Here is a 71,701-nt window from a genome sequence, read left to right as displayed (position 1 = left end):
GTTTCTAGCTTTGATTTTGTGTGCTCAAACATTTATGTAAAAATCAGGATTTGAGCAATGGAAAAAAGAAAATCATCAGCAAAGCCACCTCCAAAGAAACGAATGAATAAGTTTGACACTGTCTTCAGCTGCCCTTTCTGCAATCACGGCACCACCAATGTCAAATGCCGAATGTAAGCTATTTCGTTTAGCGTTTGTAAAGGATTCCATGCTTCGTATTTTCTTAGAGGATTAATTGTTGGGATTCTTTCAAACAGTAATATGAAAAACTTAATAGTGAAGCTTCTTGCAGGATTTGCCAAGAGAGTAGCACTACTGTCACATGTTTGTTTCTAAAAACATCAAAAGTTTTAGCCTCCCAATTTAATTGATCATCTGAATTCATATTCATTTAATTTAATTTTGGATTAAATTAACTATTTTGTGACTTTGTCATCTGAGATGGAATAAATATGTAAGGATTTTGGATTCATTTAATTTATGTATTTTTAGGTTAATAAGTCTTAACATCAGAATTGAAATAAGTGCTATTTTTTTATACCAAAACATGAAATAGAATTCCAATTCTCTAAAGAATTATATTTCAAGTATTAATGAATGTAAAACACATTACTTTAAAGAAGCGTATAAAATAAAAAAATATTAATTTATGTTACAAACATCTAAAAAATAAAAATAACATTAATATATATAAACATATAAATAGAATACAAAAAATAAAAAAATATTTTTTATAAACAAATTAATTATACAAAATAAAATATAATTAATAAGACATAATATTTATATGATATAGTTGTTGAAATAATAAATAGAAATTACATTACTTCATCATAAAATTATGAATATTTTAAATTAAGATACATATATAAAAAAATTATAAAAATTTTTATCACATATAAATTTTAATCGAATATATTATCACATTAATAAATTGAATACAAAAATACTCTTAATCATGTATACAATTTAATCGATTGTGTTTACCATGCCAATTTATTGAATAAGAAAAAATTTATATTTTATAGTGTAATTTTTTTACTGAAAATAGAAAAATTCGAACCCGTGATCTTTTAATTGAATACGAGAAAATTATGTCACACAATAACTCATTGGCATATTTTATAGTACAATTCAATTGATTGAATTATCAAAAAACATGATTTTCAGTATTTTTTAGTATTTACAGATATAATATATAAAAAAGATTCGTTAATTTTTATTGTCAAAATATTTATAAAAATTATTATTGATAAAAAATTTATTTCGTTGTTATTTTTAATTTTTATTATTAATAAAAATAATAGATGAATAATTTTTATTACAGAATTCCTGGAAAATATATATATATGAATCCGACGCTAAATACGCTCATGGTATCCTAACATGAGATCCATGATTCGCTTCACCGGGTCATGGTCCAGGTCAATTCATATTTTTTTTTTAATTTTCTTTTGAAGTTACGTCCTTATTTGGGTATCACTCAATTAGCAGAATTTTTTTTTACTAAAAACTATATTTTTTAGTATATTTAATAAATTTTTAATAATAAAAATAAAAATAATAAAAAATAAATAAAAGATGTTAATGTCTATGATTAGAGTTTAGAATTTTCAAAAAAAAAATATATATAATATGAATATTTTAGCTTTTTTATAATAGAGATATTATAGTCGTTTTTTATAAAAAAATATTAATTTATATCGATTCAAAATTTAATTTATTAATTTTTCGGTTAAATTGATTTATCCAGTCTAATTTCAATAAAATAATACAATTTAATTGATTATATGTGTTAAATTTTAATTTTTAAAAAAATATCTTTAAAAAAAATATTTTTGACATTTCTATCTAAGTAGTTTTCTTATTATTATTATTATTAGGCCTTGGTGGAAAAAGAGAGAGTTGGACGGTGATACCTTAACTCTTTTTTGTTATTAGGCCTTATTATTATTGTTTTAGTTTATTATTTCATAGACCAATTCTTATTTATCGGATAATATTCACAAAAAACCGCAAAACTGCCAACACTTTTTAAAAAGTGGCCGTAACACACCAATAAAGCCCAACAAATAAACTATCATCATTAAAAGCAACTAAGCAAGTTAATCCGTGTAAAAAAACAAGTTAATCCAACGTAATTAACATTCATGGTGTTGACAATTGGACATAATTATACACACTGCTTAGAGACAGAGCCTGTCTATGAGTGGGGTAGCAACGCCAGAAAAAATTTTCCCTTCATCACAGTAGCATGACCTGGTACGTGCTCAACTAGTCAAATATAAAATGTATTTTCCACTGTTGTTCCTAATTCTATTTCTACTTTTGATTTTGGAGAAATGCTTTGGCTCAAATCTTAGTAAGATAGCCTTTTAGTTTTTCCTAAGCCTTTTCCTTTTTTTTACCACATGTAATTTAAAGGTTAATAGTTAAATTTGTTTTTGAAAGATCATTTATTTTTTAAAGGTTTAATTATTCTGTTGGTCTTTATAATTTTGTAAAATTTTCAATTAGGTCCCTATACTTTTTTTTTTAATTGGATTCCTGCATTAATTTTTTTTTTCAATTAAGTCCCTCTTAGTAGTAATTGGCTTAATTTTATAGCGACCCAACTAAAAAAAAGAATTAGTATAGGAACGTAAATAAAAAGAAAAAAAATATAGGGATCCAATTAAAAAAAATTTGGTGCAAGGACTCAATTAAAAGAAAAAAAAGTATAGGGACCTAATTGAAAGTTTTGTGAAACTATAGGGACCAACAGAATAATTAAACATTTTTTAAATTAGTCTTTAAATAAATTTTTTAGTTATATTAGTCTTTGAAAGATAAAATATAAGTCAAATTGATCCTTCTGTTAGTTAGGTTCACGTTAAATGTCACGTGTCATGATGACATGGTAGGTTAATGCAATGTATCACTTGACATATAAAAAAAGTTATTTATAATCAAAATTATTCTTAAAAGTCCAGATATAGGCCACTTTCATTCCTAAAATTTTAAAAACTAATCAAATTAGTCATTTTATAATTTTTTTATTTTTTCATAATATTAAATTTAATTTTTTTATGGTACTAATTTTAATATTATTTTTTAGATCTTAATAAACAAAATTCTCTTTATATAAAATAATAAAAATAATTAAATTATTGTAAAGCTATTTTGTCATTTGTATGTTAAAATTTTATATTTTTAAATTACAATTTTTTAATAGTAAAAATTTAATATTTTAAATCTCATTAAATAATATAGTAATTTTTTAAAAATTTAAATTTTTTAAAGTTTTTAAAATTATAATTTTTATTATTGTTTAATTTATTGTTCTGCATATAAAACTAATTAATAATACATAAAAATATAAATTTCTTTATTTAAACAAAAAAATATCAAATGAAATATTAAAGAGAGTTATCTAAGCCTAAATCTAACACTAATTAAATAAGATAAGATAATCCAAAAAAACCAGAAAAATAAGATAAGACAAAAAATAGGATAATCCTGCGAATATGTTAAATAAATAAAGATTAAAATTTACTATTTATATTTATAATTTATTTTTATTTGATGAGAATGTATGTGGTATGTTTATAAAATTCTTTAAATCCAAAAAAATAGCGGATGAAAAATTTATGTATGTATTTGACCTATTTAATAATTCACACATACATTGGATTACAAAATTTATAAGTATTGACACAATTAAAGAGGAGAGGAAATTTTTGCTTTCGTAAAAAAAAATGTATTAATAATTTTTTTAAATAAATACAAATAATAAAAAAAGTAAAGTATATTTTTTGTCCTTAAAATTTAATTAAAATTTTAAAAATACTGTTAAATTTTATTTTGTTTCAATTTTGTCTCAAAAGTTTTTTATTTGCATTAAATATACTCCTGACAGTTAATTTTTCAAAAAATTTAAGACCAATTCAACAACAATTTTATAAGAACAATCTTCAATTCAAGCAAATCAAGCATAATTTTCATGCATTATTGTTAGATTAGTCTTAAATTTCTTGAAAATTTAACCGTAGATGATATATTTAATACAAATCAAAAATTTTTTAGACAAAATTGAAACAAAATAAAACTTAGGGGATATTTTTAAAATTTTGACCAAACTATAGGAATAAAAAATATACTTTATCCTAATAAAAATTTAGAATTACTTCAAAAAATTAAGTGATTTTTAAGAAAAATTTTAAATCAATGAATCACAAGAGATTGTAGAAAATTTGGTCATGACGATAGATCAATAATCATGAACAAAAATAAATCTAAAAAAAATTTATGATATAATTAAAAGATAATTAAGTATAACTGTATTTATTTTGGACATAAATATTGTAGAATACAATAATAGCATTTAATTTATATAGCTACACTTTCAAAACTACGTTTTATTAAACAATAAGACCTTGTCTTTCCTTGATGGAAAAGATAATTAGCTATTTGGGCATTGAAAATTGACACTAGACAAACACACATATTCTCATTGTTTTAGCGTACATGTAGTTTTACAAACTCTATTAGAGAGTAATATAGGAACAAAACATGTATAGTTGCAGCAGTAGGAGCTGACACAAATACAGAATTTTCCATCCGCTACAGCTCGAAATGGATTCTTATAATCGCACTACTAAGCACCATCAACTTCCGGGTTGTTCACCCGTTCACATTCATCAATCCAGTCACTGTATCTGCATTGTTCAATCAAGTAGTTGTGTTTGTAAGACAAAGCGAAGAAAGAATGGGAAAGGGAGAGGTTTTCTATAGAAATATTTAACTTACATGTCTATTGGTTCAGATAAAGCTGCAAAAGACAACAAACATTCCAGGATCATCAGCAGATTTAAAAAACAAACTTGAATATGAGTTCAGACGATCGTTTTCAGAAACAAACCTGTGACAGTAGTGCTAAAGCTCTCTTGGCAAATCCTGCAAGAAGCTTCCCCTATCAAGTTCTTCATATCACTGTTCAAAAGAATCCCAACCATTAATCCTCCAAGGAAATACAAATTAAGCATGGAATCCCCTACAAACGCTAAACGAAATAGCTTACATTCGGCATTCGACACTGGCGCCGTGATTGCAGAAAGGGCAGTTGAAGACAGTGTCAAGCTTATCCATCCGCTTCTTTGGAGCTGGCTTTGCTGATGATTTCCTCTTTCCCATTCCTCAAATCCTAATTTTTACATAAATGTTTGAGCACACAAAATCAAAGCTAGAACTTCAATCAATCTCTCAAAAACTTAAAATTTTTTTACGATATTATTCAAACTATCTAACCACCAAAATTCAAGATTTTTTTGTTTCCCCTCCAAAAAACACATTATTAAACCAAAACGGTTGAAAATTGAAACTTGTTAATTCAATGAACCCTAGAATGCATATAATGAATCAATGATCGGAATCTACAAGTACAAGCAATGGAAAGGCCAATAGAGAAGCAAGAACTAAAGATGAATCCAAATCCCAGCCTTTTCCCCATTCGTTTTGGCGAATTGTGTGGATCATAACAGCGGCAATGTAAACAAGATGAAAGGAAAACGTAAGCGATAAGGGAATAGAAAGCATACAGAAGTGGAAGACTCCAAGATCAAGAATGTGAATCGAAATGACTGGCTTCAACACTTTCTTTTCGTCTTTTCGAAGGCTATCTTGCCTCTTTCCGAGAAAGAATGAATGACACTAATCAGAAGTGAATCCCACTTATATGCTTTCGTGCTTTAGCTTAACAAGCGCAGGCGATGAAAGAAAGAGAGAGTGGATGTGAAATGTGATTTGAGAAATTGAATGAAATAAAATTTAGTTTAGATCATTTATAGTATTTGAAATGTATATTGAGGGTCATATCTTGTAATTTACACAAATATCTTTTAATTTTATTAGAATTTTATAATATTATAATCTAATATTAAATCTACGTGATAAAGATAAACATATGAATTTAAAACATAAAAAGATTAAAATGGAGGAGAATCATCATCATCACATATTTTATCATTAGATAAAAAAGTATATTAATAATTAAGAATTTCGTTAGTTTATTTAATATTTATTTTATAATTAATATGTTAAATAAATCTTTATTTCTTAATTCTGTAGTTTGTGCCTGTAAAATTGTACTGCATATAAAATTAATTAATAATACATAAAATGTAACTTTTTTTATTTAAACAAAAAATATCAAATAAAATATTTCATCTAAACTTAAATTTCACGCTATTTAAATAAGATAAGATAGTCTAACAAAAAAAATTAAAAAAATAAGACAAGACAAAAATTAGAATAATTATGTAAATATATTAAATAAATAAAGATTATAATTTAATATTTATATTTATAATTTATTTTTATTTGATGAGTACGTATGTTTATAAAATTTTTTAAATCCAAAAAAATATTGGATGAAAAATTTATATATGTACTTGACATATTTAATAATTCACATTTTATTACAAAATTTATAAGTACTCACACAAAATTAAAAAAGAAGAGAGAAAATTTTTTCTTTCGAAAAAAATAATTTATTAATAAACTTTTTTAAACTAAATACAAAAAATAAAAATTAAGAATTGCTTCAAAAAATTAAGTACTTTTTTAAAGAATTTTAAATCAATAAACATTTTAAAAATTATTTAAAAAATTTATAAATTATTTTACATCATTTTATTGATAACGAATAAAAAAATATAATAAGACAAAATAATTAATAAAAAAATAACTAATTAAAAATCTTTATCATGCTTTATATATTATGATATCATCTATAACAATATATAATAGCAATACATAAATTTGGTGTCTAAGATTTCTTTACACTGTTACCCTTTCTAATTAACTTCTTCACTTAAGGTCAGTTATTCATCTCTAAAAAACTCCAATTATTCTACTTGGCCACCTTGACGTAACTTTCACCTGTTATCTTTCACCTTTTACTGATTTTTCTCTTCTCATTTCATCGCTTATTTTTTTTTTATGGGAAAAGGGGGCATAAGGCCCAAGAAAAATAAAGGAAAACTTAAACACTCATCACTCTAGCAAATTCCATGCCCCTTCTAAATGCATCCAGCGTATGAGTAATGAAAGGGGGTGGAGCAACAAATTGATGAAGACCCACCGGTAGGTTATGGGCGTGTTTAGCAAGCTCGTCTGCACTAAAATTAGCTTCTCTCAGAATATGAACAATTTCAAACTCTCCTGCCTTGGTTTGAAGCTCATTGATGGCACGGATGAGGGTCGTGCTTCCATGGAGGGAGGTTGAGCTATTCTGAATCAACCTAATTGCGCAGGTAGAGTCAGATTCTACCTTAATCTTGTTAAATCCCATATCAATTGCAATCTTAAGGCCCATATAAATTGCCCACAATTCTGCTTCTGTAATGGTAACCTTGCCAATGTTCATCATAAAACCAGCTAACACCAGACCATTGGAATTCCTAATAATTCCACCGCAAGCCCCTGAACTAGAAGCTTGGAGGATTGATCCATCAACATTAACTTTACTGCAACCATTTTCCGGAGGTTTCCACCCAACCAAAACCGACGCCGTTGTTCTCAGAGTCATTCTACTTATCTCAGTAAGTTCTAGAACTTCATCATAATTCCTAGCTACTCCTTTGATTTCGGGAATGACTTGTTGGTATGGGTTGTTTTCCTGTTGAAAAATTAAAGCGTTTCTCTTTCTCCAGATGACATTACATGCGGTGAGGAAGAAGGTGGGCCATGAAGTCCCACTGTCAGTGCGAGAGACCTTATTCAGATTATCCGTAAGCCATTCATGAAGAGGCTGGCTAAAGAACGGGTCACGTGGGTCTCTGTTTGAGCTGCTAAACCAAATACTTCGGGCAAAAGGACAATCCCTCAGAACATGGAGCAGACTCTCATCTTGATCTGGGCATCTGGGACAGCACCCATTATCAGTAAGTCCTCGATTCCTTCTCTTGGCATTAGTTAATAGAGCGTTGTGGCTTAATAACCAAGAAAAGGTCTTTAGTCTCTGAGGCACTCTTGCTTTCCAACATAATCTGTAAATCTCATCAGGATTTATGTCTTCCACATAATAAGCCTTATAAGCTAAATTAATAGAAAAACTTCCATGTGGTTCCGGTAGCCAACTGATAGAGTCTCGACCTAGGGAGTGGTTTGGAGCTTTCAGAGTACGTATCATGTCAACAACCTCATTTGGGAGGGCATGAGATAATTTTTCCAAATCCCAGCAGCCATCATCCGTAGCATAGGCCTCTAGAGTTTCGTTATCCCTATCATCGCTAATTTGATTGGGCAATAGCTCGCTAAGATTTTCAATACCAGGGATCCAGTGGCTTTTCCAGATCTTGATGCTCTTACCATCGCCAATACGCCAAACAAGATTGCGTTGAAAGTCGTCCCAAACTTTAGCAATCCCTCTCCACGCGTTCGAGCAATTTAATCTCTTAGTCACCTTGGGATAGGGCTATCACCACAGCCATACTTAGTCTTCATAACCTTTACCCAAAGTGCTTGGTCATTATGGACTAAACCCCATGCCAATTTCATGAGATAAAGGTTGTTTGTTTCTTGAGCCTTACGCAAACCTAGGCCTCCCAACTCTTTAAGCTTGCAAATAGAGTCCCAATTGATAAGATGGATCTTTTTATCTCCTGAGTCTGACCCCCAAAGAAAGTCTTTGCAAATCTTGTCAATTTGATTACAGACTTCCTTAGGCATCTTCGTAGTCTGCATAGTATAGCTTGGTATCGTTGAGAGTACGGATTGAACAAGAGTGCTCCTTCCTGCTAACGAGAGAGTCTTCATATTCCAACTGGACAGCTTGGCGTGCATCTTGTCAATGATCGGCTAAAAGTGTTGCTTCCCACATTTTTCGTGAATAAGGGGTACTCCGAGATACTTTCCTAGGTTGTTGGTTAGGGGAATGCCAAGGTCTCTGCTGAGCTCTGCTCTAATATTGTGGTTGACATTCTTAGAGAAGAACACGCAAGACTTGCTAAGACTGACTTTTTGACCGGAAGCTTCACAAAAAATACTCAAAGCTTTCTTGATGATCTGGACTTAATCTTTGTTTGCTTGAGCAAAGAGAACGAGATTATCTGCAAAATAGAGATGAGATAATTGAGGTCCATTTCTAGATAGAGTAATAGGTTTTCAACTTTTCTTTTCCACCAATGAGTTAATTAAATGGGAAAGTCTTTCAATACACAAGACAAAAAGGTAAGGGAATAAGGGATCTCCCTGTCTTATGCCTCTGGTTGGGATGAAAGTTTCTGAATGAGACCCATTCCAAAGCAAATTCATAGTTGGAGAGGAGATGCAATGATAAATAACATTTACAATATTATCTGGGATAACAATGTCTTTAAGAGTCTCAATGACGAAACCCCAATTGAGTCGATCATACGCCTTCTCCAAGTCTATCTTAATCGCCATAAGACCTTTTCCTCCATTCCTGGTCCTCATCGTATGTATTACCTCTTGCGCGACTAAGATATTGTCTGCACTGACCCTTCCTGGTATGAAGCTTGCTTGAGTATTAGACATGATAGCCCCTAGGGTCGGCTTAATCCTTTCAGATATCACCTTGGTAACGATCTTATAGCAAACGTTACATAGGCTGATCGGTCTGAATTGGGCAAAGTTCTCAGGCGAAGGAACTTTAGGAATGATAGAGATAAGAGTTTGGTTCACTCTAGCAATGTTTTCTGGGTTTCTAAAAATCATTTGAACCCAACTTACTAGGGAATCTGCCAGAGTATCCCAGGAATGCTGAAAGAACTTTGCTGGGAGTCCATCACTCCCGGGAGCCTTCCAGCTACCCATATTGAAAACTGCGTGCTTGACTTCCTCGAAAGTGATGTTCTTGTTTAGGTGGACAAGGTTATCTTCTGCCATTCTAGGAAATTTACCTGCAATAGAAAAGTTAGGAAACACCAAAGAGTAATTATCAGGGGCATATAAAGATTTAAAAAAGGATACACCCATGTGTTTGAGTTCTTCCACATCATCAATCCATTCTCCTTCATTGTTCTTGAGCGATGTGACATAGTTCCTTCTTCTTCTCCCATTTGCTTTTTGATGAAAATATTTAGAGTTCTTGTCTCCAAAATTAATGATATTGCACCTAGACATCTGCATCCAATAGATTTCTTCTTGAACAACAATCCTTTCGTATTCCCTTCAAAGGTCGTTATGGAGTTTCTCTAGAAAAGGGTTATTGTTAAAAGAGAGACTTTGATTGATTCCATCAAGTCTGAGGAGGATTCTTTGCTTCTTTCTAAAGATGTGACCGAAAACCTCTTTATTCCAAACCTTAGCTTTTTGATCCAACTGTTTTTGACTAATCTTTGGTAGTCTTCATGAAGGAGCCAAGGCGCAAGAAGCCTGAAAGGTTTATCTCTTCTTCTCGTTTCTAAGTTATTGAAGTCTAAAAGGATGGGAATATGGTCAGACTTCAACTTAGGGAGATGTTTAACTCCGGCTGATGGGAAGAGATCGTTGAAACCCAAATTGCAAAGAAACCGGTCCAGTCTTCGTTTGACTCTATTCCTCTGCCAGGTAAAGGGGGGTCCTGAAAAGCCTAGGTTCTTTAGGCCACAATTCTGAATACAATCTTGGAATCTTCTTGAGTCTTGAGAAAGATTGAAACTGCCCCCTGTTTCTTCAAGGGAAATGATAGAATTAAAATCCCCGCCAACGCACCAAGGTCCTTGGATAGTCGCTGCGAAAGTTTCTAACTCCTCACAGAGGCTACTCCGGGTCCCAGGTTGTGGGCTGCCGTAGACACAAGTGCAGTACCAATTTCGATTTTCGTTGTCTTTGATATTCAAGTGGATAAATTGCTTATGGACTTTTAGAGGTTCGATATTCCACTCTTTTTTGTTCCAAAGGCACCAAATGCCTCCTGCAAAACCTTCAGCTTCGCTTCTACACCAAGAATCAAAACCTAGCTTGCGGATAATCACCTCAGCTTTAGATCCTGAAACATGAGTTTCAAGGAGGACACACAAATTCAAATTATACCGATAGGTTAAATCTTTAATAATAATGGGGAATCCCTTAGCAGATACCCCTCTACAATTCCAAATTAAAATATTCATGAGAAAAATTACGATGGAAATAGTTTTGAAAAAAAAACTCCCTTAAAGAAAAGAATTCACTGAGCCTCATTTGGCATGCTGTTGATGGCTTGAGCGTCCATCTCTACATTCTGGTAAGCGACTTCTCTCTTTTGGAGATCAAGTTCATTCATGTTTTTGTCCTTCTTTGGTTTGGAGCTGGATTCGCTTGGGTCTGGAGGTTTGTTCCCTTCTTCCTTACTGATCTCATTATTATACCCACCTCCCATGATACTAGTGATGAGCGCTTTAGTTGTATGATCTAAAGAGCCCCTTAGAAGAGTTGGTTGCACATACTCAGCTTTAGCAATCTCCTTGTTTAGGTAAGAAAATTGCCTCCAATATTCATCATGTATTTTTTTCCTTGTCTTTCTAATTCTTTTGGGAAGTTTCATGGCTGCTTTGGTGTGCTTCTATAATTTTATTTTTCTCTTGATTTATGGGGATGCTTTGGATGATCTTGGTCTTTTAACTGAACTGCTTGATTTGCTTAGCGGCGGGTGTTATTCTCTTATTTATTGCTGTATGCTTTCCTCTAATGATAGGAATGGAACTTTTTTGCCTCTGTTGATTTTTTTGTATATGGTGAGTATTTTCGCTTCTGAGATTCTGATCTGTTGCTATTTTTTTGCTAGGTCCTGCTGGACATGTGTCCTTGTCATCTCCTGAATTAATAGCTTGGATCTCATTCGAGGGTAGCTCTTCAATGGAATGCTTATCTTCTTGATTTGCCTCTGCAAGGATGTGGAACCTTGAATTTAGGAAACTTTCCTTCCTTTCCTTCTCAGTAGAATCAGCTTTGGTTTTATTCCTTCTTTGATATCTCTTCACAATCATCCATAGCCCAAAGGGGTTACCATTTTGCTCCTTATTAATGCTTTCCTGATTGGTGGCCATATTTTGAGAAACTTGCTTGTTTTGGTGCCTAACTTCAGGTGTGATTGGTGGATCATTCGTAATAATTGTTGCAAGATTTTCTTTCCTTTCTATATTCGATTCCTGATTCTGTGTGTCCTGATTTGTCTCTTGACCGTTAGGGGATTTTCGATGGCCAGAGCGGGTGTTCTCCGTCATCCCGGCGGCAGCTTCAGTGGCTGTTCCGATCGTCCTCTCATTACAATACTCCATTCTGTGCCCATACTTACCGCAGTTGAAACAGATTTGGTGTAGTCCTTCATAGACAATGTTGAACTCTTTGTCAAGGGCTGTGATAGTCGGAACCATCTTCTTTCGCAGATCAATTTCCACGCATATCCTTGCGAATTTCCCTCGAGAGTGTATGGAGGTGAGTTCATCCACTTTGAGCATTGTTCCGAGAGCTTTCCCAACTTTCCAGAGAAAGAATTTATTATATAATTCCGCAGGTAGGTTGGGGATCCTAACTCATACTGCTACTTTCTGAATATCCATCTCCTGTGACAAGAAGAGTGGTCTCCACCTTTGCACCAAGAGATAATGATCAGCTATCATCCAAGGGCCTTCAAAGAGTGCATGTGCATAGTCATCTTGATCCGTGAACTTGACCAAGAAAAAGTTACCAGCTAGATCCATGACTCGTATCACTCCTTTTTTCATCCATCTCCTCTGTACCCATCTATCAAGAGCTTGAAGGTTAAAGGTTTTTCCAAGTGGCTTAACAATCAGCGATAGTTTCCAAGGTCGACACCACTCGTCATACTCTTCTAGAGAGACCTCAATGTTGGACTTAGGATCGAAGGGAGCTTCATCGTCCATAGAAGAGTCCATGATTAAATCTTCTGAGTTATAGTCTTCTGAAACCATTTCTACAATCTCTTGTGGATTCAGTTTTCCGAAGCCATTCTCCACTACCATGTCACGGTAGGATATCTTAGGCTTCATGAATTTCTCTGAATCACCTTTGTTGTCGGTTTGATTTTTACTTTCAGTCTCCTTTTTCTGTTCTGGGGCGCCTCCTCCTTTTTTCATGTCATCCATAACCTGTTCTTCTATGTTATTTTCATTCATCTTTACTTTTTTTGTACTTCTTAAGACTAAATCTTCTTCCGGCGAACGTTTGTCGAGATCTGGAAGGAGAGAGTCAGAGCTCATTGAGAAAAAATTCTTCAAGTTTTGCTTATTATTCCTTAGAATATTGTTAATTTCTCTTTTTATTTTGTCACCCTTTTTCTCATTTCATCTCTTATTAATATTATTAAACATGTTAATCACATGTCAATATTAGATTTGCTTTTAAACATCTATACCAATATATAATGGCAATGTATCTATAACAATATATAATGGCAATATATGAGTTTGGTGTCCAAGATTTCTTTACAGTATTACCCTTTCTAATTAATTTCTCCACTTAATGTCAGTTATTCATCTCTGAAAAATTTTCATTACTTCACTTGGCCACCTTGATATAACTTTCACATGTTATCTGTTACCTCTTACTCATTTTTCTCTTCTCATTTCATCTCTTATTAATATTATTTTATACATTCATAGATTTTAAAAATACATAAATCTCATGTCAATATTAGATTTGCTTTTAAACATTCAGATACTCATAATAATAATAATAAAATTGATCCAAATCCAAGTAATACATAGTACAATGATAATATTAGTGGGTATAAATTATCATTTTTAAAAGCTTTAATTCATACTTAGTAAACTTTCAATTATTTCTAATATACTATGTTACATATATTTATAATACAATGTATTATGATTAGTTAATTGTTCACTTAAAAAATTTATACTATTAATTTAATATTTGAATTTTTTTATTGTGGTACTATTTGAATGTACTCTAAATTTTTATTATATATTTATAATTTTGATAAAAGTCATTATTAAAAAAATATTAATTTTTTTTAATTTTTTTTTGTTCAGCCAATATTAAATTATTTATATTAAAAAATTTACATAATTCAAAAAATATTATTTATATTTAAAAATTTATTTTTAAATATTCAAGTATTAGAATTGGTCCAAATAATATATTGAATGATGATAGATTGGTTAGTTGTGTATATATATTCTATTAGTTTGTTAATTTTATTTTTTGAATTATTTTTTTATTATGGTACTATTTTAACATACTCAAATTTTTTATTGTATATTTATAATTTTAAAAAGAATCATTCTTAGAAGAAATATTAATTTTATCTCTTAATTGTTTTAGCTTCGATAATATTAAATAATTTATATTAAAATATTTAGATAATTCTAAAATTATTATTTATATTATAACAAAATAACAATATACCAAAAAAAATATGGGAGTTTGATGTTTAATTTTTTTCTCTGCTTAGCAGTTATTATATAAAATATTTATTTAAAAATATTGGTAATTTTTATTTAATTTATACGATAAATAATAACGTTTTATATAATTTTATTTTGTTTAATATCTAATAAATTTAAATTTGGATTTTATTTTATTCTTTTTCAATTGAAATAGTCCCATTGCATAATTGACAACTTTAATTTCTATCATAATAATTATTTTTTCTACTATTTTCTTTTTTTTATTTTTTTTATTTTTGTCCTAATAACTATTTTTTATTCTAATAATAATTGTTCCATCCAGAGAAGTGCATCTAGACTTGGAAATAGAAGTAAGAAAAATTAGAAAAAAAAAATGAAACAAATTAAAAGGTAAATTAATAGAGTAAAAGAACTGAAGAAGAAGCTAGATATAGGGTGGTAAACGGGCCTAAACCCGCCGGGCCGACCCGCGTATCCCGCCAAAAAAGGCGGGTCGGGCTGAAAAATAGGAACCGTCAAATAGCAAAAGCCCGTCTAACCCGCGCCGCTTTAACCGCGGGCTTTGGCGGGGCGGGACGGGCTTCCCCGCCGGGCTAAGGTTTTTTTCAGTGAGGGCTATTTTTGCAATTTTTTCGCCAAAACCTAACTTCCCCAACCTAACTTACAAAAGTACGAAGATAAAAATTGAGTGTTTTGAATTATGTTTATGTTATTTTAGAGACAATATTTATAATTATGTTTTGGATTATGTTTATTTTGCTTTGGAGAGAATATTTATACTTATATTTTAAATGAAAATTTGGTTTATAATTATATTTATTAGATTTTTATAATTACAAAGAATTTAATGTTTGTGAATATAAAAAATATAATTTTTTATGCCATTAGAAATTATAAATTTATTAATATGGTTGTGAAAATATATATATTACTTAGTAGTTAATAGTAAAAAAAAAAGGAGGAGTTTTGGTAGGTTTAGCCCGCCAGCCCGCAGTTAGGCGGGACGGGCTAGAATTCTATGACCGCCTCACTAGGCGGGGCGAGGTGGGGGCAGGCTTCCTCGCTTGCCACCCTACATATGATTTTTTTATAACCGTTATTGAAATAGAGATGAAAATGAGACAAAGAGGATGAATTGTCTTGTTCTGAAAGTGGTTTCTTTATGTAATGTAACAAAAAAATTCTACCATAAAACATATTAAAACTTAAATTTGGACACTAAAATTTTGAAGTGAGTTATGCTTTGTTATTTTTAAACATCTAATTTTTTTAATTCTAAAAGTATTGATATTTTTTTATTTAATTTATAGTGTTAATAATATTTTATTTTATTTTATTTAATACCTAATAAATTTATATTCGAATTTTTTTTTCACAAAGTTGAATTGAAATAGTACTATTGTACCATTGACAATTTTAATTTTTGTCATGATAACTATTTTTTCCTTCTATAAGGCTACAGGTTAAATTTTCTTAATTTAATTTATACTGTAAATAGTAATATTTTATTTCATTGGTTACCGATGAATTAAAAGAGATATAAAAGTTTGATATCCAATTATTTTTTTCATTTTATTTCTATTACTATAACCCAAAACAACTGATACCGTTATCATTATTTCTACGATTATAAGAGCAGTACAAAATAACCCATACGTAATTATCATTATTTTTATTATCATAAGAACAGTTTGTTCGTACTATCTCATATATATTATTTCGTACTCTTTTATTATATTATTATCGTTATTTATTTTTCATTTTTATTATCACTCTTTTATGATTTTTTTTCTATTTATATTGATATGGAAGTTTATTATAAAAATAAAATTTTCAAAACTAATAAAAGGTAAAAGTATATCTTAGTTGGAATGTATTATTATTTAATACTAAAGTAATATACAAAATACTATTATGATAGATTGTGATACATGTATACAATGAATTATAGGAAAAAGGATTCTAACCGTTATAAAGTATATGAAAGAATGATCAATTTATTGTATCAATGAGACCAATAAACAATAAATTAAGTATTACTATATTAACGACAGTTACAATTGTATTGATGATACATATTTTTATTTTAATATTAATAATTAAATGTTATATTAAATCAAGTTCGTCCACTCAAAATTTATTATATTAATTGGAGAAATACAGTTAAAGCAAACAAAACTCAGAAAGATAATAAAAAAAAGGAATATTAGATCAAAAGAATAAAAAGTAATAAAATAAATTTTTATTATATAATAATAATACTGTCTATTTAGATGTATATACTAATTATGTTAAAAATTTAACTTTTTTTTAGCCATAAACTCAGCACAACTAGTTTATTTTGGTGATAAACAATAATATAAATTTTTAATAAATAAGATGTAATGTCATTTAATTTACATTTTGTTATACATAAACTCAGACTAATGTCATTTTTTTTTTGTCTTTTCAAAAAATTTAGTGCAAAACTAAATATCTCAATTATACAGATTTTAATTGAATTAATTGAATTCGTCCCTATAATAAAGAATCAATTTAATTGAATAATTTTAAATCGTTTATATAATTATTTTTATGGTAAAAAATGTGACAAAATTTTAAGACTTAAGAAATTATTAATAAAAAGATGTATGATGAATTATTAATTTTTTGTCAGATACCCAATTTTTATATTCTCCTATTTTGTTTATTAATTATTCTTATATTTTGATATTCAAAAACAAAAAAAACAAGGATTCTCATTTCTTTTGTTTTTTCACTATTTATAGGAAAATGAAGCTTCTTCAAATCTAAATTCATATTTTAGCATACTACTTAAAAAAATGAAGACAAATATAAATATCCATAACATTTAAATAAAATTATCTTTTGTAAATAACTAACATATATTTTGATTTATATATACTCTTTTTAAATTAGGATAATATTATTATCATTATTTTTTTAACTATGTTTTTTAAGTTACATAATTGTTATCACAACCTGAATTTGAATCTTTTAATTTGGTTAATTTCTTTTATTTTCATCTATCTATTTTTTTTCCCAAATGTACAGGAGCAAGAAGGTAGAGGACACAAATCATCAAGATACATATATATAAAATGTTTAGTATTTTTTAAAACTTAGGGGGTATTTTTTAAAATTTTGACCAAACTGAAGGGATAAAAAATATACTTTACCCTAATAAAAATTTAGAATTACTTCAAAAAATTAAGTGATTTTTAAGAAAAATTTTAAATCAATGAATCACAAGAGATTGTAGAAAATTTGGTCATGACGATAGATCAATAATCATGAACAAAAATAAATCTAAAAAAAATTTATGATATAATTAAAAGATAATTAAGTATAACTGTATTTATTTTGGACATAAATATTGTAGAATACAATAATAGCATTTAATTTATATAGCTACACTTTCAAAACTACGTTTTATTAAACAATAAGACCTTGTCTTTCCTTGATGGAAAAGATAATTAGCTATTTGGGCATTGAAAATTGACACTAGACAAACACACATATTCTCATTGTTTTAGCGTACATGTAGTTTTACAAACTCTATTAGAGAGTAATATAGGAACAAAACATGTATAGTTGCAGCAGTAGGAGCTGACACAAATACAGAATTTTCCATCCGCTACAGCTCGAAATGGATTCTTATAATCGCACTACTAAGCACCATCAACTTCCGGGTTGTTCACCCGTTCACATTCATCAATCCAGTCACTGTATCTGCATTGTTCAATCAAGTAGTTGTGTTTGTAAGACAAAGCGAAGAAAGAATGGGAAAGGGAGAGGTTTTCTATAGAAATATTTAACTTACATGTCTATTGGTTCAGATAAAGCTGCAAAAGACAACAAACATTCCAGGATCATCAGCAGATTTAAAAAACAAACTTGAATATGAGTTCAGACGATCGTTTTCAGAAACAAACCTGTGACAGTAGTGCTAAAGCTCTCTTGGCAAATCCTGCAAGAAGCTTCCCCTATCAAGTTCTTCATATCACTGTTCAAAAGAATCCCAACCATTAATCCTCCAAGGAAATACAAATTAAGCATGGAATCCCCTACAAACGCTAAACGAAATAGCTTACATTCGGCATTCGACACTGGCGCCGTGATTGCAGAAAGGGCAGTTGAAGACAGTGTCAAGCTTATCCATCCGCTTCTTTGGAGCTGGCTTTGCTGATGATTTCCTCTTTCCCATTCCTCAAATCCTAATTTTTACATAAATGTTTGAGCACACAAAATCAAAGCTAGAACTTCAATCAATCTCTCAAAAACTTAAAATTTTTTTACGATATTATTCAAACTATCTAACCACCAAAATTCAAGATTTTTTTGTTTCCCCTCCAAAAAACACATTATTAAACCAAAACGGTTGAAAATTGAAACTTGTTAATTCAATGAACCCTAGAATGCATATAATGAATCAATGATCGGAATCTACAAGTACAAGCAATGGAAAGGCCAATAGAGAAGCAAGAACTAAAGATGAATCCAAATCCCAGCCTTTTCCCCATTCGTTTTGGCGAATTGTGTGGATCATAACAGCGGCAATGTAAACAAGATGAAAGGAAAACGTAAGCGATAAGGGAATAGAAAGCATACAGAAGTGGAAGACTCCAAGATCAAGAATGTGAATCGAAATGACTGGCTTCAACACTTTCTTTTCGTCTTTTCGAAGGCTATCTTGCCTCTTTCCGAGAAAGAATGAATGACACTAATCAGAAGTGAATCCCACTTATATGCTTTCGTGCTTTAGCTTAACAAGCGCAGGCGATGAAAGAAAGAGAGAGTGGATGTGAAATGTGATTTGAGAAATTGAATGAAATAAAAATTTAGTTTAGATCATTTATAGTATTTGAAATGTATATTGAGGGTCATATCTTGTAATTTACACAAATATCTTTTAATTTTATTAGAATTTTATAATATTATAATCTAATATTAAATCTACGTGATAAAGATAAACATATGAATTTAAAACATAAAAAGATTAAAATGGAGGAGAATCATCATCATCACATATTTTATCATTAGATAAAAAAGTATATTAATAATTAAGAATTTCGTTAGTTTATTTAATATTTATTTTATAATTAATATGTTAAATAAATCTTTATTTCTTAATTCTGTAGTTTGTGCCTGTAAAATTGTACTGCATATAAATTAATTAATAATACATAAAATGTAATTTTTTTATTTTAACAAAAAAATAGCAAGTGAAATATTTTATCCAAACTTAAATTTTACGCTATTTAAATAAGATAAGATAGTCCAACAAAAACAATAAAAAAATAAGACAAGACAAAAATTAGAATAATTATTAGGGCTGCACATGGATCGGATAATATCCGCATATCCGCGGTAATTATCCGCATCCGATCCGAATTTTACGGATATTATACGATCCGCAGAGTCATCGGATCGGATTGGATCCGATCCGCACTATGGTCGGATCGGATTGCGGATTCGGCAGTGATATCCGCAGATCCGATCCGCAAATCCGCATATCCGCACATCACATATAAATAGCATAGTTTAAGACAGTAGACCCTAATGTGATATGAATTTTAGTATATTATTTTATGAATTTTATGATATTTTGTTTTTAATTTTTTATGTTGTACTTCAACTTAGAATAATTAAACTTAAATCTTGTGTTATTATTTTGTTTTTGTTATTCAAAAGAACTATTATTGATAATATTCTAGGAGTAAATAGGCTTAAATAGATAAAAAATGAATTTTCTGGATATTTTTTTTGTAAAAAAGCTAAACAAAATCTTAAAATAAAATTTTTTTAATTATGCGGATATACCTGATATCCGATCCGATCCGATCCGCAAGTATGCGGATCGGATCGGATCGGATCCGGCCTAAAAAATTGCGGATATCGTATCCGATCCGATCCGATGAATGCAGTGCGGATCGGATAGAATTTTAGGCCATATCCGATCCGATCCGATCCGATCCGTGTGCAGCCCTAATAATTATGTGAATATATTAAATAAATAAAGATTATAATTTAATATTTATATTTATAATTTATTTTTATTTGATGAGTATGTATGTTTATAAAATTCTTTAAATCCAAAAAAAATAGCGGATGAAAATTTTATGTATGTACTTGACATATTTAATAATTCACACATACATTGGATTTTATTACAAAATTTATAAGTATTGACACAAAATTAAAGAAGAGAGAAAATTTTTTTCTTTCGAAAAAAAGAATTTATTAATAAACTTTTTTAAAATAAATACAAAAAATAAAAATTAAGAATTGCTTCAAAAAATTAAGTACTTTTTTAAAAAATTTTAAATCAATAAACATTTTAAAAATTATTAAAAAATTTTATAAATTATTTTACATCATTTTATTGATAACGAATAAAAAAATATAATAAGACAAAATAATTAATAAAAAAATAACTAATTAAAAATCTTTATCATGTTTTATATATTATGATATCATCTATAACAATATATAATAGCAATATATGAATTTGGTGTCTAAGATTTCTTTATAGTATTACCCTTTCTAATTAACTTCTTCACTTAATGTCAGTTATTCATCTCTAAAAAACTCTAATTACTCTACTTGGCCACCTTGACGTAACTTTCACCTGTTATCTTTCACCATTTACTAATTTTTCTCTTCTCATTTCATCTCTTACTAATATTATTAAATACATTAATCACATGTTAATATTAGATTTGCTTTTAAACATCTATACCAATATATAATGGCAATATATCTATAACAATATATAATGGTAATACATGAGTTTGGTGTCCAAGATTTCTTTACAGTATTACCGTTTCTAATTAACTTCTCTACTTAATGTCAGTTATTCATCTCTGAAAAACTTCCATTATTCCACTTGGCCATCTCTTGATATAACTTTCACCTGTTATCTTTCACCTTTTACTCATTCTTCTCTTCTCATTTCATTTCTTATTAATATTATTGAATACATTAATAAATTTTAAAAATACATAAATCTCATGTCAATATTAGATTTGCTTTTAAACATTCAGATATTCATAATAATAATAATAATAAAATTGATCCAAATCCAAGTAATAGATAGCACGATGATAATATTAGTGGATATAAATTATCATTTTTAAAAGCTTTAATTCATACTTATTAAACTTTCAATTATTTCTAATATACTATGTTACATAAATTTATAATACAGTGTATTATGATTGTTAATTGTTCACTTAAAAAATTTATACTATTAATTTAATATTTGAATTTTTCTTATTGTGGTACTATTTAAATGTACTCTAAATTTTTATTATGTATTTATAATTTTGATAAAAGTCATTATTAAAAAAAATTAATTTCATTTTTTAATTTTTTTTGTTCAGCCAATATTAAATTATTTATATTAAAAAATTTACATAATTCAAAAAAGAGTAGTGCTAGGGAGCCAATGGACTAAATATACAGTGTACAATGGACTAAATCTTTGATCCATGAATAAAATGAACATCACCATACTATCTAGAATAACCAAAGATAACCATCTGGATACCAAGGATAATAAACATCTCAATAAAAAATTAAACTATTTTTGGAGTTTACCAAGAATCGAACTCTTGACCTTTCGGATCCAAAACACTAATACCATATCTGAAACCACTCATCCCAAAAGCATAACTTGACAGAACAATGTAACACTAATGATCATATCTCTAATACTTTCTAAACATCCATTGTACACATTGTACGCTTAGACTATTGGCTCCCTAGACTTTCTCTTCAAAAAATATTATTTATATGTTAAAAATTTATTTTTAAATATTCAAGTATTAGAATTGGTCCAAATAATATATTGAATGATGATAAATTGGTTAGTTGTGTATATATATTCCATTAGTTTGTTAATTTTATTTTTTGAATTATTTTTTATTATGGTACTATTTCAATGTACTCAAATTTTTTATTATATATTTATAATTTTAAAAAGAATCATTCTTAGAAGAAATATTAATTTTATCTCTTAATTATTTTAGCTCCGATAATATTAAATAATTTATATTAAAATATTTAGATAATTCTAAAATTATTATTTATACTATAACAAAATAACAATATACAAAAAAAATATGGGAGTTTGATGTTTAATTTTTTTCTCTAGCAGTTATTATATAAAATATTTATTTAAAAATATTGGTAATTTTTTATTTAATTTATACGATAAATAATAACGTTTTATATAATTTTATTTTGTTTAATATCTAATAAATTTAAATTTGGATTTTCTTTTATTCTTATCCAATTGAAATAGTCCCATTGCATGATTGACAACTTTAATTTCTATCATAATAATTATTTTTTTTATTATTTTATTTTTTTATTTTTTTTATTTTTTTTTTATTTTTGTCATAATAACTATTTTTTTATTCTATAATAATAATTGTTCCATCCAGAGAAGTGCATCCTGACTTGGAAATATAAGAAAAATTAGAAAAAAAATTAAACAAATTAAAAGGTAAACTAATAGAGTAAAAGAATCGAAGAAGAAGCTACATATAGGGTGGCAAACGGGTCTAAACTCGTCGGGCCGACCCGCGTATCCTGCCAAAAAAGGCGGGTCGGACTGAAAAATAGGAACTATCAAATAGCAAAAGTCCGTCTAACCCGCACCGCTTAAATCGCGGGTTTTGGCGGGGCGGGACGGACTTTTCCGCCGGGCTAAGGTTTTTTTCGGTGAGGGAGTATTTTTGCAATTTTTTCGCCAAAACCTAACTTCCTCCAACCTAACTTACAAAAGTACGAAGATAAAGATGGAGTGTTTTGAATTATGTTTATGTTATTTTAGAGACAATATTTATAATTATGTTTTGTATTATGTTTATTTTGCTTTGAAGTGAATATTTATACTTATATTTTAAATGAAAATTTGGTTTATAATTATATTTATTAGATATTTATAATTACAAAGAATTTAATATTTGTGAATATAAAAAATATAATTTTTTATGCCATTAGAAATTATAAATTTATTAATATGGTTGTGAAATTATATATATTACTTAGTAGTTAATAGTAAAAAAAAAGAGGAGTTTTGGCGGATTTAGCCCGCCAGCCCGCAGTTAGGCGGGGCGGGCTAGAATTCTAGGACCGCCTCACTAAGCGGGGCGGGGCAGGGCAGGTTTCTTCGCTTGCCACCCTACATATGATTTTTGTATAATCGTTATTGAAATAGAGATGAAAATGAGACAGAAAAGATGAATTGTCTTGTTCTAAAAGTGGTTTCTTTATGTAATGTAAGGAAAAAATTCTATCATGAAACATATTAAAACTTAAATTTGGACACTAAAATTTTAAAATGAGTTATGCTTTGTTATTTTTAAATATATAATTTTTTTAATTCTAAAAGTATTGATATTTTTTTATTTAATTTATAGTGTTAATAATATTTTATTTTATTTTATTTAATACCTAATAAGTTTATATTCGAATTTTTTTTCACAAAGTTGAATTGAAATAATACTATTGTACCATTGACAATTTTAATTTTTGTCATAATAACTATTTTTTCCTTCTATAAGGTTACAGGTTAGATTTTTGTTAATTTAATTTATACTGTAAATAGTAATATTTTATTTCATTGGTTACCCGATAAATTAAAAGAGATATAAAAATTTGATATCCAATTATTTTTTTATTTTATTCCTATTACTATAACTCAAAACAACTGATACCGTTAACATTATTTCTACCATCATAAGAGCAGTCCAAAATAATCGATACGTAATTATCATTATTTTTATTATCATAAGAGCAGTTTGTTCGTACTATCTCATATATATTGTTTCGTACTCTTTTATTATATTATTATCGTTATTTATTTTTCATTTTTATTATCACTCTTTTCTGATTTTTTTCTATTTATATTGATATGGACGTCTATTATAAAATTAAAATTTTCAAAACTAATAAAAGATAAAAGTATATTTTAGTTGGGATGTATTATTATTTAATGCTAAAGTAATATATAAAATACTATTAAGATATATTGTGATACATGTATACAATGAATTATAGAAAAAAAAAATTCTAACCGTTATAAAGTATATGAAAAGATGATCAATTCATTGTATCAATGAGACTAATAAACAATAAATTAAATATTACTATATTAACGACAGTTACAATTGTATTGATGATACATATTTTTATTTTAATATTAATAATTAAATGTTATATTAAATCAGGTTCGTCCACTCAAAATTTATTCGATTAGTTGGAGAGATACAGTTAAAGCAAACAAAACTCAGAAAGATAATAAAAAAAGAAATATTAGATCAAAAGAATAAAAAGTAATAAAATAAATTTTTATTATATAATAATAAACTGTCTATTTAGATGTATATACTAATTATGTTAAAAATTTAACTTTTTTTTTCAACCATAAACTCAGAAGACCACAACTAGTTTATTTTGGTGATAAACAATAATATAAATTTCTAATAAATAAGATGTAATGTCATTTAATTTACATTTTGTTATACATAAACTAAGACTAATGTCATTTTTTTTTTGTCTTTTTAAAAAATTTAGTGCAAAACTAGATATCTCAATTATACAGATTTTAATTGAATTAATTGAATTCGTCCCTATAATAAAGAATCAATTTAATTGAATAATCTTAAATCGTTTATATAATTATTTTTATGGTAAAAAATGTGACGAAATTTCAAGACTTAAGAAATTATTAATAAGAAGATGTATGATGAATTATGAATTTTTTTTTCAGATACATAATTTTTATATTCTCCTATTTTGTTTATTAATTATTCTTATATTTTGATATTCAAAAACAAAAAAGACAAGCATTCTCATTTCTTTTGTTTTTTCACTATTTATAGGAAAATGAAGCCTCTTCAGATCCAAATTCATATTTTAGCATACCACTTAAAAAAATGAAGACAAATATAAATATCAATAATATTTAAACAAAATTATCTTTTGTAAATAACTAACATATATTTTGATTTATATATACTCTTTTTGAATCAGGATAATATTATTATCATTATTTTTTAACTATATTTTTTCTAATAATATATATATCTCTTTAATTGGTGCTTTTATAATTTAACATTCTAAAATTTTTTATAGTAATTTTAAGATAAAAAATATGATAAAAATAAGATCACTTCAATATTAAAATAATGACAAAAATATTTATCTAATAAATTTAAAAAATGAATAATATATTAACAAAAAAAATTAATTTTTTAAAAAATAATAGAAAGCAGCTGCACAGATACTATAGTGCCTGTTGAGCCGCTAGTCTTTATAATAAAATAGTTTTTCTCGTTATCTTTTTGCTTTTCATAATAGAAAAATATAGGGCAAAAAACGTAAACAAGCCAAGGAGAGAAGAATTTGACACAAATAAGCCAAACCAAAATCTGATTCATCAATCAACCAAAGCACATTTCTATGTAGTTCGAACCAAATTTCCATGTAATTCAAACCAATTAGATTCGAATTACACCTTGTAAACGTTTGCCAAATAATTCGAACCAATTAGGTTCGAACTCCAACCATATAATTCGAACCAATTAGGTTCGAATTAGAGTGAAGAAATAGCCAGCAAGTAATTCGAACCTCTTAGTTTGAATTACTAAGAATTCGTTCCACTCAGCAATTTAAGTTACGAACATAGTTTCTACATCATGGTTTAATAAAAGTCGCACAGTTATTTATTCCGGTGTGCATTAGACATACATTTCGTTTAAAACTGCGGAGAAAGAACATCTATACCAATATATAATGGGAAAACTCATTTTTGGTGTCCAATTTTTCTTTCCATTTTTATCCTTTTTAGTAACCTACCTCCAGTTACATCTACTACTTCATTTCCATCCACGTTCACCACAATATAACTTCTCCACGTTAATTTCTCTCAAATCACGTTTCAGTTACAGAATTCTACTACTTAATTCTCCACTACTGCATCAATTAGTTCCTCTCACATCAATTACTGCGTCAATTGTATTATTCCCAATTTTTTCTTTTAATCTCTCTCACTTCACTGGTTACTCCATATCTCTCCATAATAAAAAAAAAATTTTCTTCATTTCTCCTCTGTCTTCTCCTGCATTCTTCTCACTTCGCCTAAATATAATGTAAATTTTATTGTAATTTATTTTCGTCATTAAATAAAAGTGTATAGCTGTTTTTATATGTTTCTTTGATTAATTATAGTTGACATACCAATGGAAGATTCACGTGGAAGTGGTCGACGAACTTGGCAAGACTATGCCAGACAATGAAGATAAAATATGAGTGAAGAACAGAGGCAGCAACACCTTGCCAGAAGGCGTGCCAGTTACCGAGAGAGTATTAGACGAGGAAAACAAATCGATACATCAAGTGGACCAACTAACATGGCAACACCATTACAAGATATCACAAATATACCTCCTCAACAATACTCTATATCAGGTACTCTAAATTATACTTCTCATTAATAAATTTATATTGTTAGTTTATTATTTAATATGAATTATCCATTTTACGATATATCTATGTTACTAGTCTCTTAGTACGTACCAATTATGTATAATTTATTTCTCGAGTGTACCCTTAAATTATCAAATTACATTATTTTCATCTTAATAATGAATTTTTTACATATACAGATACTCACAATAACACCGGAGCTGGTTCAAGTAATATACCAAACGATCCAAATATGGGTAGGAATCCTATATTTATTGGCCTAAATAATATTATTATTATATTATCTTAAATGTACTTTACATCATTATAATCTCAATTATTAAATAGTTTAATAATTTTTTAATATAATATCATACAAATATAAAATTTTTATAACTGTATTATTATAAGAAAAAAATATATATTCACTGTTTAATAATATATTTGTTATTAAATTTTCTTATTCTGTAACAAAAAAAACTTAATAGATAATTCTAGGATATTTTTTTAACTTTTTTTTTACAATTTAGTTTGTCATTTAATTTGAATTATTTCTACAATATCTCTATGTTATTGTACTCTATCGAATGTACTCTTAAATTCTCAGCCTACATTATTTTCATGTTAAGAATAAATTTTTTAAATATTTAGATACTCATAATAAAAGCGAAACCGATTCAAGTAATAGACCGAATGGTAATAAATATGGGTAGAACTCCTGTATATTTATTTAATTAGTAGTAATTTATTTTTTCATAAATTTTGATTCAATAGATCTTCCATTATTGTCCTAAAATGTTCTTGTGCCGTATCATTATAAAAAAAATTATATTAAATATATGTTTAATAATATAATTGTAGCTTAAATTTTTTCACTATATAACAAAAAAAATTAGTTGATAATTTCAATATTTTTTTATACTTTTCCTTCTAAAAAATAAATATATCAGAAGTGATTATTTTTTCACTACATAAATTTAAATTGATAAATTTACTATTTCAATATAATTATTATTATGCTACCAGTTTAATATAATTTTTATATTCACGAATTATTTATCTCTAAAGAAAAATTATACACTGTAAAATATAATCATTTAAAATATATTATTGTCGTTCCCAAACAGTCCAAATATGGGAAGTAATCCTATATATTTATATTTATATTTATTTAATTAATAATAATTTATTTTTTTCTTAAATTTTGATTCCATAAATCTTTTATTATTGGCCTAAATAATATTATTATAGATATTATTATATTGTCTTAATGTACTATATATAATTATAATCTCGATTATTAAATAGTTTAATAATTTTTTAATATAATATTATATTGCCAAACAATTTTTATAGCTGTATTATTATAAGAAAAATATATATGTTCAATGTATAATAATATATTTATTATTAAATTTTAATAGATAATTCTGGTATATTTTTTTATTTTTTTCTACAATTTAATTTGTCATTTAATTTAAATTATTTCTACAATATCTCTATGTTAATGTACTCTTAGTACTATTTATTTGTAATTTATCTACCGAATGTACTCTTAAATTGTTAACATACATTATTTTCATGTTAATAATAAAATTTTTAAATATTTAGATACTCATAATAAAAGCAAAATTGATTCAAGTAATATACCAAATGATAATAAATATGGATAGATAAATTATTCTTATTGTCAAACTATTAAGACAATACAATAGATAATAGATGAAAAATTAAATTATTAACATGACGACATTATTTTTAATAGAGAATAATTATTTTTTATTTTTTGTAACTATATATTTTCTTATATCATTATTTTGTCATAATAAATTTAAAAAATTAAATTAAAAATATTATAAATTAATAGACGACATTCAAAACTTTTAAAGAAATACAATAGAAGCATTATCATTCTGAAAATACTTTTTGTATGTTTTAGAATAGTTGAGAATAAAAATTTACTCTATCGAATATTTCACCTCATATATTACCTAGAACTTTAAACTATGACGATTTTATATTACCTCTTTATTGTGTGGTTTTATAATTTAACATTTTAAAGTGTTTTATAGTAATTTTAATTTCAACAAAATATGATATAAATAAGATCACGTCAATATTAAAATAAAAAATATTTATCTAATAAATTTGAAAAGTAAATAATATATTAACAAAAAAATAAAATTAATTTTTTAAAAACAATAGAAAAGCGGCTGAACAGGCACGTCAGTGCCTGTTGAGCCGCTAGTATTCATTAACTAAAATCTCATTCAAAGTACATCACACTGACGTTAACAAATTCTATCAGTCACCAACTACAAGTAAGAAAACCGATAATAGTGAAATCTAAACGCGAAATTGAAACAACAAAAGTACCAAATCCACCAAAACACCTAATCATGCCCCCGTGTGTGCTCTGCTCCTCCGAGCTGTGGGCAACTCCGACGTGTGTGGCCTGGCTGCCGACAAAGCCCACATCTCTTTGGCCGGTTCGGATCTGCCTCGTCCATATTGGTCCATATCCTAGTGGACCTCGGACGACCCTCTCTCGCATGCCTCTTATTGGGGTCAGGGATGACAGTCGGCCCGTCATATGGTGGCCAGAAACCCTCCGGAATGGGAGGTGTGAAACCCATCCGATAAACACTGAAGACCGAACTAAGACGATACACCTGGTGGACGTAAGGCTCCCATGTAAGCCGTGAGTAGGCACAGCATGCCAGTGCGTGGTGACACAGGAAATGAAGTGCCTGGAAGTATCCGCAGTCACATGTCTGAGATGCAAGCGAGACTCTGTAGCTACCTAGTGAGAAAGAACCAGTCGGAGTTGTCTCTGCGACGGTGAACTCGGAGTTGTCTCTGTCGTACACAGTAACCGTGAAGCACCTAGCCGTCTTCAAGTTGGCCTCTATACACTTCACCAAGTGCTGACTAAATTGTTGCCCGGTTCCCATCTGCGCCTCAGCCTCTCCCTTTGCGAACAAATAATTCGGCCAACCTTCCGTATGTTGCCTTCACTAGCGAGCACACAGGAAGGTTTCGTACACCCTTGAGGATCGAGTTCACACACTCAGATATATTCGTCGTCATGTGTCCGAATCTACGCTTCTCATCACAATGCTGTGTCCACAATGAATACTCAATCCGGTTCGCCCAGTCACACATCGCCGGGTCTTCGGACCTAAGAATATCAAACCAGTAATGGAACTCGACCTCGGTCTTAGCGTACGCCACATTCACAAGTAGCCTCCTTGCGTCTTTGCCCTTGAAGGTGAGGGCAAAATTTGCCGCAACATGTCGAATGCAGAATGCCTGGTATGCAAACGGAGGTAACCAGCCTCCGTCAGGAGCCTCAAGCGCGGCCTTGATGCCGTTATGCCTGTCCGAGATAACCAGCAGACCCGGCTGCGGTGTCACATGCTCACGCAGGTGGGAGAGAAAGAAGGACCACGACTCAACATTCTCACCCTCGACTAATGCGAATGCAACAGGGAGTATGTTGGAGTTCCCGTCCTGTGCAATTGCGACAAGCAACGTTCCCCCATACTTGCCATACAGATGGGTGCCGTCAATACTAATTAGGGGCTTGCAATGACGGAATGTCTCGATACACGGTGGAAACGTCTAGAATAGTCTGTGAAAATAAGCTCGAGACTCGTCCAACTGTCCACCGACACGAACAGGGATCGTCTTTAGGACTGCAACAGTACCAGCCATCGTCAACTGGACTCCTAACACCCACCTTGGGAGCTCGTTGTACGACTCATCCCAGTCACCATAGATGAGGGCAACAGCCTTCTGCTTCGCCAACCAGACCCTCCTGTAAGTCGGCCTAAACCCAAAGTGTGTGGCGGTGGCATTTAGGAGCACCTTGATGCTGACAGATGCATCAGCCCTAACCATTGGCATAATGAATGCCGATATCACATGGTAATCCAAACTCCTGTGGTCGCTGAAAATCGAGGGGGCGAGACAAGTATGCGGTCCGTTGTAACGTTTGACCTCCCAAACTCCCTTTCGTTGTCGGAGACTAAGCCGAATCAACCATGTGCACCCATTGCCGAACTCAAAACACTTGCCCACATACCGGCGATAGTCAGACTCCACGACCTTGTACTGTACCCCTCGACGGATGCTGTAAGTCTTGACACTTAAGAGGGCCTCTTCTTTATCCGGAAATTGCTGACCAACCTGAAACTTTGTCAGACCTGCAGACCCTTCAGCATCTCTAGCGCCAAATCCAGCCGGCTGCCCAGGTACCCCCTCCTGCCTCATGGCATCCAAGTCCAAAGAGGAAAAATGTGGAGGGTACTGCTGCGTTCCAGAGCTAGAACCACCGCCCGCCCCAACATGCTCACTTGCTCCAGCACCATCGCCACTGTCATCAGCAATCATATCCGGCTCGACATCATCGTCCTCTGGATCATCCAAGAATCCATCTCCAACCCCATCCGGTACAACACACTGTAAAGAGGTCCGCGGATATTCCCCTTCTCCGACCTCGTCGCCTACACTCCCGTTGAGATTAACAGCGAACGAAAGGGAGGCGACAGGTTGGACGGGTGGCTCGTACGCAGGGACGGAGGAAGATGCAACGGCTGGTCTGGAGCTAGAACCGGCTACCGTGGCTAAAGTGGTGGTATTCCGGTTCGAACCCCCCGAGCTGGACACCGCGTCAACCAACTTTGCCAACAGGCAACAGTTATGGTGTCCTCACCTCTGGAAACTGCCGGCGATAATGAAACATGACTTGCAAGTCATCATCACTCCCGATTGTGAAACAATCGTACTTTACGGTTTCTTGGAGCACCGTGATTGGAATTCGATAAAAAAAACTTCTTAACCCGTTTCACACCTTCTAGACCAAGTTTCAGCAGTACAGAGCTAACAAGGTCCTCATACCTCGTCATAGGCCTTACGATAATACAGAGAGGATCCTTATCAGTGAACTTCACACCGGAACGAGTTTTCCTCTTAATGGATCCTCTGTGGTGAACCAACACTACGAAACTCTCCTCACTAGCCATCTTACCTCCCCTCTAATGATAGCAACTCACGTTCACACCATATATATACAGGTCTGGTCTTCACTAATTCGAACCACCATAGTAGGTGTAAATCGAACTAAACTAGTTCGAATTACTTAATGTGTGTAATTCGAACCTAATTGGTTCAAATTATATGGTTGGAGTTCGAACCTAATTGGTTCGAATTATTTGGCAAACATTTACAAGGTGTAATTCGAACTTAATTGGTTCGAATTACATGGAAATTGAGTTCGAATCAAATTGGTTCGAATTACATAAAAATATCCTTTGATTGATTGATGAACCAATTTTTGATTTAGCTGATTCATGTAATTTTTTTATCCCCTTGATTTAAATAAATGATTTGCCCAAAAATATATTATGCTTTATATATATTATGAAGGAAGAAAAAAATTTAAATCCCTAAAAACAGTGAATTTCTTAATTCTCTGCTAATATACGACTGCTTAATCAAACATAGATATGCACACAAAGTATCAAGATTATCCATGCAGTTAAACACTTGGCATGTGTTGAGATCACTTACAATGATGCTCAAATTCTTTTTAGCTAAGGTTTTGCTTCACATGCCCCTGTATTTTTTCTCCAAAGCTTCTGTTACAGTATTCCCTCCATGGCTTCTTTGCTTGACACGTGTCAGTTGTCAATTTGCTTAGCTTCATTTCTTGCCTTGTCATTGCCTTGAGGTCAACGACTCGGATTGAGTCAAAGGAGCAACATCATGCGAACCAACCAATTTTTAGCGAACTTTTATCACGTTTGATTTGATCAATTACTTGCTCGGTTTAACAATTAACCAAACCAATCAATAATCATAATAAGATATCAACTAATTAACTAGAATAAATCAAACTTGTTTGGTACTAGGTGCTAACTCATCAGTTCATGTCAAAAATCATATGCATGTTTTGCTTGTTTCCAAATTTTGATGACTTCCCTTATCAAGATATGATCCCTATGTATGTGTCGGTTACTTGTGTTCATCACGTTGACGCGTTTTTCACTTTTTCCTAACAATTTTGTTTTTCTGATATATAATACTTGGTTCTGGGTCTTCGTCAATTATTGGATTGGTGTTTTCATTGATGAATATTGGTTTCTTTCTAGAAAGAAATGACCAGATGCATGATACTTGATGGCCCAAACTTTTTTCCTGTTATTTTAATGAATAAAAGTTTATTTGAATTTGATATTAACGAGTTTACTAGGATATTATTACTTAATAAATAAATTATTTTTGTAATAAATTTAATTAAGTCTTTTTTTTCTTATGCTTATTATTTTTTTCCTTTTTTTTTGACAAAAAATTTTAGTTATTAATCTTTAAGTTATTAGATTAATTTAATTAAATTTAATTACTAAAATAACTTAGTAATGTAACATCATCTTACATGTCAAATATCCAAAATTAAAATATCATAAAGGTAGCGTACATAAAAATGAAAACTAAAAAATATCCAAATGAATATTTAAAATCTAAGAAAAAAAAAAGAGAGACCCGATGTGACAGCAAAGAGCAAAAGACAAAAGCAGAACTGCTAGCGAAGAAGCAGAAGTAGGAGAGTATAAAGCGAAAAAGAAAAACATTGTAGCTTCACATAATTGTTGACTGATTTTAAAAATGTTTGCTGATGCATATTAATTCCTCAAATTTTAGTATCATGATACAATTTAATTTCTACCATTTCTATCAACTCCTTTTTTTAAATCTACATCTATAGCCTAGTTCCATATTCCTTCTATATGTAGCCTAAGTCCTCGGTCAACTAAACATACCTTGTCCCACAAATCTCGGACAATAAAGCGTAACTTATTAAGTAAAATCAAATAAATAACAAACACTACTAAATCCGAGGACTAAAACAGAATTTAGAATCTCAACTGACAAGGAATAACGTCATTTGGATAACCTCAGTAAACACGAAAAATTCTTAAACAAACTTTAACTAAACAGCTCATAAACGCCTATATAAACAGATAAGTAACTACGGAAAACAATAGGTTACAGAATACACTCTCAATTATTTTATTTATTCTCTCATAATCTTATTTACTTACTTGAGCGTTGGAGTGCTTTTTGTAGGTACTCCCGCTGCAGTGTCATTCCTCAGCCGAGGTCTTATCCTCCCATCCGAGCACAACCACAAGGAAGAAGGATTGTCATACCTCGGCAGTGATAGGACGGAACATTGGCTCCCATAGATTGCCTTGTTCTCTTTTCTTTTGTGCAGGGATTCTGACCTTCCAGGATATGGCTGAAAACGGAGCTCAGCCCTTCAATCAAGTCGAGCTCCTAGCACAGATGGCCGAGCTCCAGACAGAAGTTCGAAGACTTGCCGAGCTCTCCACTCAGAATAACGCAAGAAAGCATGAGGAGAGCAGCTCCAAAAGCTCGGCCCTGGGAAATTCAGATCCCTTGAGCATCACCCCTCCAAAGGAAAAGCTAACGCTAGACAATCCCTTCTCTGAAGAAATCACAAACTTCAAGATGCCGAAGAATTTCATGTTGCTTAACTCCCTGGAACCTTATAAGGGAATTGGTGACCCCCGAGCTCACGTTAAAAAATTTCAATCTATGGTGTTCTTTAACGGCGCTAATAATGAACCTATACTTTGTCGTTCTTTTCCCACTTATCTTAATGGTGCTGCTTTACTGTGGTTCTCTAAATTATCTGCAGGATCAATTTCATCCTTTGAGGACTTGGCGAGGTCCTTTTATCGACTACTTCGCCGCCTCGAGGATATACGTCTACGAATCAGATTACCTCGGGACAATTAAGCAAGAACTACATGAAAGCCTCAAAGATTACCTAACCTGATTTGCCGAAGCCACCATGGAGATTCCAGACTTGGATCCCAAGGTCCACTTACACGCGCTTAAGACCGGACTCAGGCCCGGGAAGTTCAGAGAAACAATTGCAATTGCCAAACCCAAGTCGCTGGAGGAATTCCGTGAGAGAGCGGCAGGCCAGATGGAGATTGAGGAACTGCGAGAGGTACAAAAGGCGGACAAGCAGCCGATCAGAAAAGAGGAAGAGAGAACATTCAAGTCGCCGAGCAAGAAAGAACAAAAGAAACCTTTCAAAATCACTCCGAAATTCGATACCTACACCAGGTTCAACACAAAAAGGGAGAACATAATCAAAGAAATCCTCAACGCCAAGATAGTCAAACCTTTTGCTAGAGCAGGTAGTTATCAAGATCAACGATTTGTAGACAGAAGCAAGTACTGTGCCTTTCATTAGAAGTACAGACATACCACAGACGAATGCGTGATAGCCAAGGATCTGCTGGAAAGGTTAGCTCGGTAAGGGCTCTTAGACAAATATGTCGAAGGACAGAAAAGCAGAGAAACAAAAAGGAGCCATAAGAACGACCGACCGAGAAGGAGAAAGGAAAATGGGCGACAACGGACCCTCCTAGGGGGATAATAAACTGCATATCGGGAGGATACGCAAGAGGAGGCGAAACAAGCTCGGCCAGAAAAAGGAGTTACCGAGCAATGTTGGCAATCGAAGGAACAATACCTACGACAAATCACAACACAAAGGACCCGGAGATAACCTTTAGTCAAGAGGACATAGCTTCAACAGGTCCAAACCTCGACAACCCCGTGGTGATCACCATCCAAACTGGAGAATTATTGGTAAGAAAAGTCCTTCTAGACCCAGGTAGTAGTGCTGATGTACTTTTCTGTTCAACCTTTGTAAAAATGTAACTGTTTGAAAGAGCCATGCAACCGTCATCCGGAGAACTGGTCGGGTTCTCTGGAGAAAGGTTCCCAATAAAAGGACACATATGGCTAAAAACAACAATGGGCAACCCCCCCATTAGCAAGTTATGTTGACATTCAATATCTCATAGTTGACTGTCTTAGTCCTTATAACATTATTCTTGGAAGGCCCGCCCTGAATAACTTCAGAGCGGTAGTATCTACATTACACTTGTGTGTTAAGTTTCAGGTACAAAACAACAAAATAGCAACAGTACATTCAGACCGTCAACAAGCTCGACAATGCTACAATGCCAGTCTGAAGAAAACCAGCATACAAACAAGAGCTAACCAAGGGACGAAGATAAGTCACACCGTATCCGAGGTGTTGACACTCGCCGAGTTGGATCCAAGGGAGGACTTCCAGGAAAGGCCCCAACCAATAGACGAACTCCAGAAGATTCCTCTGACAACAAAGGCCGAGCAGTTCACTTATATCGGCCGAGCATTAGAAGGGGAAGAGAGAACAAAGCTAATTAGAGTGCTCCAAGACAACACCGACTTATTCGCATGGACACCAGCAGACATGCCAGGAATAGATCCGAGTATAATTTGCCACAAGCTCGCCATAAACAAAACAGCCAGACCGATCGCCCAGAAAAAGAGGAACCTCGGAATTGAAAAAATGAAGGCAGCCCTTGAAGAGACAAAGAAGCTCCTCAACGTCGGCTTTATCAAAGAGCATTGCTTCACCACGTGGCTCTCAAATGTGGTAATGGTAAGGAAACACTCAGGTAAATGGCGCATGTGCATCGACTTCACAAATTTAAATAAGGCTTGCCCAAAAGATGTCTATCATCTACCTTGCATTGATAAACTAGTAGATAATGCTTCTGGTTTTAAAAGTCTAAGCTCCATGGATGCATATTCTGGGTATAACCAGATCCTTATGCATCCAGAAGACTAAAGCAAAAGGGCATTCATAACAGAACACGGAAATTTTTGCTACAAAGTTATGCCATTTGGCCTTAAGAATGCATGAGCAACATACCAGCGACTTATGGACAAAGTCTTCCAACACCAAATAGAACGAAACATGGAGATCTATGTAGATGACATGGTAGCGAAAACCTCGGCACAGGGATCACACTGCGATGACCTGAAAGAAGTCTTCCAACAGCTCCGAGCATATAACATGAGACTCGACCCAGAAAAATGCGCATTCGGAGTTCAAGCGGGGAAGTTCCTCGGATTCATGTTGACCTCACGAGGAATCGAGGCAAACCCAGAAAAATGTGAAGCCATTCTCAAAATGAACAGCCCGAACACAATAAAAGAAGTACAACAACTAGCAGGAAGAGTTGTCGCGCTATCATGATTCCTACCTGCAGTAGCAAATCGACCATACCATTTTTTCAAAACAATCTCCAAGAACAAAAAGTTCAACTGGACAGAAGAATGCGAGCAATCTTTCACAGAGCTTAAACAAATATTGTCATCACCCCCAATCCTTCAAAAACCAGAGCCTGATAAACCATTATTTTTGTACTTATCAGTTTCTAACCATGCCATAAGTTCGGTGCTAGTCTCTAAAACAGGGAAAACACAAAACTCGGTATACTTCGTCAGCAGAGTTCTACAACCGACAGAAACCATATATTCGAAGATCGAACAGCTCGCATTAGCCTTAGTCACAACAGCAAGAAGACTGAGGCAATATTTCAAAGCCATATTATAATAGTAAGAACAAATCAACCGCTGTGACAGATTCTAACCAAACCCGAGCTGGCTGGACATCTAACAAAATGGTCCGTAGAACACTCTGAATACGACGTGCAATATCAACCTCAGAATACTCCAAGGATGCAAATACTAGCCGACTTTATCTCTGAGCTAACAACCGAAGACAAGCAAACAGAAAACAACTGGAAACTTGATGTAGATGGCGCAGCAAACAAAGACAAAAGTGGAGCGGGCATAACACTTAAAAAAGGCGAACAGGTCATAGCCGAGCAATCACTACAATTCTCCTTTGCAGCAAGCAATAACCAGGCAGAGTACGAAGCCTTTCTAGCCGGACTAAAGCTCGCCCAAGACTTGCAAATACCTCTCCTCACTGTATATTGTGACTCACTACTCATCATCGAACAGATTAAAGGCGAATTCTAGGTAAAAGATCCTTTGTTAGAAAAGTACTGGCTCATAACAAAGGATCTTATTTCAAAATTTCATAAGTTTGAAATAGTACATGTGTACAAGGAACAAAATACAAGAGCCGATGTTTATCCAAATTAGCAACAACAAGACCACAGTCACACACACCCACACTTTCACAATTAAAACTTGAAAAACCAAGTTTCGAACTAAAAAACATATTAAGCATTACACAGGTAAAAGATTGGAGGACACTTTTTCTTCAATATATCAAAACAGGAACTATCCCAAGAGAGGAACAAAATCCACAACTCTTCCGAAGAAAAGCAAGCTACTACACAGCAGTAAGAGACAGCCTATACAGGCGAGGATTCTCATAACCTCTCTTAAAATGCCTCAGTAACGACGACGCCAAAGTAGTAATGGCAGAAACACATGAAGGAGTATGCAGAAATCACATTGGCGGACGAGCTCTGTCAGCCAAGATATTGCGAACAGGATACTACTGGCCAACAATCAAGAGAGATTGCATGACCAAAGTAAGGACATGCGACAATTGTCAGAAGCACGCCAATACCTCAACAACACCCGTCGAGAAATTACACACCTTGGAGGTAAGTTGGCCTTTCGACCGATGGGGACTAGACATCCTAGGACCCTTCCTGAAAGCGCCAGGACAGGTAAAGTTTCTTTTAGTAGCAATATATTACTTCTCCAAATGGATTGAAGCACGACCCCTAGCATGAATCACAGCAGAAAAAGTAAAGTCCTTCCTTTGGAAGAACATCATATGCCGCTACGGCATACCAAGGGAAATAATCTCTAACAATGGAAGGCAGTTCATTGACCATAACCTCGCCACCTTTTTACAAAACTTCAATATAAAACACCACTTTAACTCGGTCAAGCATCCTCAAACAAATGGTCATGTAGAATCAGCTAACAGAGTTATGTTGCAGGCTTTAAAAAAGAAATTGGATGACGTAAAAAGCGAATGGGCAGACCTAGTACCAGAAGTCCTATGGGGGTACAACACAACTATCCAGTCAGCAACAAGAGAAACCCCGTTCAAACTAGTATACGGAGTTGAGGCCCTCATACCCGTAGAAGTTAGAACGACTAGCTTGAGAGCCGAGCTATATGATCCAAGTAAAAACAACAACGAACGACTAACAGACTTAGATCTAATTGATGAAGAAAGGGAGATAGCAACAATAAAACAGCTAGCAATGAAGCAGTTCATACAAAGGCGACACAACAAAAAGGTCAACCCAAGAACGTTCGAAAGTGGGGAGCTCGTCCTCAGAAAAACAGAGGAAGCAAGGAAGCCCCAAACACATGGAAAGTTAGCAGCAAATTGGAAGGGCCCGTTCCGAATTTCTAAAGTGCTCGACAGAGGAGCCTATCAACTAGAAACATTACTAGGTAATCCAGTACCAGGAAACTGGAATGTATCCTCTTTGTGAAAATACCAATCATAGTGTATACTAAAGCGGATGAAGGTATTCCTTTTCCCGTTTTGAGGTTTTATCCCAACATAATAGGGTTTTACTCAAAAGGGTTTTAATGAGGCCAGACACCTTATTCAATCAATACAAATGATATGAATTCAAATCTAAAACGACAAATATATCCTACTCTAGCTATAATGCAATTCACAAAGCCGCGTCCATTCAAAATATGTATCTAATAACCGAGCTTCATACTCGGCAAAAGCCATAACAGTCAAAATACATAACTAACAAAGTATAACCAAACAAAGTTTTAAAACATTAGGAGACATTTAAAGTTCAAATAAAAGACAAGTTTCATTCTATCTTGTCCCCGATACTCGAACTATCACTTTGCTTGCCAACTTCATCATCAATCAGCTCGCCATTCACAATGATTTTAGTCGCATTAAGCTTAGCAGCATCAACCTCAGGGAACAAAGCTTGGACTTGGTCAGTAGCTCGCTCAAAGCCCTGTGCAAAACCCTCATAAACCTCATTTTCTAACTCCTTCACCCGAGCCGCCAATCGACTGTTCTCAGATTCCAAAACTTTGTTATCTTCAATAGCCAAACCATGAAGGCGCTTTTCCTCAGCAAGTTCGTCTTCTTTTCCCTTTAGAGATGTGGAAAGTTCAACAATCATCCTTTCCTTCTCCTGCACAGCAGCAGACAACTCAGAAATCTCAACAGAATCCTTGACCTTGGATTCAACAGCAAGTTCTTGAACTCTTCCAATAGCAACAAGTCGGGCCCCGATGACCATCGACAAAAAGCCATAAAAAATCAAACCACAAATACATAATACATTGGAAAACAAACAAAAGGATAAAGGTACCTGGAGAAAACGACTCATCCCAGCACGACCAACCTCCTCAATCATCTTGAAGTCATCAGGAAATCGACACACCTCATCAGCAAGCGTGGCGAAGGGAAAGAACCTTGACCATAAGGACCTCATGTTATCATCCTCACGATAAGCATGGAGCCTTTTTTGAGATTCATACACAGCTTCCACAATAGGCAGAACAGGGGAATCCTCTTCCCTACTCTCAGCCTTCTCGGCACGAGTCTTCACCCTTTTCCTTTTCAAGCGAGGATTGGCCGCAACAGTGTCACCACCCTTACTTATGTTGTCGTCGACCCTTCTTTTTCATTTTTTTCTCTGACTGAAAAACGATTTCAGTCCGACAGTGGTGATAGTGGGGGCTTTCTCGGCTGCAAAAGAAAAACGCAATTCAAAACATTAATAACAACCACACAACCATACCAGGACACAATGATAAAACTAGTTACCTAGATAATCCAAAACGGCCTCCTTATCTGAATCCCACTTCAACAAATCCGCAACAGACAACAACTCTACCGACTCCTCTAATAAAAAGTCCAATACAACATTGTCATAAAAAACCTATCATCAACATCAAGCACCTGGACAGGTTCGGGAGACCAAGAAAGGGGAAATCTTTCCTCTAAAAACTCGTTCAAATAGAAAGGAAATTCATTTTCAACACTCCTGACCTTGACAAACATCGTTTTAAAATCCTTATATGACAATTTATACAGAGAAAACACTGAACGATGGGGATGGCTATTAAGATTCACCCACAAACCCCGCCTGACCCCCTTAGACTGAAACAAGGAGAAGAACACCCTCAAGGAAGGAGGACGTTCCAGAATACTCATCAAGATTTCAAAAGCACGGACAAAGCCACAGGAGTTAGGTGCAGCTGGGAAGGAGCACAATTCAACCAAAACAATACACCACATTCGAAGTCTGTAAAAGGGAGCCAGACACCAAGCTCAGTCAACAGGCAAGAGTAAATGTAGAAATACGACCAATCATCACTTCGCTCACACACACGATCCCCCTCCCCATAAGATAAAAGCTCTATCCTAATCCCATATCCCTCCCTGACCCATACATTAGAACCTAACACCTTCACGGATTCGAGATCATTAAACCTTGACACACACTGCTTCACCTGTTCACTAACCCAGTTGCAAGGATCATCATCTGACACAACAACCTTACCCTTCTCTATAACAACAGAACAAACAAAAATGGGAAAAAGATAAAGGAGAAAACCGAGATCCTTCAGAACAAACCTTTGATACTCATTCTTTTTTTTTTCCTCTGAGAGAAAATGCAAATATTGAAAACCTAGAAACAGGAGTTACCTATAGCAATCCCAATAATAAAACATGGGATACCAAAACGGTTCCAATACTATAACCCAAAACCGCCCCAATCTTAGCCGTTCAAAAACCACAATAAAAATCAACGACCAGGATTGCACAAAAACTGAGCCAGGAACTCACATCAATCATTTCAGCGCGGAAAACGAAATGGCAATTAAATGCCCACTTTCCTCTTTCCTAAGAACACCAAGATAAGCACGGAACGCAAAGCCAGACAACAAATCCAAGGCCGAAGGTGCAAAAGCTCGCCCATGTCCCCTTAAAGGACACAGGGCGATCTTGGGGGCTATGATACGTAGCTTAAGTCCTCGGTCAACTAAGCATACCTCGTCCCACAAACCTCGGACAATAAAGCGTAACTCATCAAGTAAAATCAAATAAATAACAAACACCACCAAATTTGAGGACCAAAACAGAATTCAGAATCTCAACTAACAAGAAATAACGTCATCTGAATAACCTCGGCAAACACGGAAAATTCCTAAACAAACTCTAACTAAACAGCTCTTAAACGCCTATATAAACGGATAAGTAACTACGGAGAAAAACAGGTTATAGAACACACTCTCAATTATTTCATTTATTCTCTCATAATCTCATTTACTTACTTAAACGTTGGAGTGCTTTTTGCAGGTACTCCCACCGCGATGTTATTCCTCAGCCGAAGTCTTATTCTCCCGTCAGAGCACAGCCACAAGGAGGAAGGATTGTCATAACTCGGCAGTGATAGGACGGAACACCTTCATTTGTCATTTCCCATCTTAAACTTCAATCAATAATTTCAGTCTCCTTTACTCCCACCCTTCCTATTTAACGTCCCCATCAAGAAATCCATTATTTTCTCAACTTACGCTAAACCAATCTAAAATCTAAGTCACCAACCCAATAATCCCCAATATACTATATTATTTTAATAATACTATTATTGCCTATAGCATTTTAATAATACTGATAATAGGGACAAGTTGTAGTGTTGAGAAGTTGCCAATGCTGAAAATAGAACCCCTCATATCATCACAATTTGAAGAAACCTCCTTTCTGAACATTATAAATTCCACTAAAACCCCATCACCAAAACCACCACCATTACCATCATAATCAAAATCACATATTCACATCAACAATGTCTTCTTTTGTTTTCCCAGAGACCAATTCCACTGTCCTCCCAGACCCTTCCAATTTCTTCTCCCAAAACCTTCTCTCAAACCCACTCCCAACAAACTCTTTCTTCCAAAACTTTGTTCTCAAAAACGGTGACCAACCAGAATACTTCCACCCTTACCTCATCAACTCCTCAAACTCCTCACTCACTCTCTGCTACCCTTTCCACAACTCAAACTCTTCATTCATATCCCAAGTCTTCATCAACAACCTCACCATCACTTCCTCTAACAATAACAACAAACCCGAGGGCAAACACGTCATTTCCTCCTACAGTGACCTTGGTGTCACGTTGGATATCCCTTCTTCCAACCTTCAATGCTTTCTCGTTAAAGGCGCCCCCTTTGTAACCGTTTCTGTTACACAACCAACCCCTCTTTCAATAACCACCATCCACGCCATTCTCTCTTTCTCCTCCAATGATTCTCTCACCAAGTTCACCTTTCAGTTCAACAATGGCCAAACATGGCTCTTATACTCTTCCTCACCGATTACCCTGACTCACACTCTCTCTGAGATCAGTTCTACTCCTTTCTCCGGCATAATTCGGATAGCTTTGTTGCCGGATTCCGACACGAAACAAGAGGCTATTCTTGACAAGTTCAGCACCTGTTATCCTGTCTCCGGCGAAGCCATCGTCGGAGAACCGTTTCGCGTTAGGTATAATTGGAACAAGAAAGGCTCCGGTGACTTGTTGATGTTAGCGCACCCTCTTCATCTTCGGCTTATAGATAAGAACAACAAGAATGATGTTAATGTAACCGTTCTTGATGATTTCAAGTACAATAGCATCGATGGGGAGCTTGTTGGCGTTGTTGGTGATTCATGGATTCTGCAAACTGATCCAGTTTTCGTAACATGGCATTCTTCAAACGGTGTAAGGCAAGATTCATACAACGAAATCGTTTCGGCACTTTCGAAAGACGTTGAATCTCTTAACTCATCTTCAACATTGTTACAAACCTCGTCTTACTTCTATGGCAAGTTAATTGCAAGAGCTGCAAGACTTGCATTGATAGCTGAAGAGGTTTATTCATTTGATGCGATTGCCAAGGTTAGAAACTTTCTTAAAGAAACCATTGAGCCTTGGCTTGAAGGAACTTTCAATGGGAATGGATTTCTTCATGATAAAAAATGGGGTGGAATTGTTACAAAGTTAGGATCTACAGATTCTGGTAAAGATTTTGGGTTTGGAATTTACAACGATCATCATTATCATTTGGGATACTTTATCTATGCAATTGCAACGCTTGTTAAGATTGATCCAGCATGGGGTAGTAAATACAAATATCAATCTTATTCTCTTGTCTCGGATTTTATGAACTTGGATTTGAAATCAAATCCAAATTACACTCGTTTGAGGTGTTTTGATCTTTACACATTGCATTCTTGGGCCGGAGGACTAACCGAATTCGCCGACGGAAGAAACCAAGAGAGCACAAGCGAAGCAGTGAGTGCTTATTACTCTGCAGCGTTGTTGGGTATGGCGTATGGCGATGCAAGGCTTTATGCCGTTGGATCAACGCTAACGGCATTGGAGATTCTTGGAACACAAACATGGTGGCATGTGAAAGAAGGAAGTGGAATGTATGAGGGTGAGTTTACAAAGGAAAACAGGGTGATGGGAGTACTGTGGTCTAACAAGAGAGACAGTGGATTATGGTTTGCACCTGCTGAGTGGAAAGAATGCAGGGTTGGGATTCAGGTGCTGCCATTGTTGCCAATTTCTGAAGCTTTGTTTTCAGATGTTGGGTATGTGAAGGAGCTTGTGGAGTGGAGTTTGCCTGCTTTGAAGAGGGATGGTGTTGGAGAAGGATGGAAGGGGTTTGTTTATGGTCTTCAAGGGGTTTATGATAATGAAGGTGCATTGGAGAATATAAGAAACTTGAAAGGTTTTGATGATGGTAACTCTTTGACTAATCTTTTATGGTGGATTCATAGTAGAGGATGAAGCTGATCTTGAGAATTGGAAGAATAATGTGGTGAACGTGAATCATTAGTCACACTGTGGGAAATAAAAATCAAATTAGAATAAGGTAAAAATTCGATTTTACCTTAACTTGATATCTGAAAGCTGTTAAATGAAAATTTAGTCAAATCAGTAAAATTATCTAACGGCTCTTAGTATCAACTTCATGTGAAGTCGATTTTACCTGAGTTTCTACTTTAAAATAATGTCATGTATTTGAGTTTTCAACTCATGTTGGATTACTACTATTAATTAAAAAAATAAAGTTACGTTACTAATAAAATTTATTATTTTTAGTTAATATTTAGTTAATAAAAATATTTTTGTACTAAATATTAAATTTTAGTAATATAAAATAAAGTAAAAAATATAAATAATCAAATTTTAGTTAATTTTATTTTAAGGTTTGTAATTAAAGGTCTAAATTAAGAATTTATGACTTAAAATTTAAAAATTAGTATAAATATATAAATTTATAAAAAAAATTGGCTAATATTAAATAACTTTCTGACATTATTCAATAAAATATTAATTAAAATATTGATTAATATTAATAAAAAATTATTAACATCTAAAGTTTATTGTATAATTATTTATATTAACTTAAATCTAACTGCTACAATTTTACCAGATAATTCATAACATATTATTGAGACAAAATAAAAGATAATTCATAAACATAGGATCATCAATTTTATAACTAAACTATTTTTTAAAATAACGATAAAAATTCAGCATATAAGAAACCAATTAAATAAATATATTCAGGAATAATAAATACTACTTTTATTATTAAAAAAGAAAAATTAAATAATATTATTTAAATATAAGACAGAATAAAAAAAAGTGTTGATTATCTATAATTCTAAAATAATAAAAAATTAATTTTAATATACTATGTTTAAAATAATTTTATAGTATATTTAATTACATAAATTTAAGAATAGTCGACTTCACTTGAAGTTGATACTCAAAAGTCATTAGATGATTTGACTAAATTTTTATTTAATGATTCTAAAATATCAACTTCACCTTAAGTCAACTTCACCTGAGTTTTCACTTAAAAAAATATCTATTTTTCATATTACACTGCTTAAAAATTTTACGTTGTTTAAATTCGTAATAAAATACTAACAAAATGTCGAGATCACTCTGATTTCGGTGACGGTAATTAGCAACACTCTCCGAGTTCTCGATCCAAATTGAGATCCCGGAGACTCATCTCATCTCTGAATCACACAGAGAAGGCCATGGCGGGGTTACTAGCATGGGCAGCGGACGTGGTGGGCGGCGGAGGAGGATCAGGAGGAGAGGAGGAGTCGATCCCTTTGGTGCTGTCGGAACAGCAGAGCAAGTACGTTCAGGAGCTCGACCACAAAGCAACCTCCCTACGCCGTTCGATTCAAGATCTCCGGCAAAGACTGCCGCCTCAGGACATATCTCAGAGCCTCCCTCACCTCCACGCTCACTCCCTCGCCTCCAACGCCGCCCTTGCCCTCCAGTTGAACTCCCACTCTGCCACCCGCCAACAGGTTACTGCACTCTCAACTAATCAATCTCATTCGCCGATTGTTTTCACATTGTGAAGGGAACAAGTGCTTAATCACTTGAATTATCCGTGTATTGGTTCGTCTATTATCGCATTAGATCTTGGAGGGGCTTAGTTTGGTGATATCGTAGCTTTTGAAGACTAATTTGTCTGATTAACTGTAGCTAAGTAGAATTAGGTATAGTGAAATTGATTTGGTTATAAACTTATAATTGATTATGATATAAAGTGATGTATAATTCGTATGTCTCGAAATGTGATAGGTTTAATCGAAATTGACAAAAATCAATTCTAAATTTCTAAGCTTGCCAATGGATCTCCAACATGCTACTAGAGTTTACTCTGAGGTGACTTCAGAGAGTTGGTTAAAAATGGAGAAGAATTATCTATGTTGGTAATAGATATGAATCTTGTTTATAGTGGGGATTACTTGAATTTTATATCGGACCTGTCTTTCTTCCACCTATTTTGTGGTTGAGATTATTGTGATACAATAAATTTGGTAATGCAAATTGCTGTGTTCTGTTTATGGATTATGGTTACGCACATTTGTGTGAGTGAAATTCATTAGTTCTAGCTTCTACAACTGTCCGAAAAGGGGATTGTGAATGTTTCCGGGTTGTGCTATAAATCCAAATTGGAAAAGAAACTATTATTGTTAAATATAGGAGAATGAGTCCGAATTTTGTGGGGGAAAATTGTAAGACTGGAGCTATTAGATCAAAAACATTTTTGAGAAACATATAATGATAATTTAATCCCAAAAGACTTTGTCTTGTTTGGTTTATATCCCCATTCTCAGTAGATCAATAAATAATATGATGTGATATGTTTTATATGGGAGAATGGAGAAGCATCACTGCCAGTTTTGTTGTTAGTTATATTTGACTTATATGTTATTATTACCTATGGTGCTGACTTGTGAGTTTTTTATGCTATGAACAGGCCCAACTTAGAGAGGTGACACTAAAGGAAGAAAATGCTGCTTACGAGAAGGCTATATTAAATTGCGAAAATAAAATAAAGGAGAAAATTCAAGAGGCAGATTCATTACGTATGAAATTAGAGGTCAGGACTATGATTTAGTTTATTGTTGAATGCATCTTTCACAAATATTGTATTGTTATCCAAATTGGTGGCATAGTTTGTTTTCCAAAGATGATAATGCCTTCCATCTTTAAGGAGTTATCTGTTGGATATGCGAACAATCTGTCCAGATCAAAGGATGACACTCGATACATCTTTATATTTTGTGAGACGCTCTTTGTTTTGTGGCATTTTCCTGTGTGCTCTGTTTTATTTCCCATCTTGACTTGTGTATGCAAGATTCCATGGTGTACTATCAACAGAGGTTCTATTTACATTACATATGTTTTCAGAATTGTACTCTTACACTTGATAACATTTATTCTTCCACTTTATATTGCAGGAGATGGATGAAATAGAGAAGACACTGAAAGCTGAACTGGAACATATGCAAGTGCAGGCTTCAGTTGATGCCAACAAATCATGGAGATCTGATGGATTGAAGGAAGAGATGAATCCTAAAGCAGACGATGCAGATGCATCAAAATCAGCTATACAAGAAAAATTGGAAAACAAGAAGAAAGAACTGGTTCATTGTATTTCTAATCACAAAAATCTTCTCATATTCTCATCACCTTGCTATTTATTGGAATATCACTTCCAAATTAATAACCTTTCTTTTGATCCAGAGTTCAATGGAGGTTACTGTACAAGAGTTGGAGAACAAATGGGCTGAAATGCAGGAATATGCACTTAAGCAACCTTCCCCAGGTATTATATTTTTATTATTATATTAAATGTAACTGACTAATTTGTTGTTATTCCCCTTTGTTCTTTTGTGTTGCTTCCTTGCTTTTGCTGGTACATATTGTTGTACATGAGAAAATAGATCATAAGGCACTGTTGCGAATGTAACTTAAACACACAGAGTAGGACATGGTTCTACAAGGTACAAAGTACAAACTACTTGAGACGTTTAAATGTTTACATTGTTGATATTATAGGAAGTTCAATGTAAAACTACTAGCATATGTGATCTCTTGTAAGTTGGATTATCTTCAAGCCTCTGTGTGTTTGAATACAAATTTGGAAACTTAGTATAACCATTTTGGCTAAACTGTTTATTTCTGATTTCGCGTGAACAAACATAATGATTAATACTGTTTGCAGTAAAATAACTAATGCGGATTTCAAAAAGCTGATTGTGGCCGGGCTTTTAACAAGATTGTTTGTTGCTCCAGTTTGCAAGGGGAGTAGGTTCCCTTTTTGGTTGATAATTGATATTAGTTTCATTTTATTTATTTCCATTATTGTCTTAAATTGTAGCTTTTGGAGTGTTCCTGATGCTCCTGTATAACTCTTCTTTGTGAATGAATTATTCTTTTAGAAAAAAGTTTGACAAAAAAAAATAATAAAGCATGTATTTCTGGCTAGAATTTAATCCTCTTATATTCCTGAATATTGGATACTATTCTTATGCATGTGGAAATCCATGCTGTTTAATTAGGGTGTAAACGTAATTATTGTTTAATTATGTTATTCTATCAGTAATTTTGTACTCTTTTGATGTTGCTTGTGTACCATTTTGTGATTTAAGGCATTCTTGTTCTGCAGCTCAAAGAGAGAAGGCTTTGGATAAGCAGCTTCATGGTCTAATAGAGCAACTTGCTGTTAAACAGGTCCTTTATACTTCCTAATCTTTGCTCAACATGCAGCAGCATATTTTAACTGTTTAATTGTGTTTGGCAAAAGATTTTAACTATTTTACCATTTATTAACTGTTTGATTGATTATTTGCATGTGTCAAGTCTTTTGATAGAAAACGATTTTTTTTTTTTAGAATATGAGTATACACAACAGAGGATGATCTGTCCTCTCATAGATACAAAAGGTGTGGATATGGCATAAAAAGCTTAGTTGTTTACCAACGCATGCCAATCCCTTTGAATGTCATTTAAAGAAGCCCCCGTTAAACAGACTATGTGTTGAGCACCAAAGGGAAGCCGAAAAGATAATCCTATCCCGAATGAAATCAATAGTATGAAATGAACCATTGAAAATCCTTGAATTCCTTTCCAGCCAAATGCACGAGAGCGCTGCAAAATCTGTGGACAGCCATAGAATCTTTGCCTTTTACATGAGCCACAACCTCCGAAATTAGTAAGCAGAAACTGGTGTAAGTTCATAGGGCAAGCCCATGATTCTTCAAAGATACCAGAAGGCATATTCGACAGAGATCTTGCCATTGGGAAATGTAAAAAGAGATGGACCACTAATTCTGAATTCAACTCACTTTATGCTCATGTTCGGTGACACAGCACTGAATGGTTTGTACTTCTAGAGCATGTCATTAGTGTTAATCTGATTAAAAACTGCAGTACAAAACAAAAGCTTTAACATGGAGGCAGCTTTAGATTTCCAAATAAGTTTGTGCAAGGAAATTTCTATAAAAACTTGTTATTTGAACAAATTAATGGTGGACATACTGAACACCTAGATAGACAGCTGTGAAAAAGAGAAAATAAATACAAAGAACAAAAGAAAAAGATAATAGAAAAACATGGGAGAAATGAGAGATATAGATATAGATATAGATATTTGGTGTCTACCAAATTCTATGTTAAAATTTCATTTTGGATTTTGTTCTTCGGAGAAGAGGTCAAGAATATTTGGATATTTGCATGTGAATTCTTCATATGTGGTTACCTTTTGAAGGAAAGTCTAATAAACTTTCTTCCTCTGTTTCCCTCAGGCACAAGCTGAGGGCCTGCTTGGTGAAATTCATCTGAAAGAGATGGAGCTGGAAAGATTAAATGGACTATGGCGACAAACTGAGAGCAGCAATTCAGAGGCTAATGCTGCCCGGAATCGTTTTAGTAAAAGCTACTCCGAGAAGGGACATAGTTTGTCGGATTACGATGGTAGCCAGAGGCTTCCTTACCATTCTGCTGGCAGAACTGAAAGCCTGCAAAGGCTTATGCTACTCAGGTCGGCATTTGTGCTTTATATTTTTATTTTACACATTGTTGTATTTATCCGGATATCGTTTTGACAAGAGTTATTATTACTTTTACACAGCACGATTGAACCCTTCTTTGTACTCATCAAATATGTTGTCTATAAAAAAGAAATGTTGTGCAGAATTTAACTTATATTCATTCTTTGAAGTTTTGATCAGATTATGTTATGGTTGTAACTGAAAGATGAGACATGAGAGTATAGGAAAATAGAGCTCATTACAAGGATACTCACTTTCTAGGATTCAAATTCTGCAATATGATATGGTATAGCTGTGGTAATTGAGTTAGTTTGGTTTCACTGTTTCAAAAACGTGGCATCTGAAAAAGAAACACCAAGTGATTGTCATTTTTATTGAAATGGCTAATGTAATCAGGATTTCATAATATTCAGAGATTAATTTAGATATAATATCAGCATAGTCTTATGACTTTGTAAAATACTTAATCTCTTGATATTCATGAATTTGTGAGATCGAAGATAGTTGCTTCAAATTTTCTACACCAAGTTATTAGATGCATCAATTATCCTGTTCTCTTTCAAATAAAATAACAGGGGTTGTTGATCTTTGCTGAACTGTGTTAAATCATTTTTTATGTTTCTCTAGGCTCCATTATTTGTTCCGTCAAATAATATTCTTTAGGTTCCTTCAAAGTCCAAATTTGCTCATATTCTTCCTTACATGCAACTTACGAACACTAGTTATTGGTAGTGAGTGCATTGGCACGTATAATATCGAAATTTACATATTCATGAATTCATTAGTTTAATCCGAAGCCTATTATTATATTTTTTTTATACGCAACCTGTCAATCATTTTGGGGAAGATGATCAATTTTTTTTTTAATATAATAAAATTCAAATCAATAAACCATCCACATGTCAAATTTTGATTTGAAGGGAGAGGACAGGGTTTGTGGGACAGATGATCTACGTTTGGTCTCTTTCCTATTGCTGGAGCTAGGGTGTTCAAAAAACGTACCAGAGTACCAGACTGACTTAAAAGTTAAAAATTTAAAACCAATCAATCAAGTAGAAAATCATAGGAAATAACCCATAACCGGGAAAAAAAAAAGAAGAAATTTCTGTCTTTTGTCGGCTACCGAAAAAAATTAATGAAATCTGTCTTTTGTCGGTTCGGTTGTTGGTTGACTTGGTTCTGAGTAGTGATCATGGTGCTTTAGGGGGGTCCTTTTAGCTTTCTGATGCTTTTCATTTATAACCAAAGTGATAGTCTCGTGTACAAGTATCCTGCTTTACATAATGCAATATATCGTCAACTAATTCTATATTTCTATTGAAAAAGATTCTCAATAAGAAAAAACTTCCCATAGAATGTATAAATGCTACTGAATGAATAAAAGGTAGTTGAATGCACAAGAATCTCGCGTTAATACAGGATTTGGAGAAGAACCGCACTCAAAGGATGTAATATAGACAGTTTAACCTGATAATTACAAGTCTTGAACCTGTAACTTTGAGGTTACACAGAAACAATTCAACCGTTGCTCTAAGACTTCCCTTCAAATGCTACTAATGAATAATCAAGCTATTTTTCTTTAGCACATATCATATTCAACCGTTCCTTTCAGCCATGTTTTCACCTCATGTTATCATAACACTCTGTTTTGGTGGAATGAGCTCATGAATTATTATGATGATAACACCCCAAACTTTGGATTCCTAAAGCATACTGAATGACAGCTTTAATGAAGAGAGGACATTATTGTTCAGTCATATCAACTAAAAAAGAGTGGAATTATGAGCTGGAAAATTTGAAGCTAATCCAATCAAAGATCCAAACAACAACAACAACAATAATACTACTCAATAATTTCACAATGTTTTTACCATTCTATCATTGTACCCTACACCTGATCACAGGGACAATAATAAGTTAATAACTGTGCAGCCTAGACATAGGTGGTGGCCCGGTGAAAGTAATGGCGTGGCAGTAGTGGTAGCACCTCAGAAAATGGTGGTTTTGGGGTTCCAAAAGGAGAAGGTTGAAACTTGTAAAGATGGAGCCATGAAGGTGTGATAGAAAATTCTGTTTCAATGACAAAATCTAAACTCTACCTTATAATAAGTTAATCTTGTTACTCTGAAATTCATTATTGTTTCCAACATTCTGCATAGGGTAAAGTATACGATTTGCGATTTTTGTTAAAATTATCTCTAGACGTTAACTCCATGTAAAATGTTAGGAACAAAATTGAATGAATCGAAAGCGTTAGATGCAAAATTAAATAAATTTAAACATTAAGAGTATTTTTAAAAAATATCACAAATGTTAGGGATAAAAAGTATACTTTTACCTATGTAACACTTTAAATTTAGACCTTTGGAACAATATTTGAAGGTCAGAGAAAATGGATCAGCAAATGGTTCATAACATCAAGTGGATCAACTTATTCTCCACCCAAAGTAAAAATCTAATTTTCACAAATTGCTTTTCATATACATTCTATATTCAAAGTATAAAGAGTACATAAATACATTCTATGATCTCTCTTCACTTTCCTTCCCAAAACCTTGTGTAAATACAAGTAAAAAATAGTACATGGTAAACCAGATGTTCAAAAAATTCTCTGTATAATTGAGTCAGAGGAATCTTGATTTTCCAGGTTCATCATATACTGTAATAACTCATTCCATGTGTCAACAGGACCAGGCAAGCACCAATGAACGCAGTCGTTTAGCGTCGTGTTCTTATCCTTTGAATGTCCATAGTTGTTTGGATGGCCATCAGGCCTTAGCAGCATGATCTCAGTTGTATCAAGCATCATAAACTTCAAGCCTTTCTTTCTTGCTTCCTTTTGTGCTGCTTTGAATTCATCCACTTGAGTCAGATATGTCTCAAGCATGAAACCATCTAACTTGATCTCTTCCTTGGTGAATGGCTTTGTCCTTTTACAGTTTCCTCCTTTGTTCCAATCCCCATTCTCAAAGTGTGATGGAGAGAATGTCCTCAAAAATGTCATTCCATTGTACCTATTGAGCCAAAAAAAATTAGAGACATTCAAATTGACTTATATTGTATATTTTTAACATTGTCATAGATATAACCATTTATATGTCTCCTCCTATCAACTTAAGTTTTTAGGAAAAGTGGTTTTATGATATGATATCACAGCTTCTATATGACTTAAAGATTTAGAAAAAACCTACGCAAAAATTTATACAAATCTAAAAGAGATTCTTGCATAAAAGAGCGTGTTAGAGATATAACCATTCATATGTCTTCTCCTATCAGTTTAAGCTTTTAAAAGAAGTGGTTTCATAATATGATATCACAGCTTCTATTATCTAAAGGTTTAGAATTTGATCCTTATTGACTCAAAAAGAAAAAATTTCAGTATAAAACTAAGCAAAAACAGAATGAAAACCTATGCAAAAATTTACGCAAATGCAAAAGAAGTTCTTGTATGAAGGAGCATGTTAGAGATGTAACTATTCATATGCCTCTTTCTATCCGCTTAATCTTTTGGGAGGAGTGATATCATGATAAATATTCAAATAGTACCTTTTAAGGTTTGTGATTGCTTTGAACGCAGTTCGAAATGCCTTCCTGTAACCGTAGTAGTATGTAAGATCTGTTACATTCTCCTTATCGCATTGGTTGCATCCAACTAGTTTATTGTTTTCGAAGAACAGAAGAGGCCTAAAGAACCAATGCCCTGCTGAGAAAATGACAATGTCAAAATCTGCAACCTGATTAGTCCAAGCTTCATCTGCCTCATCCAGGTAGAGTCTCATTATGTTGTTGTAAGTGTGTTGATCAGGATCATCATCCCTGGCTTTCACAAAGTATGGAGACCATAGATTTGCCAATGTGAAATTGTAATCTTCGAAATAGTACCTCTTGAAATACATTGGATTTGATGAATATCTCTCAGAAAGGTCCTCAGCTTCAGATACCTGAAAGAGAGATCAAAATCACATGATCACATAAGCATGTTTTGTAACTTGATCATGCAAAATTAGTTCATTAAGTGTTCATCAAGTAACAAAATTACCGACGAAAGATTATGTCAATCTTTCGTGGATAATTCTGTTACTTAACTCGAAGAATTATGTAACTTCCAATATCCTAAAAAGAAAAGAAAAAAGCAGAATTTTTTTACTTACATGATTTAGGAGGCACAAAAGAGACCACATTTGGTTTTTCCCCACAGAATCACCAACAAAGACCATCTTCTTTCCCTTGACAAGTTTCAAGAACTGATCTGCATCAAAGAGAGGAAGCTCACATTGATCTGGTTTCCACCTCCAATGCATGAAATCTGTGTCAGGCCTCCCAAACTTGATGCAGTTCTGCTGATCCAGTATCCATGGACAAGTTTCATGGTTGTAATATGGACCTTCAGGGTAAGGAACCCATGTTCCAGAAAATATGTCACACCCATCTTCTGATTCTGATTCTGTTGTGCTATTCAAACTGCTTCTGCTTCTGACAGCAGATATCACAGGTGGTGATTCATGGGAGTTTGTCATGAGAGAGAGAGGGAGAATGATGAGTAACAGAGTGAATGGTATGAGGAGAACACTTTTGGAAGTTTTTCTTGTTGTCCCATTGAGGATTTCATTGATCCTAGACTTCATGGCTGTGTGAGATGAATTCTGAACCAAGAGCTTTAATTGACAACATATATAAAATGTATAAAGTACTTTTTGTTCCAATGTTCTGGTTAGATCAAGCTTTCATGCTTTAATTGAGTTTATAGCTGAACTTTATCATAACTCTAGCAAATTATGGATACTCCAATACCATCATGTATTCATGATATGTCTTGTCTTGTTAAAATGTCATTGTATTCTCACATGACATATATACAGGGGATAAAAGGGCTAATTTTTTTTTTATATTGGAGGAGTGTGTGAGTTGTGCTTGGTTATGGTGTATACAGGTGTTAGACACAGGTGTGGGATAGAGAGAAATCGGACCGTCTGAGTTCTTTGTTAAAAAATTTGTTGACTACAAATCGAACCGTCCGATTAGTTTTTGTTTTTTTGTTTTTATTTAAAATCAAATTGGACCATCCGTTTACACTTTTTTTTTTCTTAAACTAAAAATGGACCATCCGTTTACAATTTTTTTTTAATTTTTCCTTTAAATGAAAACGGACCTCCGTTTTTAGATTTTTCTTTTTTTTAAAATCAAAACGGATCCTCCGAGTTTTATTAAAAAAATATTTTTCGTAGATTCTCTCTAATCGGACCGTCCGAGTTCTTACTCTAAATCCCTCGATCCGATTTCAGCCCCTTGACATCACATGTAGAAAAAGCACCTCTATTTTCCATAACGCTGTATCACTCCACGCCTTCCTCCATATTAAAAATAAAAAGCGGGATAAAAGCAATTTATTAAAAAAAAAAAGAAAAGTCTTGTTATGGAATACAGAGTAAATACTTAAATTAATCCTTAATAAATTCTAGATGGGACTCTTTGGTTTTTTCATTGCTTTCAATCAAATTTTTAACATACATATAAAGCAAATGAGTCTTTAAAAATTTTATTATAAGATAATTATGTAGTATTTGAAAGTAAAAATTGGAATAAAAAACAGAGGATTGAGACTCAATATTATATTTATTAATCAGATATTAGAATTAAAATTTTAAATTCAAAATATAAAATTTTAATCTTTTTAGTATCTCCAAAAAATAGAAACATAAGAGAAGTGAAATTTCTAGAGACGTAGACTAAAATTTTAATAACATTTATTTTTGAAATTATCCTTATTCAATTTTTCAAATTTTAAATCTACACTCATCTTTTCTTTTTCAACAGGATACGGAGACATAACTCGATCATGTACACGTTAAATTTCAAAAATATATTACTATAAGATAAACTAGTCTCTTTCAATGTGACAGAAGGGCCAATCTAAAAGTAATTTTTAAGAACTTTTAGAGAATAAAAATTTATAAACACTAAAATATCCAATCTAAAATTTGTTGAAGACTAATTTAAGTATTTATTCTAGAATATCTCTCTTTCTTTATTTCCGTTCTCTTTTGGTACTTTCCTCTCTTAAAGCTTAAGCTGTTGGATAGAAATAGAAACTCCACCAAATTCATTAACTAAATCTTTCTCTTGGAAAAGGGACAACTGTCTCTTTTCTAAACCAATAAACAATGACTTCTTCTTTGCTTCTGGTTTTGCATAAACAATGTTCCCTATGCCTGAAGCTGCACATGTTTTTTATATGCATCTGTTGTTGGTCAAGAACAACCAAGTCTGATGAATAAAACATGTTAAAGAATTATCCAAACAGAAAAAAACATGAAGATTTGGAATCCTATGTGGAAGCTTTAAGAGTTCCTTTTTCACTCATTGGTACTTTAGTACTTAGTAGTAGTGTTTGCATGTTCTATGTGGAAGTGAAAACTTGAAAGGATCAAAATAGAAGTAAGAATTGTTAAATGTATTTCTTAAGTAAGCAAACATGTGATGTTGATCAGTTGATGTATGTTAGGTAGATCTCTTGTACTTCTTTTTCTTCTTTTATATTTTGTTATTATTATTATTGTTGCTACTATTATTTTAGGGTTGAAGGGTATTTACAAATTTGATTAATTAATATTATTCATATTATTATTAATATTATTAATATTAATAAACGGTTACTAACCGTTTTGTACTATTTGGTTGAAGGGACACAACCTTTTAAGGATTGTGTATGTTTAAAACATTGTATCTATTAGATAAAGGGACACAACTCTTTAAGAGTTGTATATGTTCAAAACATTGTATCTATTGGCAATAGAAATGACACAACCATTTGTATACGTAACTAATCATAATTGCTACGTGCAATATGTACAAATAAGTCCTTGTCCACTATTTCAGATATGAAGTACTAAGCGTACAATTTACACTACTATTAAGAGATTTTCTTTGTTCAAGAAAGTTGAGAATTTTTTACTATTGCTAATTAAGAAATTCTTAGGTTTCATTGTATCCTGGGAGAGTATTGTCATCAACCCTATAGCAACTAAGTGTAGGGACAAATATCTCTCTAAAGAAAGCGATCTAATCGTGCCTTGAAACCACTACACAAATATAAGATTTTGTCATCTTACCATCTTCATATACCCAACAAGGGTAAAGTATTTGTGTCTTTGAAATTTGACAAAAATTTTAAAAATATCTCTAGGTTCTACTTTGTTTCAGAAATTTTTTATTTACATTAAATATATTCTCGACAGCTAAATTTTCAAAAAATTTAAGACTAATATAATAATAATGCATGAAAATTATGCTTAATTTGCTTGTGTTGAGGGATTATTCTTATGAAATTGTTGTTAAATTGATCTTAAATTTTTTAACAAAATTAATCATTAGGAATATGTTTGATGCAAATCAAAAATTTTTAGAACAAAATTAAAATAAAATAAAATATAGAGATATTTTTAAAATTTTTGTCAAAATAAAAATATATAGTTTACCCATTATTTTATGAACTGCTTTTTTCTTGGTTTTGGGATTTGAATATGCTGGTTGGTAAGTCAGTAAATAAAGTTGACTCAACTTTGTAGATGTTCCTTATCAATGAAAAAGAAATCTGATTTCATTGCAAGTAGTTGTAATGGAAACCGCCACAAATATAAGGATATCTTTGTTTCTGAAACTTTTACGAAGTGATTTCATAATTTTTTTTACCATGTATATCAGATTCCTTTCACTCGGTGATTCGTATAGATTATATATTAAAATATAAAATATAAATTATAACACATATATTTACACATAAATATATGATAATTATTTTTTATGTATATATAATATTTTTGTTTTTTTTTTTATATTTTGAAAACTTAAAGTTTAAAATTGATTTTAATTAGAGACTATTTTTGTTTAGCTTTTTTGGGGAAAAAAAAGAAATTGTGGTTATTTTATAAAATTTATATAAGCATGTTAAAAAAATTATCCAAAGTTTTTTTTCCAACTCTTAACAATTATTTGTTTAATTTTCATGAATTTGTAGTATTATATAAAATGCAATTATTATGGAGTAATCATAGAGTGACAACACTGCAATAAAAACAAAAAATATTGTTGGCTAGCTTAGGTACTTAGTTGGATTATTAGTTACTTATTATTTGTCCAATGATTTTATGCTATATGAGATGCTAATTATTGTGAAACAATGAGTGAAGATTTGAGTATATAATCTAGTTACTTTTGAACATAGTTACAAAAAACAACTAATTATTGTCCTAAATATTTCACTTATGAAATGAAAGCCATGAAGATGATTTGTCCTTTGTATCCCTCCAATGAGGTGACCCCATCATTGTTTCACAGCAAAGCAAATTAAAAGCACATGAGAGAGATCTATGTTTATAGAGTTTACAAGAATAAATGTGGTGGTTCGGTGCATTTAGAATATTGCCGACACAAAATACTCAATGATTTTCAGTCTTGTGATTATATTTAGGCAAAAATATATTTGGAAAAAAAAACTAATAATGGAAAAATATCAATTTGGTCCTCAAAATCATGCAAATACTGGCAAAGTAGTTTTCCAAGGATATTTTTTGTTCCTTGTAACATACATATTTTAATTTATTTTCTAAAAAATTGATTTTGCAACAAATTAATGTCCAAATTTTCTTTTATATATATACTTTTGGAAAAAAGTAAATCGAAGTTACATAGTAGATTTACATTCCTATTCTAAACTTTAACAAAATAAGAAGGAGGTGGTTGATTTTAGTTAGAGGAGAGACCTAAACTCTAAAGGTTTAGAGTAGAAATAATTTGTCAATACTTTAATTAAATATTATGTATGAGTTATGATCAAATAACGACACCAATAATATCATTTTCAGCAAAGTTGCACCATTCATATCTCTTTATAAAATTTAATTTTTATCGGTTCAACTATATATTAAATTACAAAATTTAATTATTTTGTTAGTCTTTATAATTTTACTAATTTTTTAATTTTTTACGGTTTGAATTTATAATTGAATTTTTATATTAATAAGTAAAAATTTATAATTAAAACATTATTAATTGTTATTTTTCATTAGAAAAATACACTAAATTTAAAATATTTATTTTTAAAATATTTCATAATTCATTGTATATCAAATATAAAGACGAATATTTTTAGAAAAATTGTATCTTTTAAAAAATAGCTAGAAAGAACTTAATTAAAAGGTTTAATCTAATATAAGGACTCATTTATAAAATTTTAAATTACAAAAATCTAATTAAAAATTTGATAAAATTATAAGGATCAACAGAATAACTAAATTTAAATTATAATTATTTATTATACAGATTAGTTGTATTAAATTTTGTAAAAATAAGTATCTATAAAATTATAATCTAACAATTCATATTGATGTATTTTTTGAATTTTTTATTACAGTCATTTTTTATTTATAAATTAAAAAAAAATGTGAAAAATAATCTTAGATTATCATAAACTTTTATAAAAAAAATGTAAGACACAAACTTCTGATTGAACAATAAATTTCATAAAAAAATTATAAGAATGAAAAGTTACATAATAGTACGGTATAATCTTTACTTAAACTTATTATATCAATAGCATTTCATTTCATTCTAACTCATTCCTATATATGTGTAAGTTGACTTTATTTGTTTGTTTTTTTCCAGTGTGACCAAATGGTGTGTTGGGGAGAATGTTACCTTATATATGTTGGCATGGTTTGGAAGGAAGTGAAGGAAATTATTAAAATATATACAAGCTGATAAGAATGAAACAAGCCAACAACCATGATTATTGGCTGTTGTTATTGTCTTTTTATTGAATGCATAAAAGCATTCTTTTATTTGTCTATGTTTATTTCATTGTGTATTTGTATCAAATCCAAAACCAATAAATTAAATCAGTTGGTCCAATTTCTTTTCATAATATGGAATACTTTTATTATTGGAGAGTATAGAAGAGGCGCTTCTTAATTGAAGTAGTATCTCTAAAGCATGTATGTGTTGAAAATCTCTAGCTAGTTTGCAACAAAAAATAAATCGTTATTATAAATTCAATTATAGTTGTTAATACATTTAATATATTAAAAATATTTTATGAATATAAAAAATTAATTACTCAATTAGCTATTATATATTTATATATAATTTTTTAAATAATAATTATTAGAATAATTAAATCTGTTATTACAAAATAATTAAACTTGTAATAACGAAATAATCAAATATTTTTATAAAAGAATAATCAAACTTTTTCAACATCAAATATATTCTTAACAGTTTATTTTAGATGGCAGTTTCAGTTTTAGCTTCTTTTTTATTTTCACTCGAAAACTCTAATAAAAAAATTATGAAACAAAATAATCTTTCAAAATTTATAGAGTAAACTACCAAATATGAGCTTAAATAATTTTTCTCGGAGAAAAATACACTCGAATTTTGCTATCGACAAAAATGTTCTTAAATAATTTAAAAGCGCGACAAAAATATCCAACGTTAATATGTATTTTTCAAAAAATACTTTAGAGATTGAATTTTGATACAATTTTTTACAAGCATAATTAAAAAAATGAGATATTATTATTCTTAAAATTTGGTGTTTTTTTTGTGATTTTTTTAAATTATTATTGGTTGTTGACAAAAAAAACTACAAAAAATATATATATACATAGTAAAAAATCACCAAATTTTAAGGATAAAAATATCTCATTTTTCTATTAATGCTTGCAAAAAATCATATCGAAATTCAATCTCTAAATTATTTTTTAAAAATATATATTTAATGTTGGACATTTTTTTGTGCATTTTAAAATTATTTGAAGATATTTTTGTCGTAACAAAATTCAAGTATATTTTTGTCAACAATAAAATTATTTGGGTACATTTTTGTAATTTACCCAAATTTATAATAATAAATTCATTCTTTATGATCCAAAAAACTACGACCGATAATAAATTCTTCCTATATATTTATTTAAATAATTTTCAACATTATTGTTTTTGGATGAAGTTTGGCGTTGGGTGTATATGGTGGGGTTCTCATGCCATCAATGGCAGGCTGAAACAGTGTTCAATGGTTGTTGGGTATACATTTTTCATTTATTTCAAGATAAGCAATCAAGCGAAGCTTGAATTTTATCTACAGATATAATTATTGATTTGACCACTCCTATCAAAATATATTTTTTGTTTTGTTTTCTATAATAATCCTAATTCAACAAATAAAAAATTAATCTATTGCGAATTTGAACTTTACTTAATAATTTATTGTTGTCTAATAAATTACTATATACATAAAATAATATTTAAATCCTTGACAAACAAATGAATTAACCACTCTACCAATTCAAATTCGTTTCTATCAGATAATTGAATAATAACGATCATAGTGTTACTGAATGAAGTATTATAGAGAATAGGAATGTGAAAATTTTACATAACTTTAGTCATATATTGGTTGAAGTTTGAGGTTAACATTGGATTCATATAAATTTTCTGATCAATATGCTAAAATTAATCCATTGCAAATTAATTATCTACGCCATCATACAATATGTAAAAATATATAAAAATATACAAATATGACTAATTTAGTAAATAACTTTTTGTTACACATAGTATTATAAATTTTATAGTTAGTTCATTCGTTGGAGAAATGTCTCAAGAACTTTCAGCGATCATTAGGCTCCGATGCATAAACATCTATATATGTCAATTGTTTGTGATAATTTGTGATGAAATGATTGATATTCAACTGAATCTAACGAAACATCCAACAAACTCTATCTGCCATTGCCTTAGCAGTTGCCACACTTCCCTTCACTTCCCAGTCAAGTCATTTTTTAAACAATTCCCTTTTTTTTTTTTCACGTCATGTTGTTTTTCTTTGACACATGTTATTCTCTTCTATTCTTAACGATCGCTTGCTACTTATGTCATAGATACACTAATTTTCTTTGATACGAATACAAGATATATTATGTCATAGATACACTAATTTTATTTTTTTACAGGATATGAAGATACGGTTTATATAAATAATATAATATATTTTTAGATAAATTATAATAATATTTAAATATTTTAGTAATATTAAAATATAAATTAATATTTTAAGTATTTTTAATGTTTTTTAATTATATAAAATATTTAAAATGAATAATCTTTTATTTTAATAAATAATAATATTTATTATTTTAAAATTTATTTTAAGAATATATATTAAAAATAAAGTTAGACATGTTGATATGTGATGGTATTTAAATGTGTTCAAGCATGTTTGGAGAAACATAATCTTTCATTTTTTTTAATTAAGATACAATTAAACATAAAAAATACACCTGTCGAACAAATATCAAATGAGTATCGTATCTAAAATGTGTCTAATATGCAAATATGACAACTCAGTCAAATATTCGTGTTTGATGGCTTGCTACATGTACTACTATTTCAGGCTCTTTTATATTCCAAATTTCAATAAGGTTTAATTATTCTGTCAGTTTCTATAATTTCACCGAATTTATAATTGAGTTTTTATACTTTTTTTTCTTTTCAATTAGGTCCGTATACCATAATAGATTTTGTAATTAAGCTTTTACTGTAACAAAAGATTGAAATTAACGAAATATTCTTGTTGGTCGATAAATACTTTCGAGATGATAAGCTAATTTGAAATGTTGGAGAGATATTAAGAAGAGAGCAGAAATCGAAGACACATGTACCAGTGTTAAATGGAAGTTATCTGGCGTGTACTCGATTTTGATTCCTTAGCGAATCGGGAAGATAATTCGAATAGAGGATCGAATGGCGCTTTCGAAATGGAGAATTGAGCGGTTATACAGAGAAGGAAGTTGAAGGATTTTCTTTGAGTTGGGAATTTATTGGTAACGTTCATTGGCGAAAGAGCGAGAACGGTTACCAAGGAATGCACATACAAGACAGCACCATGCAATTAATGGTTGGTTACAGAAGTAGATTATAAATATTAGCAAATTTTAGGAAATAAAAGTTAAAATTTTTCTTCAGAAATACACCCAAACACACTCACATCCACAGCAAATTTCTAAGTCTGCATTCGAGTTCGATTTCTGTGAGGTTCCTTCCATTATCTTTAAAATTCCATTTACACTTTCTATAAAACTTTACTTTTCCTGTCTAATTTATCTTTCAAACAATATTTAATTTCTTTGCCCAATTTACATTTCATCTTTAATTCTATGTTAAAAGTCCTTTGATTCAATCGAAGGTATTTTACCGCTTTGTTTAATTTCAATGCAAATTATTTCGATTTCAATCAATTTACTTTTCGAATTGTTTCTTTTACACTTCTTTTTTTTTGGCACTTTTTGAGCTTATTTTCGGTTGTAATACTCGTCTAATTCGAGAAATTTTGATGCACTTATAGAACTGGTACCTGCAAAAGAGGAGTAGGTTTCACTCTTAAACCATTAGAATCGAACCACTATTTATTTGTTAAAAATCGACAAAATAATTCTGTTAAACTATATAGAAGATTCAGTCAAATATTAGGCATATTCGTTTTATTTAATAGAATATTTTGTTAATTTCAATATTTTTGTCACGATAGAGATTTAATTACAAAATTTAATATAGTATAAAAACTCAATCGAAAAAAAAATTAAAGACCTAATTGAAAATTTAAAGAATAATTAAACCTTCTAATAATCCATATATAATTTTTTATGGAATAATCCATATAAAATTTTAGATGGTGAAACGTGACAATAGATACTTATAGTCATGTTTGCTAATCTTGACCATTTTATTGAAAAATATGTCATTCTTTAAACAAAAATCACATTCAATAAGAACATGTTGAAAAGGACGAGTGTATTTGGCTTTTTATAAAAGGAAAATCAAATATTACATTTACGAACTGTGATGATAAATTCTATTATTAGATTATGACTGAAGTCACGGTTTAAAGTGTGGCATTGAATATTCTTTTTTGTTTAACTTATTATTATGAAGACTTACCAAAAGTAGCTTTAAATGCCTACAGGTATTGATTTTTCAAGCCAAGAAACATTGTATTTAACCACATAATAATTAAGAATACCTAATACCTAATTGTCTAATTATCCAATTAATTATAATTCAAATAGCATAATCTTTTCATTTTTATTTAATGGTCTCAGATTCGAGTCTCACTTTTAATTTAAAAAAAAATCAAATTAATTTTTAGTAATTTTAGTTACCATTTGATCAGTATAAATATTAAACTATTTTTAATAAATAAATTTTATTAATTTATATATATAAATTTTAAAAAATATAAATATAAATTATATTCATTCATATATATAAATTTTGATAAATATATATATAAATTATATATTTTTTATGTATAAAACTCTTATAAATATAGATATATTAGTATTGATTAAATACTAACAAAAAATAAGAATGTTTATTAACCAATAATATTATTCGTAAAAGATTTTTCTAAAAATATTTTGTAAGTACCCATTATCATATCTTAAAATTGGTCTATTTTTCTCTATTAACTGTAATAATAGGGAAAATGAACCATATTTGCGGCTCCCCCTTGTCCCTAACTAATAATAATCTTTCAGTAATGTACACCAATTATTGAGCTAATAATATAGGCTCAAAATGCGACACATTTTAGATCAAATTTAACAAGAAAATTATTAATACATATTAATTTTAATAAAATAATTTCCTTTTAATATAAAACTAAAAAAATGTCCATACTTGTAATAGAATGTTTATATGACAACGCTTTATAATTAAACTAGTTGGAGCAACTTTGTATTTTATTCTTTTTTGTTTCATTTATTCATGGAAATATGGGATGCTGGATGGGTCCAGCGCCAACCTATCTCCAATGTATCTTATATACACAATATTCTTCCATTTGATAAGTTAAAAATTAATTTATTATAAATCTAAATTCTATTTAAAAAATATTATTAATTAATAAATTAATGTATATATAATACAAAATTCGAATTTTCGACAGAGCCAATACTTACTCCATTTTTATCTCATATGCTTGGTACCCCTTTTATTTTTTGAATATCCTAAGCTTAATATATAAAATTGTTTGTCATGAGTGTATTATAGCTTTGATCCAATTCTGATAAATACTTGGAGTTTTGATAATTTATCTGGACTAAAGGCTCGTTTGGAAGCTTTAAAAGTATTTTTTTTTTAATTTTTAACTTATAAAAAGTAGTAGTATTAAATTATTAATGTCTAGTACAATTTTTAAAATTAAATTATAATTTTCTAAGAAATTATTTAGAAGCTTATAAAGAAATTAAAAAAATAATTTATCTTATAATACTACTATTTTTTATCACATTTTTATAAAATAAGCACTTTTAAAGTTAAAAATTCAAATAAAAAATAATTTATTTATAATTTACTTTTAATATAATCATTTATTGTTTAAACTATTTTGTCAAAAAAAATTAATTAATTTGTTTATTCAAATTGGACCTTAACTCTTACTTTTTAACTTTTAGGTGGCACTACAACAATATAGATTATTTTTTAAGGTTATATGTATAAAAAAAATTAAAATTTGTCAAAAAAACAAAATTTTGATACTTTATGTTAATAAAAGTTTTGTCAAAAATAGTATTTTTAACATATAAGTAATTGTGAAAAAAGTTTAAATCTTATTTTGATAAATATTGGCTGTCAAAAATAATTTATTAGAAAAATTTGAGAATATATTTTCTGTGATACTTATTAACCGTAAAAATACTATTTAATTTGATACTTATTGACTATAAAATATTCTCAACAAAAATTTTTAACAAAGAATGAGATGAGATCTTGAAACTGAAGAATAAATTGAGATTTTGAAGATAAAGAATGAGTAGTATGATCCCAAACTGAGAGCAGTGTGATGTCAAAATTGACGAAGTCCAGAGAAAAAGAGAAATAGTGGAGTAAATTGAAAACAAATGAATGTCAAAATTAAAAAGTAATTTTTTACGGTCAAATTATTCATCAAAAAAACATAAAAAATTTAACATTTGTGATATTTGTCAAAAATATATATTAATTTTGACATTTAATTATAATTTTAAAAAGCAAAATATTAAAACAACTCTCTTTTCTTATAGCGTGGAAAAAAGGAATTTAATGAGTCTAGTTCTAATTACCTGACAAAAGAGAATGAAGCAAGCTTATTAGTTGGATTCTCGAAAACCCTCTTTTTCATTCTCAAGTTATAGGAGAAGTGTTGGAAATAATTACATGAAATGTATTTAACAGAGGCATATATGAATTAAAATTCAATAATTACAATATAAGTGATTCATAAATTAAATCATTTCAATTTTTTTTTCTTTTATAATTTTTCACAATATTCTTCAACTTAGTCCTCAGCATAATAAACACTAATTCATCAAGAATCTAAACTCCGAATATATCATAAAAAAAACAGATTGATACATATATAAGACAAACTTCGAATTTTTAGTATTTACTTAAATATACAAGTTAATTGATTATTCAACCAATTTAAATTAATTGAATCATATCTACTTTTATGTAATTCAAAAGACACTATTAGTCTTTTGGTATAATTAATGTATAACATATAAAATAAATCACAAAAAATGTTTCAAAAATAGTATACTCAAGAGATTAATAAGATACACTATAGTCAATCTCTCTGCAAATAAGGACTCTGTCCATGGTTAGATCTCACACCCTCCATCTTAAGTAAGTGTAATAGGAAATCGCTCCACGTGTCGATGGGACCCGGCAAGCACCAATGAACACAATCATTGTACAATGTCACATTTTCATTGGGCCAATGGCCATATCTACTTGGATGGCCATCAGGTCTCAACAACATTGATTGTGTAATATCAAACAACCTAAACCTTAAACCCTTGTCCCTTCCTTCCTCCTCAGCAATTTTGAACTCTTCTAATTGGATCCTATACAACTCCAAAAAGGAACCTTCTAATTGTGTCTCATTGCTCCTAAATGGCCTTGTTCTCAAACAATTACCACCTTGATTCCACAACCCATTCTCAAAATGTGAGGGTGCAAATGTTCTAAGAAATGTTACACCCTTAAAATTCTCTAATCTATTGATGGATCTAAATGCTGCCCTAAATGCCATCCTATAGCCATAGGTCATGTTCAAGTCAGTGACATTTTCTAAGAGGCAATAATGGCACCCAACAACTTGTTGCTTCTCATAGAAAACCATTGGCCTAAAGAACCATTGACCACCATTTAGGATGACAAAGTCAAAGTCTTGAATTTGGGTTGACCAATTGTCATCAAACTCATCAAGGTAAAGGTTGAAGAGCCCAGTGTTTGTTGGGCCATTTGAATCTCTTTCTTGGGCTTTGATGAGATGGGGTGACCAAAAAGTTGCCAATGTGAAATTGTAGCTTGGATATTTCCACCTCATGAAATTGAAATCTGATTTTTCTGACACATCTATGGGCCATTCCACCTGGAAATAAAAAAAAAAAAACAAAAAACCCTTAAAAAAACAAGAAAATAAAAAACCTTAAAAAACTGTGAACTTTAGGGTCCATGAATATGGTTTTTTATTTTTGAAAAAAATGTGAATTTCAACTAAAAATATTTAGAAAATAAAATAAAATAGTTGAAAATCGTCATGTATCATTGTTCTATATTCATAAACACTCTTTAAATATTTAATTTTTTTTAAATAAAATGTCCTTCTTGAACACCAGAGGTTAAGAGATTAGGAATTAAGGTATTTTAGAAAAATTCAAAAAAAAAATTTTTTGAGTGGAAATGATATCATCAATTTTGAAATAACAATAATCTCTTTTCTATTTTTACTATGAACATGTTTAAAAATAAAATGACATGTTAAATTTCTACTCTTTCAACAATCATTTTTTGTAAGAGAATAGATCAATAAAAAGCAAGGTAAATAGTATGTGGAAGTTGATCAAATAAAGCATCTAGTAATGGATTAGAGTTAAATTGGCTATTCAACATTATTATGAGAACAAGTAATGCAAACTAAAGTATTTTAATAAATATTGTTTTTTATTCTTATATTTTTGAAAATTTTAATTTAGAATTATTTTTTATATATAATTTTATTTAAAATTATTTTTAATATTTGAAATAACTTTAATTCTCATTTATATTATTAATTTTATTTTTTACAATCATTAAACACTTAACAATTAGCTTTTTTTTTTCTTTCTTTCAATTTTATTTTCGCATTATTATCTCAATTTTAGACTATCAAAGCCACTTAAATTATCACCCATTTCCTTCCTCATCTTTTCTCTTAACAATAACCACCACTACCACTCCTCATATTTTGATTGTGATGGTGGGGTTTAGAGTGAAGGTAGTGGTGATAGTGATAGTCATTGATGATGATTATGATCATAATGTTAATAATGGGAAAGAGTGATGATATGGAAGAGGAAATGAAGAGGAAGAAGAGTAAAGGGATAAAATTGAAAAAGAAAATAATATTACACTATTAATTAGTAACTAAACAGAGTTATATAATAAAAATATAATTGAAATTAGTCTTAAATGTTGAGAATTAAATTAAATATTATAAATTATTTTAAAATTTTTAGAATTACAGAAAAATTACATTTTAAATTTTAATGTGTTGTGTGTCTATATGCAATTATATTAAAAAGACAAAAAGTATGCGCACGCATAGGTACACACGTAACAATGCAAACAAATTACTAATTAAACTGTGAAATACAATTTGACATTATTACTTGATATGTAACAATGTAATATTTATAATTAAATATTTATTATATATATATAATATTATTCAGTTATTTCAACAGTAATTAAAAAATATAAAATAAAATAAATAATAATTAAAATGATATAAAATAAAATAATTTTGAATTTTTTAACTGATTTTTTGTTGCATTCCATGTTAAAAATATAAGTGATATTTTCATCCCAATCGAATTTTCTTATGTTATCTTTCAACGTGTATGAGACTATGAGAGTGATTATTTTATGAGAGAGACAAAAACAGAAACTTCATCAAAGTGACCATTCACCTAATCTATGTACTAATTAATAGGATACAAACAAAAATGCATTTACTCATAATTAATAACTATAAAATATGACACCTGAGTGTAATATAAGGATTAATACATGGGGATTGAACTTCTTGATGACTCATTTTTTCTCTCAAGTCTTTAAAACTTAATTGAGAAGGATAATGATGGCTTTCAAGTGCCAAAATGTATGAAATCTCTAAATTCAGATCTGCCTAATCTTAGAAAGAGGGAGAGAAGAGGGTATCATCATTAATCCAATGAATTGAAGCTCAATTCAGCTTTATAAAAGTTAGTAGGGTAAAGGTGAAGGCTTGTTATGTGATCAGATTACCAAATTACGTAGCATCAAAGCATATATAATCCACATCACAATTCGAATCAATATAAAATCAAATAAGATCAAATTGATCGAGTGTTTGATTTGGTCTTCGTGTGTGCGAAATTGTTAATGTTATAAGTTTAAAGTATATGAAATTAGTCTCATATCGAATAAAATAAAAAAGAATAACGAGTTTATAAGATAAAAATCCTATTAATTTATTATCTTAAAATTTTAAATTGGATGTGATATATTTTTATTTTATGATAAGAAAAAAAAATTAATGCAGGAACCTAGATTTTTAATAAGTCTAAATAGTAGAAGTGTTGTTATGATTATTCACTTCATTTATTACTTCAAAATGATTTTTGTAGATTTAAGAGTTTCAATTTTAAACAAACAATCAACAATGCTAATAACTAGTAATTTTATGCTCCCAATAAAAATTTAAGAGGGTAAGACATCATAGTAGATAAATTTGTTACTTTTCTAAAGTTATTTTACTATATATTTTGGTTAATAAAATAAAAGTTTAATTTTAATATACTTATAATATAAATTATTTTGCATAATTATTTAAATTATATTATTTTTTAATAACAATTCACATACTAATTATAAAAAATAATAATTTATACTGACATAACAATATATAATTAAATATGCGTATAAAATTTATTAATATATTAGAATTAAAATTCTTTAAAAATCTTTTAGATTATATCAAAATTAAATTCATATCATTTGAATCCATTATTTTAACTAGAGTATAGTTTTATTAAAAGAAATGAAACATACCCTTGATAGGAGGCAGATCATAGATTGCATCTGATTTCTTCCAACAGAGTCACCAACAAAAGCCATGGATTTTCCCTTAACAATGTCAAGAAAGTGCCAAGGATTGAATAAAGGAAGTTCACATTGATAAGGCTTCCACCTCCATTTCATGAACTGAGAATCAGGCCTTCCATACTTGATGCAATTCTGGTGTTCATGAATGGCCCAACATGTTTCATTTGTGTAATATGGTGCCTCTGGATTCGGCACCCATTCCCCTCTGAATATGTCACATTTATTGTTATATTCTGATGAAGATGATGATGCTTGTGATTCATCATATTCATGTGCATGTGATTTGGATTCTATGTTCAATAGTGATGAGTAACCAAAGAGAGGATAATAAGAAATTGGGGAGAGAGTGATTAATATGAGTATGCTAAGGATTAGCAATGATATTAGGAAAGTTAGTTTGGGGGTTATTAATTGTTTCCAAGAGAGAAGCTCGGTGTCTTGGAACTTCATATTTTTAGAGAATGAATTGATGAAGAATAGAACAAAGAGAGGAAACAAGAGAATGGAGCCGCTAAAGGTGGACACAAATTGGAACTAGTATTGCACTTTATAAACTATAGTTTTTCTTTTATCAGCTTTATTCAAGGTTTTTCGTTGGCCAATATAGGTTACTGTGTATCCACACCAATCAAACCCTCAACACTTATTAAAACGGACTAATGAGTTACTCACTAGAGTAACTTAAGTTGATTACTGTTGATATCCTGACCCAATAATAAAGGTCCAGGATCAAGCAAAAGGTCTAATCCAAAGGATTAAGCCTCACCCAATACCAACCTTCGTGCTATGAAGTCGGTTCTCACCACGACTTGCTCTAAAAAAGTCGGGTACGAGGGTTAGCTGGCAGATAAACACTCATTCAAATGAGTAACTGCCCCTAGAATCTCTCTAACCACTTCCACGAGCCATATCCTAACCTCCCTAAGATAATGGAACGGTTAACACCCAAAAGATACGGCACTACTCCAACGGTGGTTATTGGTTCACCACTATAAATACGCTGACACCCCTCAGGTATCTATAAGTCCCAATACTCTCTAGACCTGCTCACACCCTTGCTAACTTAGGCATCGGAGTGTCTTTGCAGGTACCACCCCCTTCTCCTCATACGAACAAGTCGAACGGAGGCCCCCGAGGTGCAGTCCCACTCGAAGGCTTCCTCTTTCAAGCAATTGGGCCAACCAACACCATCCAATCCATTAATCTCCGGTTACCCACCGTAACATTGGCGCCGTTGTCGGGGAACCGAGAGATCAACCAGTGATGGCGGACAGATCCCCCGAAGAGGGTCATGTGGAGTCAGATTCTGAACAAGAGAATCTGAACACAGGTAATA

The 71,701-nt window shown here is 31.2% G+C and overlaps 8 protein-coding genes across 11 annotated transcripts; 2 read left to right on the top strand and 6 right to left on the bottom strand.

Moving 5' to 3' along the window:
• Window positions 1–4,341: 4,341 nt before the first annotated feature.
• Window positions 4,342–5,798, bottom strand: LOC130956304 (transcription elongation factor 1 homolog). The gene is made up of 5 exons (XM_057883344.1): window positions 5,577–5,798; window positions 5,060–5,182; window positions 4,901–4,971; window positions 4,789–4,810; window positions 4,342–4,697 (listed from the first exon to the last, which is right to left on the bottom strand). Exons 2-5 carry the CDS (start codon window positions 5,170–5,172, stop codon window positions 4,637–4,639), a joined length of 267 nt encoding a protein of 88 aa, XP_057739327.1. The 5' UTR covers window positions 5,173–5,182; window positions 5,577–5,798; the 3' UTR covers window positions 4,342–4,636.
• An 11,929-nt stretch (window positions 5,799–17,727) lies between these two features.
• Window positions 17,728–19,184, bottom strand: LOC130956306 (transcription elongation factor 1 homolog). The gene is made up of 5 exons (XM_057883346.1): window positions 18,963–19,184; window positions 18,446–18,568; window positions 18,287–18,357; window positions 18,175–18,196; window positions 17,728–18,083 (listed from the first exon to the last, which is right to left on the bottom strand). Exons 2-5 carry the CDS (start codon window positions 18,556–18,558, stop codon window positions 18,023–18,025), a joined length of 267 nt encoding a protein of 88 aa, XP_057739329.1. The 5' UTR covers window positions 18,559–18,568; window positions 18,963–19,184; the 3' UTR covers window positions 17,728–18,022.
• Window positions 19,185–29,224: 10,040 nt separating this feature from the next.
• On the bottom strand, window positions 29,225–29,785 carry LOC130957726 (uncharacterized). The gene has a single exon (XM_057884570.1). The coding sequence runs from the start codon at window positions 29,783–29,785 to the stop codon at window positions 29,225–29,227; it is 561 nt and encodes a 186-aa protein (XP_057740553.1).
• Window positions 29,786–29,792: 7 nt separating this feature from the next.
• Window positions 29,793–31,858, bottom strand: LOC130957725 (uncharacterized). Its single transcript, XM_057884569.1, has 3 exons — window positions 31,622–31,858; window positions 30,513–31,514; window positions 29,793–30,416 (listed from the first exon to the last, which is right to left on the bottom strand). The coding sequence occupies exons 1-3, from the start codon at window positions 31,856–31,858 to the stop codon at window positions 29,793–29,795; spliced, it is 1,863 nt and encodes a 620-aa protein (XP_057740552.1).
• Window positions 31,859–42,531: 10,673 nt separating this feature from the next.
• Window positions 42,532–44,831, top strand: LOC130957981 (glucan endo-1,3-beta-D-glucosidase ARB_01444-like). Its single transcript, XM_057884850.1, has one exon. It carries the CDS (start codon window positions 42,560–42,562, stop codon window positions 44,546–44,548), a length of 1,989 nt encoding a protein of 662 aa, XP_057740833.1. The 5' UTR covers window positions 42,532–42,559; the 3' UTR covers window positions 44,549–44,831.
• Window positions 44,832–45,674: 843 nt separating this feature from the next.
• LOC130954376 (uncharacterized) lies at window positions 45,675–50,556 on the top strand. 4 transcript variants are annotated; one of them, XM_057881113.1, is made up of 7 exons: window positions 45,675–46,098; window positions 47,061–47,183; window positions 47,545–47,730; window positions 47,831–47,912; window positions 48,756–48,820; window positions 49,894–50,129; window positions 50,220–50,556. In XM_057881113.1, exons 1-7 carry the CDS (start codon window positions 45,817–45,819, stop codon window positions 50,287–50,289), a joined length of 1,044 nt encoding a protein of 347 aa, XP_057737096.1. In that variant the 5' UTR covers window positions 45,675–45,816; the 3' UTR covers window positions 50,290–50,556. The 4 variants fall into 4 exon arrangements, with proteins under 4 accessions (XP_057737096.1, XP_057737099.1, XP_057737098.1 ...); XM_057881116.1 differs by having other exon boundaries at window positions 45,677–46,098; window positions 50,320–50,554; XM_057881115.1 differs by having other exon boundaries at window positions 45,677–46,098; window positions 50,310–50,358.
• Window positions 50,557–52,514: 1,958 nt separating this feature from the next.
• Window positions 52,515–54,939, bottom strand: LOC130954988 (protein trichome birefringence-like 19). The gene is made up of 3 exons (XM_057881766.1): window positions 54,291–54,939; window positions 53,686–54,080; window positions 52,515–53,153 (listed from the first exon to the last, which is right to left on the bottom strand). Exons 1-3 carry the CDS (start codon window positions 54,762–54,764, stop codon window positions 52,739–52,741), a joined length of 1,284 nt encoding a protein of 427 aa, XP_057737749.1. The 5' UTR covers window positions 54,765–54,939; the 3' UTR covers window positions 52,515–52,738.
• Window positions 54,940–66,730: 11,791 nt separating this feature from the next.
• On the bottom strand, window positions 66,731–70,876 carry LOC130956580 (protein trichome birefringence-like 19). Its single transcript, XM_057883625.1, has 2 exons — window positions 70,312–70,876; window positions 66,731–67,609 (listed from the first exon to the last, which is right to left on the bottom strand). Exons 1-2 carry the CDS (start codon window positions 70,813–70,815, stop codon window positions 66,800–66,802), a joined length of 1,314 nt encoding a protein of 437 aa, XP_057739608.1. The 5' UTR covers window positions 70,816–70,876; the 3' UTR covers window positions 66,731–66,799.
• Window positions 70,877–71,701: the final 825 nt, after the last annotated feature.

This window comes from Arachis stenosperma, chromosome 10, assembly GCF_014773155.1.
Source record: "Arachis stenosperma cultivar V10309 chromosome 10, arast.V10309.gnm1.PFL2, whole genome shotgun sequence".
Classification (NCBI taxonomy): Eukaryota; Viridiplantae; Streptophyta; class Magnoliopsida; order Fabales; family Fabaceae; genus Arachis; species Arachis stenosperma.
Note: the sequence above shows the minus strand (reverse complement) of the source record. Positions and strands in the feature narration are given on the sequence as shown.

What these genes read in the sequence shown, in the direction of transcription:
- LOC130956304 (XM_057883344.1), bottom strand. Translation starts at nt 5,172, where the DNA reads ATGGGAAAGAGGAAATCATCAGCAAAGCCAGCTCCAAAGAAGCGGATG. An exon ending in GCCAGTGTCGAATGCCGAAT is followed by an intron (nt 4,972 to 5,059) that starts GTAAGCTATTTC and finishes TCTTTTGAACAG; the next exon opens with TGATATGAAGAACTTGATAG. An exon ending in CTTTAGCACTACTGTCACAG is followed by an intron (nt 4,811 to 4,900) that starts GTTTGTTTCTGA and finishes TGTCTTTTGCAG; the next exon opens with CTTTATCTGAACCAATAGAC.
- LOC130956306 (XM_057883346.1), bottom strand. Translation starts at nt 18,558, where the DNA reads ATGGGAAAGAGGAAATCATCAGCAAAGCCAGCTCCAAAGAAGCGGATG. An exon ending in CTTTAGCACTACTGTCACAG is followed by an intron (nt 18,197 to 18,286) that starts GTTTGTTTCTGA and finishes TGTCTTTTGCAG; the next exon opens with CTTTATCTGAACCAATAGAC. An exon ending in TTATCTGAACCAATAGACAT is followed by an intron (nt 18,084 to 18,174) that starts GTAAGTTAAATA and finishes TGAACAATGCAG; the next exon opens with ATACAGTGACTGGATTGATG.
- LOC130957726 (XM_057884570.1), bottom strand. Translation starts at nt 29,785, where the DNA reads ATGGGAACCGGGCAACAATTTAGTCAGCACTTGGTGAAGTGTATAGAG.
- LOC130957725 (XM_057884569.1), bottom strand. Translation starts at nt 31,858, where the DNA reads ATGGCTAGTGAGGAGAGTTTCGTAGTGTTGGTTCACCACAGAGGATCC. An exon ending in GTGCTCCAAGAAACCGTAAA is followed by an intron (nt 31,515 to 31,621) that starts GTACGATTGTTT and finishes CTGTTGGCAAAG; the next exon opens with TTGGTTGACGCGGTGTCCAG. An exon ending in CAGTCCTAAAGACGATCCCT is followed by an intron (nt 30,417 to 30,512) that starts GTTCGTGTCGGT and finishes CGTCATTGCAAG; the next exon opens with CCCCTAATTAGTATTGACGG.
- LOC130957981 (XM_057884850.1), top strand. Translation starts at nt 42,560, where the DNA reads ATGTCTTCTTTTGTTTTCCCAGAGACCAATTCCACTGTCCTCCCAGAC.
- LOC130954376 (XM_057881113.1), top strand. Translation starts at nt 45,817, where the DNA reads ATGGCGGGGTTACTAGCATGGGCAGCGGACGTGGTGGGCGGCGGAGGA. An exon ending in CATTACGTATGAAATTAGAG is followed by an intron (nt 47,184 to 47,544) that starts GTCAGGACTATG and finishes TTTATATTGCAG; the next exon opens with GAGATGGATGAAATAGAGAA. An exon ending in CAAAGGCTTATGCTACTCAG is followed by an intron (nt 50,130 to 50,219) that starts GTCGGCATTTGT and finishes ACTTTTACACAG; the next exon opens with CACGATTGAACCCTTCTTTG.
- LOC130954988 (XM_057881766.1), bottom strand. Translation starts at nt 54,764, where the DNA reads ATGAAGTCTAGGATCAATGAAATCCTCAATGGGACAACAAGAAAAACT. An exon ending in TTTTGTGCCTCCTAAATCAT is followed by an intron (nt 54,081 to 54,290) that starts GTAAGTAAAAAA and finishes TCTCTCTTTCAG; the next exon opens with GTATCTGAAGCTGAGGACCT. An exon ending in GCAATCACAAACCTTAAAAG is followed by an intron (nt 53,154 to 53,685) that starts GTACTATTTGAA and finishes TTGGCTCAATAG; the next exon opens with GTACAATGGAATGACATTTT.
- LOC130956580 (XM_057883625.1), bottom strand. Translation starts at nt 70,815, where the DNA reads ATGAAGTTCCAAGACACCGAGCTTCTCTCTTGGAAACAATTAATAACC. An exon ending in TGATCTGCCTCCTATCAAGG is followed by an intron (nt 67,610 to 70,311) that starts GTATGTTTCATT and finishes TTTTATTTCCAG; the next exon opens with GTGGAATGGCCCATAGATGT.